The sequence below is a fragment of the Pipistrellus hanaki genome (assembly GCF_964339955.1).
Source record: "Pipistrellus hanaki genome assembly, chromosome: 1".
NCBI classification, from domain to species: domain Eukaryota; kingdom Metazoa; phylum Chordata; class Mammalia; order Chiroptera; family Vespertilionidae; genus Pipistrellus; species Pipistrellus hanaki.
In genome coordinates, this window is record NC_140503.1 from 158220810 (window position 1) to 158292399 (window position 71590).

Below are 71590 nucleotides of genomic sequence, written 5' to 3' on the forward strand. Positions count from 1 at the left end.
TACTCTTAAGATCATTTTAAAAACAAAAAAGGAGGAGACAGATATGTGTCACCTCAAGAGAAGCTCAGTCATACTTTTTATACTTTAAAATTTTTTAAATTGTGATGCAGATCGTACAGCAGGCGAAAGGCATCAGGCCTCCTGTACAATAGCCTCCACCAAGTCAGCTAGGTAGAAGGAAGCATAAACCAGGAAAGAGTTTTATCAGATTCAGTAATAATGCGGGGCTAGGAGTGGCTGTACGTTCTTATACTAAGTTATCTAATCAAGTAATCAATGATGTCCAAGGCCTCTCTAGTATCATTAATGATCTCCAAGACCAAATTGACTCCTTAGCTGAAGTTGTTCTACAAAATAGGAGCAGGTTAGACTTACTCAGAGCAGAGCAGGGAGAAATATGCTTAGCCCTACAGGAACGTTGCTGTTTCTACGCCAACAAGGCCAGAATCGACCGAGACAAGAAAGCGGCGGAAAGAACTGTTCGAGAACCCTCTCTGGAGCAGACTAAACGGACTCCTCCCCTACCTTCTCCCCATCCTGGGCCCCCTCATAGGTTTCTTATTAATCCTATCCTTTGGCCCCTGGGCTTTTCGGAGGTTAACAGATTTTGTAAAACAACATATTGACAGCATCTTGGCCAAACCCATCCAGGTACATTACCACCGTTTAGCCGTAGCTGACCATGAGCAAGATTATGAACTTTACCATCGCTCCCTCCCTGCGGGGACAGCATGATGACCAGAGGAATGCTTACCTACTCCTCACCAAGGAGAAAGGTATGGGTACTGATATGGCTGCAGAGCAAAGCATTGCAAGGGAAGGTCCAAAAAATTTTCCGACCCCCTCTTCCCAAGGGAAGGTCACAGGAAAATTTCGACCCCCTCTGGATTTCCCTGTGAGCATACCTGGCTTGCATAGAGGTTGGTATCAATACAAATCCAATCGGCTCTGCCTCTCCTCCCCAAAAGATACCAAGCGCCACTAACACTGGTGGGCCTGGGAAGCCCACGGGAGGAACCAGGTCACTACTCCCCCAATCGGTTAAGGCCCACCCTCAATTAAGACAAAGGGAGGAGATGTTGGGAGCCAGCAGAGTTGAGGCAAGCAACTCAGTCTTAAGGAAATAGAATTAAGTTCCTTCTAGCAGAAGTTATGCGGTAACCTGAGGGCTTGGCCAGAAGATAAGATAACCTGCAGCTTAGCATCTTCCTGCCACTTCCCCTTCCTATCCTTCCCCCCTAGATAGCCCAGCCTTGGAATGTTGCACCTTGGAATGTCACACCGCCCCTGGCAGTTAGCCAATCCTGTGTTGCCAGATACCAAAGACCCCCCCTGCATAGGCAACCCTGCCCCCCTTTGTTTCTGCTGTATAAATACAGCCATTTCAGAGAATAAATCGGAGCTTGATCAGAACCTTGTCTTGCTCCCATTCTTTCGCGTTCCTTGTTTGCCTCATTCTCTTAGGTGGTTCCTGCGTGCCCCCGTTGTTGCCCCACAGGACGGGACAGTCCACAGACTGACACTCTATCCACTGAGCCAAACTGGTTTTGGCTGTAAAATATATGTTTTTAAAAATATTTTTAAAAATTCATTTTTAGAGAGAGAGAGGAAAAGAGAGGGAGAGAAACATCGGTATGAGAGAAACATGGATCAGCTGCCTCCTGCATGCTCCCAGGGATAAGGACCACAACCCAGACATTGAACCAGCAACTTTTTGGTATATGGGGTGATGTCCAACCAATTGAGTCACACTGCCCAGGGCAAAATTGAAGCTCTATTGTTCACTTTAACCAAACTACTAATCTCAAAATTATAAAAACATGGCTATTTTCCTCTAGGCAAAATATTCTTTCTATACTAAGACACAATGGTATATTGGGTGATTCCTGTTCTGTTACAAATGCCCCAAAGGGTAGGGCCTTAAAACCATAAACAACTATTTTATTTTCTGAGGGCCAGGAATCTTGGAGCAGCTTAGCTGGATGGGCCGGCTCAGTGCCTCTCATGAACTTTCAGTGTAGAAACTGGAGCTTCAGTCACCTGAAGGTCTGACCAAGCCCTGGTCTGCGCCCAAGATCCCACTCATGGTTCCTGGCAAGAGGCCTCTGTTCTTCACCAGTTGTTGGCTAGAGACCTCAACTCCTTTGCACATGAATCTCTCCATAAGGGGGTCTTCTCAAATGGCAGCTGACCTCCTCCAGGACAAACGAGACAATGGAGACTGAAGAAGGAAGCCCCCATGCCTTTTGTGATCTTTTCTCAGAAGCCACACTCCGTAACTCCCACCATATTTGCTCAAAGTGAGTCACATAGGAGATAACTAAACACAATGGTCAGGATTATCCTATATAATGGAAGGGTAATAAGCAAATTGACCCTAACAGTGGAGCTGCCTGCTGGTGGTCAGTGCACTTCCAGGTGGCGGGGGGTGGGGGGGTTAGGGGGTGTCACTGCTCAGCCAGAAGCCAGGTTCGCTTCGTGGCAATGCTAAGAATGTCCAACTGACAGCTTAGGCCTGGGGTGTGGGCCTAAGCCATCAGTCAGACATCCCCCGAGGGCTCCCAGGCTTTTAGAGGGATGTCTGACTGCCAGGTGGATATCCCCTGAGAGGTCCCAGACTGTGAGAGGGCACAGGCCTGGCTGAGGGACTCCCCCCACCTCCAGTGCATGAATTTCCATGCATCAGGCCTTTAGTGTACATATAATTGGAGTTCCCACATGTAGAAACAAGATGTCTGATATCTCGCACTGTGGTCTTGGGTCCATCCCATCCTCTCTCTGGGTTTTAATTTCTTCATCTGTAGAAAGAGGCCAGGCCGTGGATCCATGCGCCACTTCAACTCTAGAGAGAGAGGAAGGGAGAGGGAGAGAAAGATAGAAACAGAGAGAAACTGGAGTCATAAGTATCCCTTGCCTGTTTCCGCTACACCTGTTAGTGACCTCAGCAACTTGGTCTCTGCTTTTCATCTCTAAAATGAAATGATCTTACACAGTGGCTTTCAAACTTTTTAGACCTACTGTCAGAACTATACTTTATACTGAAACTGCACACACACACACACACACACACACACACACACGAGTCCATACGCATAACAGAAATGAAAGTTCCATAAAACAATACTTACACTTATTTTCGTGATGGACTCTCACCCCCCCCCCCCGCCCCATTCTATACTAATTTATTTTAAAAATTGAAGCTCTATTGGCTAAGATCAAAATCTATTGATTTCACAATCCATCAATGGCCTCAGTGTTCTTTGTGTTAAATACTACTCTCACGTTCACTCCTCATTGCTCCTTTCCCCTTGGTAGTAGAATGGAAATGTTCAAGAGCGTCCTAGCCCGTTTGGCTCAGTGGATAGGGCCTCTGCCTGAGGACTGAAGCGTCCCGAGTTCGATCCCCAACAGGGGATGTGCAGGAGGCAGCCGGTCAATGATTCCGTTTCATCATTGATGTTTCTCTCTCCCTCTCTCCCCTCCTCTCTGAAATCAAATATATATACTGTAAATATAAAGTTCAAGAGCAAGCGAGTCCTCACCTTCGAGTCCCTGGGAGGGACAAAAGCTCTTTCTAAAGGTCAACAACCACAGGAGACTAATTAGGCAGGAGCTACTATTATAGTTAGCTGTCAGGGTCAAAAGGGCACTGTTGTTTAGCTTTATAAGTCCGCCCTGCAACTCTCTAAGCCCTGTGACCCTGAGCAGCCCTCTAACCTCTCAGCTCATCCTTCCTCTATAAAACTGGAGTCCTAAGTATCCCTTGCCTCGCTCATAAAACTGTGACAAGGCTCAAAATTAGATAATTAGGTACGGAGAGTTTATTGACACCCGATCTTGAATCCTCACAACAACCCTGTTAAGAGATATAGAGTGTTACAAGGTACACAGTTTGAGAGAAGAAACTGAGGCTTAGGGAATTGTAGGGGAGACCTTACAGGCAGCAAGTGGAGTGGCAGAACTAGGATTCCCAGCCAATTCTGACTCCAAACCCCTCCCGCAAAGCGGAAAGGCACAGGACTTTGATTTGACGTGGTGCTGGACATCCGATGCATTCAAGAAGCCAATCCTCGGAAGCACCGCAGTGTCATGACCTCAGAAACCCGCCAGGCTTTCCCATCCGTCGCGTGGGGGGCCCCAGCTGGAGCCTTTACAGCCGCCTTGGTCCCCGTCTATTGCCTGCGGCGTCACAGTGGGGCTCGCTCACAGCGAAGGGACACGTCAGAATGGAAAGCATTTCCTCCCGAGGGGCCCCCCCTCAATGGTACCGAAACGAAGTCGCCGCCAAGAAGTCGCTTCGTACCGTCTCCGGACGCGAGCCTGGTTGTAGGGAAAGGCCCGCCGTGCAGCCGCCTTTCGCTGAGGCTTTGTTCCTTCAGCGCGCAGTCCCGCCCGGGGACCCCGAGGGCCCGCCCCAAGGGGACCCCGCGGGGCGCGCGTCCCGGGCCCGGCCCCCGCCCCCCCCCCCCCCGTGGGCGGGCTCCCCCCCCCCCCCAAAGCTTCCGACTCGAGCAGGAAGGAGACGCCCGGTTAGGGGCGAGCCCTGCCCTCCGTCCGTCCATCCGTCCGTCTGTCCCCTGGGGACCGTGACCCTCAGGGACCGCCGGGAGCTGGTAAGCAGGACCCATCCCGGAGCCTGCGGGGGGCGGGAGGAGCGGGGCGCGGGCGTGGGAACGGGGTGCGGAGGGAGGGAGGGAGGTGCAGGGAGGACCCGCCACTTCGCCCAGGGCCCCGGGGCGGCCGAGGCCTCAGGGCGGGCGCCCCTGGGAGCTGGTTCGCCAGGGGAAGGGGGGCTGGTGGAGGGCGGGTGCGGGGAGGGAGCGGGTGCGGGGAGGAGCCTTGCGAGGGAGGGCAAGTGGCAGCAGGGCTTAACTTGGACACTTTAAAAAAATATATATGAATGTTTATTGATTTCAGAGAGGAAGAGAGAGTGACAGAAGCTTTCATGATGAGAGAGAATCATGGATCAGCTGCCCCCCACACGCCCCCTACTGGGGATCGAGCCGCAGTGGGGCTTGTGCCCTGGCCTGGAACCGAACCCTGAGCTGGTTCACAGGTGGACGTTCAGCCTTTGAGCCACGCGGGTCCGGCAAAGTTGGACACTTCTTTTTTTTTTTTTTTTTCTTTAAATATATTTTATTGATTTTTTACAGAGAGGAAGAGAGAGGGACAGAGAGCCAGAAACATCGATGAGAGAGGAACATCGACCAGCTGCCTCCTGCACACCCCCTACTGGGGATGTGCCCGCAACCAAGGTACATGCCCTTGACCGGAATCGAACCCGGGACCTTTCAATCTGCAGGCCAACGCTCTATCCACTGGGCCAAACCGGTTTCCGCAAAGTTGGACACTTTAACAAAATATGAATGTTTATTGATTTCAGAGAGGAAGAGAGAGTGACAGAAACATTCAGGATGGGAGAGAATCATTGACCAGCTGCCCCCCACACGCCTCCTACTGGGTATCGAGCCGCAGTGGGGCTTGTATCCTGACCGGAACCCTGATTTTTCCCCAAGGGCTGGGGCAGGGAACAGGCCGGTCCTTTTATCCTATAGCATTGCCACCGCCTGCGGCATTTCTGGTGTTGTGGTCTGAGCCAGCTGGGCAGGCTCCGGCAGTGACTTAAATGCCACGAGGAAGGAAAAAGGACGCTGTCCACCTGACATGTTGTCCTCGCACGACAAGAAGTGATGAAACGAGTTCCTGGAGCCCAAAGAACACCGTTCTTTCTTAGGAGTTGGGCTTCATTGAACTTTTTATTAGGGGCGTCCTGGCAGTCAGGAGTGCTTTTTCTGAATCCTTTTATGATTTGGACATTTAAAAGCAGTCACGTGAAAGCCGTTCATTAAATGGGGTGTTGCAACCGTTTCAGGCCCAGGGAGCAGACCATCCCGCGTCACTACCACAAAAGGCACCTGTGCGGGGAAATTAGGCTCTCACGGTGGACCATGGCTTACGGGCTGCCAAGGAAGAACACAGTGAAAAATGTCCTGCGGGGCAGTTTTACAGTGTAAGAGTTTTTATTGGGGGTGGGCATCGCCTTGGGGTTAGGGCTGTGTTCCCCTGCTAAATACAAATACTGGTCATCCTTCTGTACCCCATGAAATAGATACTAGTTGTATGAGGCATTTTCGAGTGTCTGGATACTGTTTTGTTTTAGGGAGCTGCTTTGACAGTTTATAAATGATATTACTTGATCTTTTAAAAATATTTATAGTTTAAAGCAGTGTTTCCCAAAGTGTGGTACGCGTACCCCCAGGGGTACGGGAAGAGTTTGGTGGGGGTGCGCGTTGCACCGGAGTTTGGTGGGGATAGGCACTGCACCGTGCTTAGCTGAGCCTAATACTACGTTCTCATGAGTACGAGGGGATACTCAACATTACGAAAATTATAGAAGGGGTACACATATGTCAAAAGTTTGGGAAACACTGGTTTAAAGTATTACATATACTTTTACCCCCATTACCCCTTCCAGGCCCCCCTCCCCCACACCAGGCCCTCACCGCCCCATTGTCTATGTCCCATGGCCATGCTTATATGCATACAAGATTCTTGGTTGAGTACCTCTTACCTACACACCCTTCCCTGCCTTCCCTCTGAATTTCCCACTCTGTTCCATGGTTGTTACTTGATGTTGACAACAAAAGAATACTTTCAAATAAGAAAACTGAGGTTCAGAAAAATGGTTGGATCCAAGGGACAGCGTTAGAAGTCTCCTTACTCTAAAGCTTTCAGCTGTTGCCCACCAACTTAAAATACCTTTGTAGATCGTGCTAGAATTTGTCTGTTGTACAAGATACACATACACACATATATGCACACACCTGTCCTTATACATGGGATTCTATTGAACTTTGCTCCCTCCCCCACTAGATCTTGTAAAGCCTAGTGATTAAGAGCACAGATTCTAAAGTCCAACTTCCCTTGTTCAAATTCCAGCTCAAGACCTATGGCCTTATGACCCCGGGCAAGTCATTCTCTGTCCTTGTTCCCTAATGTGTAAAATGAGGATAATAACAGCACCTGCCTATTTAGTAGGGTTACTCTGGTAATTAAATGAGTTCATGCGAGTACACTGATTTAAGCAATGCCTAGCTTGTAGTAAGTGCTAGATAAATGTTAGCTGATTTATTGCTCATCTTTCCAAATTAGCGTGTAAGGACAAACCTTACTCTTTCACGACATGTATGCACCACATGTTTGTTAACCGGGCTCGTTGATAGACATTAAAGCTATTTCTGGGTTGTTGTTTTTTGACAAACTGTGTGTCAGTGAGCACTCTTGTAGATGTCTCAGTGCACTTGTTGAAGCCCATCTATAACAATTGCAGACTTCAAGTCACTCCTTAAAGTAGGGGTGTCGAACTCAATCAGAGAAGGGGCCAAAATCTAAAATCCAGCCTAAATCGCGGGCCGAATGGTTTACTGAACAGTCATAAACTGACAATGTCATAAACTGACAGCGGAGTGCAGTGATGACAGCGCAGTGCGGGCCACATTGCAAGGCCTGGCGGGCTGGATTTGGCCCACGGGCCGTGTGTTTGACACATGTGCCTTAAAGTTAGATGGTAAAGTAGCAAGGAAGCTGGAGTGGAAAACAAAGCAGGTCCGGTGTGTAATGCCCTCCCTCCCTCCCCTCCCACCAGAGCAGGCCGGTCCCCTCCCTCACGCATATGCTCACATTGACTGCAGATGAGAAACAGCTCCTTGCCTGTTGCTGATATTTTACATTTCCTAAGTAGAATACATAAAAACATTTTCACATTCATAGTGATTATTTTAAGTATCGTAGTTTAGGGTTTCATCTCCTCCAGTTTTCTAAGGATTCTCTTGATACCAGTGCTTCAAAATAAATATACCTAGGCTAGGTACCAGCTCTGATTCTTAATTAATGAACTAGTGAGTCTCCATTTCCCTGTCTACCGGTGTAGTAGCCGTAGGATTAAAATAAGGTCACACGCTCAAAGTCTTAGTCTATGCCAAGCACGCTGCTCAGTACATGACTATTCCCTCTGTTCCTCCCCTAATGTGGTCATATTTCTGATCAGCCATAAAAGACTACATCCTTGTAAAAGACGTGGGAAGATTGGATTGCCTCCAGGGAGGCTATGTTGTGAATGAAAGTTCCTGTCATTGTAATTTATGGGAAATTTTCAATAAATCTTTACATTATTTAAAGATATAAAGATATCAATTAGAAAGCTACTTCTCTTGGCTAGATTTGCAAGTCCCGTCCCCCATTCCCTGCCCCCCCCCCACAGTAAACCAAAATGTATAGTGGAAATCAGAGCTGAGAATTAGTTAGATGTCTTCTATACATCCCATAGTAGATGCTTAATAAATATTTGTTGAGTGAACTAATGAATTTTTGCTCCAGACAGCAACCTTGGGATCTTGCACTGCTTACAGAGACCTTGTACACAAAACTAAGCAAAATCAAATTTCCTTTCTTGGAAGAAATTACATATGGTGGTCCTGTGTACCTCAAAAAGTCTAAAATCAAGAGGGACCTTCTGCTTCCTTCTGCAGAAGGTATGAACTACTTTAACAAATGGCAATTTTTGACTTTTGTTTATTATCAGATACATGTTTAAATATGTTCATTTGCACCCATACCCCTCTCTGTATGTGTAGCCCCTCTCTTCTTGTTTAGTATTCAAGAATGTGAATTGTGCTGGATGATAAATACTCAGTTTTGACTAAATTATACCTGGTAAAAACTGTCATTGGATTTCTTCATGTATTTTTATTTTTTAGATATCAGAATTGAAAGGGATTTTGAAACGAAGCGCTTAAATAACCTGAAAAGTCAGGAAAATGCAGAAAAGGAAATTCAGCTTGCCTTACGGGAAAAGCAATATGGTTTGAGAAGACCTGTTCCACCTAAGTGACATCGCCTCGAAATCGAATCTGTGCTTTCTGTGTCTGATGGGGGCCGGAGGGCTGTAGCCTTCCACTGTGTGAACTTCCATGCGGGCATCTGAGTGCCGCTGAGGATGGGCCAGCTCAGCGGGGTTAGTGGACAGCTCTGACAGACCACCTGGGTTTCTGCCGCCCACTTGTTCTGCTGTATCGCAAGCAACAGCATGGTAAGTAGTTGAAAAATGCGTCTTGAATAGAGTCATTTGTGCTGTGCATTTTGACTTTTGTAAATTTGCTCAAAGGGAAGAGGAAACTCCTTGTCAATACATTATTTTGAAGAACATTTAAAATTTGCATCTATGAGATCCTAAAGAAGCACCAAAAGGAGATACATATTGTATTTACTGATTTTGAGAGAGGGGGAGAAAGATAAATCAATGTGTATATAGAACATCAATCAGCTGCCCAGGGAAAGAAATTCTTTTGAAAATGATAAACTGAAAACTTTTGTTTGGCTAAGAAAAATTGTCGATTTCCTTTTAGTAGCTCCCCAGCTCCCAATTTTCAGGGAAATTTCATTATTATTCTCATGTAGTACTTTAAAGTAGCAAGTAGAACTTGCATAGGTTTTGTTTTCCTAAAAAATGGTCTCTTTCCTTATGCCTAATTTCATATTGTGTCTCTGGAGCATGCAGAACACATATGTTAAAGTGATGTGTTAATCAGCTTAACAATAACCCACAACCTTCGGACCAACTTAAAGTGATGTGAAAAGACAAAGACCTTATTATGAGGAAAACTCTCATTTGTACAGAGTATCTGAAGAATAAGGAATGATTGACTGCAAAGAATTGGATTTCCATAAATCAATTTTCCTAGCATTTGAATTCAATAAAGCATACTTGGCTGTAATAGTTAAATTTAAGCACGATTTAGTGTTAGATGATTTGGTAGGCATTTTAGGTGCTGCTGGTATCTTAGCTAAATCATGAAAGGCATTGTGGCATAGTATTTAAGAGTACATACTTTAGACCTGACCATCTGGTTTCTTATGTTAGCACTTCGAAGCCTATCTGAATGCCTAACTCATGTAGGCATTCAGTATGCATGTATTGATTGTTGATTGAAAATTTCCACATGATCAAAAGTTCATAAGAGAAAGTCCATATGGAAAAGGTGTGCATGTGTGCTGATGGTGGAGGAAAGAATAGAAGCAAAATGCTATCTTCTCTACAGGGAAGTCAACAGATTATGCCTAAAAAGGAAAAAAATCAAGAAGTAGCAGTACCAAAGTGAGATATGAAGGTAAAAAATAAAACGAGCAAAAGAGGTGAAATTAGTTGCCTCTATGGAGGTGAAAATGAGTGGCAGAGGTACACAGAACTCCTGTTTTTAAACACAAATATTTAGTTTACCCTTTAATATACATTTACAACTGATAATTTTTAAAAAGGAAACAAAGTGAGTTCCACTGAAATTAAGAAATTTCTCAAGGATACACAACAAATCAGGACATCAGGGGAAGTGGGGAGAGGTCTAGAACCCAGACCCATGAACTAAAATCTAAAGTTTTCTTTTTACTACTGTCTTATGCAAGTGTGTGTGTCTGTGTGTGTGTGTGTGTGTGTGTGTTTAAGAAATTAAGACAATAGCCCTCTGGTGTGGCTCAGTGGTTGAGGGTCGACCTATGAACCAAGAGGTCACGGCTTGGTTTCTGGTCAGAGCACATGCCTGGGTTGCAGGCTTGATCTCCAGTGTGGGGTGTGCAGGAGGCAGCTGATCAAATGATTCTCATCGTTGATGTTTCTCTCTCCCTTTCTCTCTCTGAAATCAATAAAAATATATTTTTTTAAAAAGGTAATAACAGCAATGATAGATCCCTGTGAAGTCAAAGTCCAACCTTTCCCCAAACCCATGTTGTTAAGCCACCTGCTTGGTCCCCCTCTGGCCTGGCTGCTTGTACGGCCTATTGGGAAAGCTGATATTGGAGAATGTGGCTGGTATGGAGCTGGTAGGCCCTATTGTAAAGTTTGAAATGTGTTGGGTTTCCCTCTCTAGTCACTGGCATGCCTGGGCCACAGCAGGCCTTCTGAGTAGCGGGGTAATTTCCAGGAAATATGCTGAGTAAAGAGCACTTTGTTTCTGTAGAACGTCAGCTCCTGAGAGGAAGAAAGGAGGAAGGAAACAAACCACGTGTGTTCACTTTTTCTTTCCAAACCTGTCAATCAGCTCACTTCCCTTGGCGTGGGGTGAGCAGGGGGGTACAAGGAGCCAGGGGTGTCATGTTGGAACACTTCACATGGCAGCAAACACCCACCCTGGGGAAGCGTTCCTTCTCAACACCTTCATGGGTGATGACACACGAGGCATAAAGATCCTTTTGAGAAGGAATGAGAAAAAAGACGGCCTGAGTTCAGGTGAAGTTCAGGACGTAAGGTGGAAGGACATTTATTTTTATTCTCTCATCGACTCACTCTAGACTGCTGGACTTTAGTCTGTGTATTTGGACATTTCCTACTCTGGGTGGTCTTTGTGTGATGATGTGCTGAGACCATTGTTAAACCCTTTGCAATTTTGGGAGAGTGGATCTCAGATCCGGCGAGGCCCACAACGTTGTAGATCCCCTACAATTCAGTATAAGAAACCCTGAGGGCCCCATGTTTCTTCCATAAAGAAAGGGAACTGACATGTACCGAGTGTATCCTATGTGCCAGGGATTGCTTTATCATGGCACATGTGGAAAAGTGTAATATTCCCATGGCATGCTGGAGTAAATAGGACTGGTGATGCTCAAAGCCAGAGGTGACTGGCCCAGGGCCCTAAAAAACTCAAAGGCTGAGGGATCACCTCCTTGGCATAATCATCCCTCATGCACAGCATAACATTGTTTTGGCCTTGCATATTATTCATTCACTGAATAATTTTTAAAGCATTTATTTATTTTTAAATATTTTTATTGATTAAGAGGGGATGGAGAGAGAGAGAGACATTGATTGGCTGCCTCCTGCACACTCCACCTTGGGGACTGAGCCCGCAATGCAGGCATGTGCCCTGACCGGGAATCAAACTGACCTCTTGGTTCATAGATCAATGCTCAACCAATGAGCAACACTGGCTGGTCTCTCCAGATAATTTCCGATTGGTAGTTCATTTAGTTACAGTTCATTTCGATAAGAATTTATTTGGTTCTGATAATCTGTCAGCAGTGTTTGGTGCTGGGATCTAAATATGATCAATGGACCCAGTCCTATTCATTTTTTAATGCTAAGTCTTTGTGTTGTTTCCAGGTTTCAATATTACAATGCTTCTGTGAACATGCTTAGACAAGTCTCTTTAAGCACATTGTGTAGGACTTTTGATTCAGACTCTAGGCCTAGAAAATGAGTTTCTGTGTCATAGAATATGTATTTTAGTTGTACAAAATAATGCCAAATTGTTCCCCAAAGTGGCTGTACCCATGCTTCTTCCAGTGGCTTATGAGTATATTGCACATTAGCTTTTTGTTTGTTCATTTTTGAGCTGCCCAGAATCTAATCTAATTCCCGTGGTTTTGTGAGCTGAAAAGCTAGATTTTTTCTCTGCCTGATCCTTAAAGCCTGGGCACAAGTCCGTGTCCAAAGAATGCCAACTGGCTGCTTCCTCTGGGGACTTGGACTCTGGCGTGAGACACAGGAGCCAAGCTGGTCTGGAATTCATTTCAGTGATAATGGCCATCGTGTCCAGCTCCCAGTTGCTAAGGTAGAAGTAACATCAACAGTGGTGTCAAGTGCATCTTTTTAAAAAAATATATTTTATTAATTTTTTTTTACAGAGAAGAAAGGATAGAGATAGAGAGTTAGAAACATCAATGAGAGAGAAGCATCTATCAGCTGCCTCTTGCACACCTCCTATAGGAGATGTGCCCGCAACCCAAGAACATACCCTTGACCGGAATCAAACCCAGGACCTTTCAGTCCACAGGCTGATGCTCTATCCACTGAGCCAAACCGGTTCTGGCTCAAGTACATCTTAATAGACCCTTCCCATGACAAGGTGTTAGCTGTGATTTTGGGTTTCCTGGAGTCCCCAGGCCTACCTGTGTTCTGAACCTTATTCTCTAGCCTTTTTACTCATACAGGTCATACTGGGAGCTCTCCGATAGTCATCCAATGACTTCCAATTCTCCTATTAAAATTGAGTGCACTTTTCATACTGTCAATCACAACACTCTGGAGGGCTATGAAATCAATTTTGTGAATCTAACATTTAAAAAATGAGATAATATAGAATTAAAATATCAGAGTTCATGACTACTGTAAGGGTAAGGATTGTTTTATGAAACTCACACACACACATATAAACATACATAGATATGAGCATATCTGTGCCAGTTTGCTAGGTATAATGCTTCTCTTATTTTAGGTCTGGTTCAAACATTTGAAAAGTGGCAATACAGTGTTTAAGAACATGGGCTCTGTGATTGGACTGCTTGCATTCCAGGCCCACTTGCCAGCCATAAAACCCTGAGCAAGCTGCTTTAGCTCTTTGCACCTTGCTTTCCTCACTTGTAACATGACCCTATGTGGAGACTGCTAGTTTTCTACCAAAATTCTTTCCCTCTTCTCCACCCACCCCCCTTTCTTTTATAGGTATAGTGTTCGTCTTAGTCAGTTCATGCTGCTATAAAAGAATACCAAAGACTGGGTGGTTTAAATAACAAACATTTATTTCTCACAGTTTCGAGGCTGGAAGTCCAAGTCAGTGTCAGGCTCTTGGTGAGGGCTCTCTTGCTGGTTTAAAGACCATCACCTTCTTGCTGTGTTCTCACGAGAGAGAGAGAGAGAGAGAGAGAGAGAGAGAGAGAGAGAGAGAGAGAGAATCTCTTCTTCTCTTTTTATAAGGGCACCAATTCCACTCGCGAAGGCTCCACCCTCATGCCCTGCCAGTAAATACTTCCCCCAAAGGCCCATCTCAAAATTCCATCACATTGGGGATTAGGACCTCAACATTAATTTTGGGGGGACACAAATATCCAGTTCATAGTAGTGTTGTAGCTGAGCACATGGCTCTGCAGGGCACATATGTTTTTAGATGTATCTAAATAAAAATATGTCATCTTAGCATATTTTTTTTTATGTCATCTTAGCATATTTTATGCTACAGAACGAATTATTTTTTTTAACATGTATTGTTATGGGAAAACGCATTTCACATAACGAACTTTTCGCATAACAAGCTTGCTCCTGGAACAAATTAAGTTCGTTGTGTGAGGCACCACTGTACATAAACCCACTCACTGATTCCTCAAAATTGTATCTAGCTATTGCATCAGGTCCAAGACAGAATTTCAGGGTGATACATAGACCTTGTCTTTATTCTGGATGGTTAAATAACATGCCATTAACCTTAACACAATTGATGTACCAACACAGAGAGAGAACAGGATAGATATATACAATGAAAAGATTGGGCCTCTAGTCTTGCACATGATCTTGGGCCACAGAGCTGGCAACTTCTCCCTTGATTTTCAGGGGTAGAGAATGGTTGCTGAATCTACTCAGACTTCACTGAGCCATCAATCCACCATTCTGGAGCCCAAGGTGAAATCCAATTTTCATTTGCTTCACTTGGGAGACAAAAGGATAGGAACAAAACAATAGGGGCTTTGACAAAGAGGTTTAGAGATGTTTTCATTGTCCCTCAGCAAGGGCATAATCTATGAAAAGAGCCTCATGACCTTGGTTTACTATACTGGTAATTATGGGCAAAATCATCTTATTCTTTTATAAATTATTATTCTTAATTGATCCCTAAAGAAGGGAAAAGTTGCTAATGTCTAAGGCTTTCTTTTGGAATTGTCAACTAATAGGCTCTTACTCTCCTCTCACTTTCAGTCCCTCTCGTCTTCGCCTACCTCCACCCTAAGGACCTGCGTTTCACTTTGAAGTCTTCACAGTATTGGAATGTAGGTGTGATCTCCTTCCATGACGTCAACTGCAGGTGCCACTTCTTTTCTACGTCAAATCAACTCTCTGTCAAACAACTTCTCCCAAGTGCCAGAGCAGGCTCCCTCGCTCCTTCTTTTAGACATTGCTCACTGATGGGTTTGTCCTGTTGGAATTTAGTCTCGTGCTCTCATCAAGTATGTAGAGCAAGCAAGATAGAGATAAGCTGACCTCAATAAATGACCAAACATTTCCTGGGCTGCATTGCCTACACCACCTCCTTTCCCAGCTCTGTCGCACCGAGGCTCCAGTGTTCCCAGGTGAGTGACTGTCGGGATTCTAGCCCTGTAGTCGAACAATATTGAAATTACTTTACAAAAGGAGTGGAAATAGCTGACATCATTTTCTTCAAGAGGAAGGTTATTTCCTAGTGGTGGTTTTCTTTGGTCATGGAATCACATGACTGTTTTAGTATTTGAAAGAAATTTCTAAGTTTTACTAATGAAAAGCTTTGAAAAAAAATACAAAAATTGGAAGCAGGAGCAAAGGAGAATTTATTTATTTATTTCTGATACTTACATTGTTACTTTTTTGGGGTTAGATGAAGATGTTATTAATGATAATAACTAACAATAGCTAATATTTATTGAGGACTTCAAATGTCCCAGGCATGCTAGCTAGAAAAGGTCAGATGAAAAAGCTTGTACCAGGTGCCTGAGCTCACCAGCACCCTTTATTTTGATTACTTTTGACTAATATATTAGATGCATGTCCTCCAGGCCTAAGAGTTGAGGGTGGAGGAAAAAATGTTTCTGACCCTTTCTGGCCATGGCTTTAGAGTTTAACTTCTGTTGAAGGTGTATAAGGAAGAGATGAATGACCATCATATGGAATGGCACCTACATTTCAGTATCGGGTAGGGCATATAAGTTAAGGGTTTAAGTAGGTGAATATTGGTAGGTGATCAGAATGCGATACTTAGGTTGGGTAGCAAGAATAAAGTTATTATTTGTTATTGTCATGAGTGAAACTCTTAGATTTTTATTATTTTACTTACTTTATTTATTGATTATATATAGAGTAGCCTCTAGAGTTGACTCCCACTATGTTGCCTTATCATTTACTAGCTTAGCCCATGGTAAGTTGTTTAACCTCTATAAGTCTCTTCACTCATGGGTAAATGAGTGTAAGAATAGTACCTGCAGAGTAGGGTTGTTGAGAGGATTAAACGAGACACCTGTTGGGGAGGAACATCTTTTTCCTCTACCCACTTTGGGGACTCCCTCTGGGACCCTGTACATTAGAATGAAAGATGAATTAATAAGAGAGAAACAAAAAAGTTTATTTACATGTGTATTGCACTTGCACATGGGAGCACTGAGAGATGAGTAACACCCAAGGTTGTTATAACTTGGGCTCACAGAGAATCTTAACAAAAGGACAATGCATTTTTAGAGAAAGGACAAGATAAAGGAAAAGGAGTTTGAGTTTCTGCGGGTGGCCGATTGTGGGAAGACAAATACAAAGCTAGATAAGGGCTAGCGTTAGCAAGGTTTACATGTAAATTCCTTCGGTCAGATGGGTCTAGACATGTGATCCGTGATTAACTTCTGTCCTTTCTGGTAGAGACGGGAGGGGAGACACGTTTACAAATTTACATCCTGCTTTTTCACAAAGAGGAAGAAGGCTGCCTTCTGCTGGGAATGATCCATATGCTAAAGAAGCAAGGGACATATCCTAGGACTTGGTGCAGTCTTAGAACTCAATAAATGGCAGTTACTGTTATTATCCTAGAAAACCTGTGTCAGCAATTTGCTGTCATGGATGACAACCCCCGTGAACCTCATTTTTTATAACTTGTGGATTTTCTTCTCATAATTCTAGAATTTTAAACAGGCTGTGAGCATTTATGGTTCTAATCTCAATAACATCTGATCTGATGAGCTGAGGCCAAAAAAAGATTGTTGGGAAAAGGACCACAAACACTATTATAAATAGCACGCCACCCAAGCTGGGTGAACAGGTCTTTCCAGTTGGTTTTGTTGATGCAGTGCTTCGTTTTCCTTCCTTTTATTTCATCCTGAAGGTGGAGCAGGTTCTGTTGCAGGCTAAATTCCCCACCCTTCTCTAGGTCCTCACTTGGCCGGTCAGCCCTTCTCACACCCTTGCATTCCATTTTCTGCAGGTGTCTCTTACCTGGAAGCTTTGGAATTTATTGGGCTACCTTTTGAAAACAGGGGAACAGAGGCAACAATTGAACCATCCCAGTAGTCTGGCTCCCCATGGAGTCACCAGGTGGTTACCAACATTTAGGGAGATGCTTGGAATAACCACAGCTTCCTCTATCTTTATGTCTTTTCCTTATAAATTATTATAAACTAGAGGGCTGGTGCACGAATCCATGCATGGGTGGAGTCTGGCTGGCCTGTCCTGATGGGGGCCCATCAGGCTAGGCTGGTGGGAGGGGAGGAGCTGTGGGCAGTTGGCTGGCCAGCCCTGACCCTGATAGGGGTGTTGGGGGTCAATCAGGTGTGGGCTGGCTGGTTGGTTGCTGGGGGTGGGGGTCGGGGACAGACGATTGGGGCTGGACCAAGCTGGTTGGTTGCTGCAATGCACATCATAGCCACCAGTCATTTTGGCTGTTCTGGTTGTTCTGCCATTCCAGTCCCTGGGCTTTTATATATATAGATTAGCATATGATTACATGATTATAATAAAAATAGTAGATTATAAAAATAGTAAAACACAGACATTTCAGATACTAGATCATACAAAAGTATAAAAAAGTCAACAACATTATCCATAGTCCTACATACAGAAGCAATCACTATGACAATTTTTCATCCTTTTCATTTAATCTCTTTCAGTGCTTATTATTTTAACACTAGAGGTCTGGTGCACAAAATTCATGCACGGGTGGGGTCCCTAAGCCTGGCCGGTGATCAGGACCAATCAGGGCCAGGCCACTCAAGGCTGGACCAGAGAGGAGGCAATGGTTGCTGGGCAGGGTGCAGAAGGAATGGACGCCAGACACCAATGTTGCCATCATTGGCACCCCACCACCATGCAGTCCCCCCCTTCCCTCGCTGCCACACCACTATCATGGCAGGTGGGTGGCAGGCCAATCGGGGCTTGCTGGCCAGGGAAAGGAACAAGGTGTGGAAGGTTGGCTACCAGCCCTGAGGAGGGAGCCAGCCCTTGGCTCCCTGGGAAAGGGGCCATATCTACCACCACCCACTCTGTGTTCCCCATCCCAGCCCAGGGCCCGGCTCCAATTGGGTGATTGGGGCCTGCTGGCTGGGGGGAATGACCAGGTGAGGTTGGCTGGCTGGGGGAGGTGGCTGTGGGAGCTCACTGACCACCAGGGGGCACCTTCTGCATTGAGTGTCTTCCCTTTGGTGGTCAGTGCACCTCATAGTGACTGGTTATTCCAGTCATTCTTGTTCGCTTAGGCTTTTATATATATAGATGGCTAGAAGAATGCTATTTATTTTAAATCTTCACCTGAGGATATGTTTCTACTGATTTTTCAGAGAAAGAGGAAAGAAGAGAGAGAGAGAGAGAGAGAGAGAGAGAGAGAGAGAGAGAGAGAACCATCAATATGAGAGAGAGAAAAACATTAGTCAGCTGCCTCCTGTAGGCCCCCTGTCAGGGGACTGAACCAGCAACCTGGGTATATACCCTGACTGGGAATTAAACCTTTTGGTGCACAGGACAAGGCTCCAACCAGCTGAATCACACCAGCCAGACTGAGAATTCTATCTATACCATTTGATCTTGATATTTTTGCTTAAATTTTATAATATGTATGTTTACATTTTAAATCACTCCATAATATTTCATTGTATGGCTGTACTATAATTTATTTAAACTTTAAGTTGGATATTTAAGTTGTTACAGTTTTCTGCTTTTATAAATAATACTGTTATTATAAATAAAACTATACTTATAAATAACAATGCCTTTATAAATGGGAACATCTGCCCTAAATAATAATACATTAAAAAATATATTTTATTGATTTTTTTTTTTTTTTTTACAGAAAGGTGCGGGGAGGGATAGAGAGTTAGAAACATCAATGAGAAAGAAACATTGATCAGCTGCCTCCTGCGCACTCCCTATTGGGGATGTGCCAGCAACTAAGGTGCATGCCCTTGACCGCAATCGAACCTGAGACTTTTTAGTCTGCAGGCGATGCTCTAACCGCTGAGCCAAACCGGTGCAGGCTAAATAATACATTTTTTTGGCCAGTATTGCAGCTTATTTACTAAGACAGCTTCTTGGGCTTATTGTAACAAGGTCCTTAGTACATATTGGCAATTTTTCCAGAAAAGTTGTGTGAATTTTTTATCTTACCTGCAGTGTATGAGAATGTGTCTTTCACTCAGCTCTTGTCAGTAAGGGATATTTATCTTAAATTTGTTTTTCTTTCTGATAGGCAACACATTTTAATGTACTTTAAAAAATGACTAGTGATATTGATTCCTCTGCCTGTTAATAACTGTGAATTTTCTTTTCAATTATTGGTCTCTCCCTCTCTTTCTTTTTTTCTGTGAGGTGATAGTGGTTTTTGTTTTTTGAAGTTTTTTTTTTTTTAAATATAGAATTACGCTTTTTACCATGTGATGTCTGAGTAAACTGTCTGCTTCCGCTTCCTTATGACTAATTTCTTTAAACTTGTTTTGGAACCCAGCCTATAGGCTGTTTTATGCCCTTCAAGCTTTTAGAAATTCCCCCTTGCGTTAATTTTCAGTTTGGAGAACAACTCCGCAGCCATATTTGACTGCCTTTCCTTTTCCTGCTTTCCCTTCAGCCTTCACATTTCCAGACTGAAGAGCACAGGCCTTCCTGTTGGTTTTGCTCTTTCTCCCCTGATTCTCATGGCAGAGAACAGAAATACATGAAGTACTTCCTGTGATTTGTAGAACTGGATCTCAAAATTCAGGTGCATATATGTTGAGCATGTTCAGGTGCCTTACACATGGATGAGCATAGGAGGTGAAATGAAAGATTAGGGGTTGTTTGTTTGTTTTCTTCACCTTTACGTCAAATAGTGTTTCACCTCTGCGCGGGTGCCGGTCTTTTGGCACGATGGTGCTCCAGACTGCTCTCCATCGCTCCCACTCAGCATGCTCCAGGGAAATGAGAGCAGGCTGAGCACCACACTGGGATTGCAATCCCGTCGTTATTTTATTTGCTTAGTAACCTTGGACCAATCACACAGCCTCACGAGGCCTTTGTTTCTATCTGTGAAGTGCGGAACCACAGCACGCACATCTCAGAATGGATGGGAAGATTCGGTAGGATCCCACGACCCGCCTCACCAGCTGGGGGTAAGGTTGTACCCCAAGGTATAGGTTTGCTCATATCTTTTTAAATTGTCTGGTTAAATTTTGAATTCCTACATGCCAATAAGTTTAGAATCCCCTACTTTAGATACCCTTTACAAATTAAGCAAGAACTCCAGGGGCTTACTCTTCCCAACTCTGATGGAGAGAAACTTGGAAAAGCCTGATCAGTCACCTGTAGGCTCTGGTTTCAGCTGCTATTGTTTTCTTTAAAAAAAAAAAAAAAAAAAAAAGTATTGATTTTAGAAAGAGAAAGGGAGAGGGAGAAAGCGATAGAAATATCAATGATGAGAGAGAATCATTGATCAGCTGCCTCCTGCCCACAGCAGGAGATCGAGCCCAAAACCTGGGCATGTGGCCTGACCTGGAATCCAGCCATGACCTCCTGGCTCATGGGTCAACGCTCAACCACTAAGCCAGGCCAGCCGGGCTCAGCTGCTACTGTTTTTGTTGGTACTTTTTGGCCCCGCCCAGTCTGATGGCCCTTATGCTGCCTCTGGTCCCAATGCTGGCACTCAGCATGGTTGCCAGGATGTGGCCTCTTAAGGTTACCCCTTTTCAGGTTGCAACCACTCGGTCCTTGTGTGACATCTGGACTGGATTCAGAAGAACGTGTCACCCGTCCAGACATCCCTTTCATGGTGGGCTATGGGACCTTGGTATCTTTTTCTGCCAATGGGTGCCAGTTGGAACCATCCTAATTCAGTTAAAACATTCTGATTACAGTAAATGTCATAAGGATTGTGGCCAAGGTCACATGTCCCTCTAGGAAGCTCCTTCAGTGCAGAGCGCACATGCCCCTTGCCTAGTAACCTTGTGCAGAGCAATGATGAGGACAACTCCTCCAGCTAGCATGTCTCCTGGAGGTGCTGACTCCACTTAACTTTGCAAATTCAAGTGGCTCTCCGAGGAACAAAGAAGGTCTGCCAAGGAGCTTCTTGACGTTACTTAGAAAGAAATGTCTGACCCCTTCTCTTATGAAATAACCTAATGAAAAAGTTCTGCTTCATCAGACACAGGCACCTATGCATAAAGCGCTTAGCATGCTCCTGTCACCCCGTAGGTACCCCCCAAATTGGTTCTTTCCCTCCTCCCCCCGCCTCAGCTCTACCACACCTCGGTGTTATGGTAGCCGGGTGCCCGGAGCTTTAACCGGTCCCTGCGTGTCCATTTCTCTGCGTGGCCCTGTGTGAACACACCTCAGATGGCTCTGGGTCCCCTCTGATGAGCTCTCCAAGCTGGGCATGAACGCTGGCTTGTTCTCAGCATAAAACAAAAGCTGGTGGCAGCCAGTCACCACTCTGACCTCTGGTGGCCTCCCGCAGGGTTCCACCTTCAGAGCTGCCTTTTAGGGTGCTGTGGCCAAGGCAGTTATCCCTCCTTCAAATAGATTTTATTTCACATTTGTATTCAACTCATACTTTTGTATGCAGTAAACAAGCCCGTTTTGTCATGAAGATTTGCTCATCAAACCATGAACAATGCATAGCCAGTCTCCCCTGTAGGCAGGCAGAGGCATTTATAAAGTGCACCTTGTCACCAGCCCATGGTGCCCCACAAATAACCTCCTGCTGTCTGTGAGAAAGGGCGTGGCCTCTGTGTTTTTGGAGGTTTCGTTTCACAGACCCGTGTTTTCCTCCTCCGGTTTCCGCCTGCGGTGCCTGGTGAGGACACACAGAGGGGCCCTGGGCCGTTGTGGTCAGAGGCTGACCTCAGAGGCCTCTCAGACTGAGCTCTTGACTGCATTCCTTCCTCCCCACCCCCACCCCGGTTCCCAGACGTCACCAGCAGGCCCGAGGGCGTGGTGTCACAAAGCCACACTATCTTCCAAAAGAAAGAGACAGCTCCGTTGCATTGTTTTGGGAACAGAAATGAGTTTCCTTGTTTGGTGAGGTATAATCAGGCTTTATATCACATTATTCTTGCAGGCATTTCGTTATTGACTTTAGACCACAAACTCTTAAGAGAAGTGGAAAGAAGAAAAAGGGAGACTAATTTTAAAGCACTCTTGAAACGATCCTTAGTATTTCCTACCATTTCCTTAACTGGCAGTCTTTGGCTTTAATACTTTCAGCAGAAATTCTTTGCTAATGCTTTGCTAATGACACAGAGCTTTGGTTTAATTGCCTTTGTTTTTTTTAAAAAAAGTTTTTGTTTTGTTTTCTCACAGAATTAGCCTCTCTCTCTCCGAAAAAAAATTGCATCCTGGTTCTTTGAAATCCCCATTGAATTTGGAGAAATTACATCTTGGCATCCACCCTCCTTTCCTGGAACACAATGTGATGCTGACGACACAGCCCGATCACTCCGCTTGACAATGAGTTTGCTTGTCTCGTTTCTCTGTAATATTCAGTGGTGAGTAAGACCAGAAGTGGAAAAGCCTTACTTAGCACAGTGTATTATATGTTTCATGGCCACGACAATTGCTTTTTACAAAGTCGTAAAGGAATTGATCAGATTAGGGTGAATCAACCTGGCCGGCCCATACCTATTGGAATGATTCTCCATGCGTGACTTCGCTGCAGTTATTACAAAACGTGGCAGGATAGACATGCCCAGCCGTCTCGGCAGATGCTCACTTGTAATGCTGCCTTAAGGAGATGAAGAGATGAGGACAAATTGTTCCAGCGGCTCAGCCTGCGCTGCCAACAGTTCGGAGGAGGAGGAGCTGCCAGTGGGGCTGCGGGCACCTGGGAACCTGGAACTTGTCTTCGCAGTGGTGTCAGCCGTGATGATGGGCATGCTCATGTTCTCGCTGGGGTGCTCCGTGGAGATCCGGAAGCTGTGGTTCCACTTCAGGAGACCCTGGGGCATCGCGGTGGGGCTGCTCTGCCAGTTTGGGCTCATGCCTCTTATCGCCTATCTCCTGGCCATCAGCTTCTCCCTAGCGCCCTTGCAAGCGATTGCTGTTCTCATCATGGGGTGCTGCCCGGGGGGAACCATCTCTAACATCTTCACCTTCTGGGTTGATGGAGACATGGATCTCAGGTAAGTTACCCCCTGCGAGCTCAGTCTTCCCCTGGTAGCATTTTGCCTGGGGGTGGCAGCTAACTGACACCTTTCGCGTTGAAAACTCTGCCAATGTTTAGGCGGAGATCCAAGTGGGAAATATTGAACAGAGACTTGTTCAGTCCTGGAAAGACTTGCCTTTCTGAGCTTCACATGGCTTTGGCTGTCCTCTGTTGGACTGGCAACTACTCTTCTGAGTGGAGGGCTTTGGTTTATATCTCCCAGGACATAAGCTGAGAATCCAGGAGCTAATGACAGGGACTTGGAAGCTGTCATGGTGATGGAGGTGGTGGCATAACCAGAGCCAGGCCTTGTAGCTCTACCAGCAAGTGATGCACCTACTTTATGAAACCAGTGTTTTGGAGACTGAACGAAGGTGTTCAGGGCCACGTGGCTGATGTATCCTGGTTTAAGTGCCGGCGATGGCCTATGGCAGTGTTTCCCAAAGTGTGGTGCGTGTACCCCCAGGGGTACATACGGGAAGAGTTTGGTGGGGGTACGCGTTGCACCGGAGTTTGGTGGGGATATGCACTGCACCGTGCTTAGCTGCGCCTAATTCTACATTCTCATGAGTACGAGGGGTACTCAGCATTACGAAAATTATAGAAGGGGTACACATACCGTATGTCAGTAGTTTGGGAGTTGACCTGGAGAGCAACATAAAGATTTATGACTAAAAATGCTCTTTCTTGTTGCTTTTCACATGCTTCCCATTCATCAGGAGAACCCCACTCCTTTCATGTAGGCCAGTGACCTTATTCCCAATCATGGTGTAAACAAATACCCTTAGGAGACATTAGACTTTATCACTCACCTATGCTTTAATGAGGATAAGTCAATCGCATATATATTGTGATGGGGGGAAAAGAGAGCATTTGAGGAAAGAATACAAGAGTCACAATTGAAAAAGTTGAAAGAGCTAAAAGCAGTATCTTCCTAGATTCTTAGCTTACTGATGAACAAACTGTTTTACGTCCTGCACAGGGAAAGAACCACTTATAAATGTAAATTTTCGTTGGATGTGCACATCATTCAGTTGAGATTAATTATTCGATGAATGAATGAATCAGAGGTGCTGACTGTGCTGGGAGTTGATGTTAGTGAGTCAGCTGCACAGGTGGGTGTCTCATTTCCTGCGTGTGCTGAATGGGCAACGTGGCACATATTCCACCTATATACATTTTAATGGGCACAGACCAATAATTAACTTTGATATGGCAATGTTTTAGTGACCCACTTATCAGAGATTTGGAAAGAATCACTTGATGCATTGCTACTAAAAAAAAAAAAAAAAAAAAAAAATGAGCCGCACAGATATGCATTGCTAATTTAAATACAATAAAAATGATCATTAACATAAAAATTGGGAAATGATAAATATCCTTTATTCAAAGTCCACATGTCAGCCATAAGTTTTGGAATTGGAAAGTTTTTGGAAAGAAAAAGGAAATATTTATTGAGTACCCTGAAGCAGATGCTTCACGTGTTCTCTTTCTCTCTCTTTTTTAAGTCATCATCTCTCTTCAAGACAATATGAGTTCTCATCATTGATCCCTTTTACTTCTTTCTGGGCTCATAATAACCTTGTACATGACCTTTTATTATTCTGAGATTTACAGCTGAGAAAATTGTGACTCAGGTGGGTTAAGAGCTTGCCAGATGCTACAAATGAGTATGGCAGAACTCGGATTTGAATTCACATCTGTTTCTCATCAGGCTGTAGCTGAGGCACTTTCTCCCAGGTTACTTACACACTATTAGGGGTGTCAAACTCAATCAGAGAAGGGGCCAAAAACTAAAATCCAGCCTAAGTCGCGGGCCGAATGGTTTACTGAACAGTCATAAACTGACAATGTCATAAACTGACAGCGGAGTGCAGTGATGACAGCGCGGTGCGGGCCACATTGCAAGGCCTGGTGGGCTGGATTTGGCCCACGGGCCTTGTGTTTGACACATGTGCACTAGATCTTCTGTTCTGAATAGGAGCAGAAATCTCTAAACAGTGGTCTCAACCACTTCTGTTCTGGGAAAGAGAACATTTACTACTTTCATCTCTTATTAGCCAACATTGTAATAAAAACACCAATGAGGAGGAAGTCTATAAAATAGAAAGCTCATTTTACTTCCCTTAATTAGCTTTAACTTTGGCCAAATGATTTAACCTGTAAGCCTCATCTCCTCATTTGTAAAATTGGGTTAACATTCCTCATTCCTCACAAAACTATATTTCAAGGAGAAAATATGTACATGCAGAATGCCAGGCACATAGTGGGTATGCCATAACTATTAGCAACTTTAACCTTTTTTTTTTTTTTTAATTTGATTTTGGTCTCAAATCAAACAAAACAAAAAACAAGCAAAAAATCTGTAAGAAATGACATTTTAAAAGTGGGACTAAATATTAGATTTTCAAAAGCTTATAGATACAAGAATCATAAAACTTTAAATCTCAGTAAAAACTGCAAAAAGAAAATTCAGTATTATTGAGTGAAGTAACATCCAAGTTCATTACTTTTCTTCCCACTTGATTACCAATAAAAAGAACTTTTCAGCAAAACTCAATAGATTGTCACAGATAGAAATTCTGTTTTTTCATGGTTGGTGAAATTCAGCATTTGGAACAACTAGTTCATTTTACATGAGGAAATTGAGATTTAGCTCTATGCAGATCACCCCAAACATGTTTTTCATGCCTTAACTCTGTTGTTCATTCAATCTATGTGCAGTCTTCCACTTGTTCATCCCATGCAGGGAATTTCAGAATCAACATGTTTGAACCAGTTTCTGCACTCGTTGAGTATCTGATCATGACACCTATGATTTTCCGTCACCCGGGCTCAACATCTGAGCATTCCCCTGCAGACTCCCTTCATTCTTCACCTTATCCACTCAACCTGCTGTCTAGTCCTGTACCCCATCCCCTTGCATGTCACCCACAGCTATTGTTTTCCATCTGTCCCCACTGCCATTACCTCAGGCCAGGCCCTCACAATGGCTTTATTGGCCCTTACGGTGTCTTTACAATGTTCTCCCCACCTTCAGTCTCTCCATCGTGGCTTTGTAATAAGCAGATAAGGCAGGTTCTGAGCTCCGATTGTCTATATTTAAATCCTGACGTGGGACCTCTTTTCTGTAACTGGAAGCCATAATACTTTCTTTATGATATTGTAAAGAGAACATGAACATGTGACACATAGAAAGGCTTCTTATCACCTTAGGTAGAAACTAAGCCAGGTCTAACCTCCTTCCCAAGGTCTAGTTCCCATTAACCCCTTAGACACAATTGGACTATAGTTCAACGGGGTACTCACTGTTCTCTAAACATACCCCACACATTTCTAACTTTCTTTTGCCTGGGAAGCCAACTGTTGGCCTGATTCCATCCCAAGTCAGATGTTTTTCTTCATTCTAACTGTTCTGGAAAGCAGTTGGCCCATATGTATGCAGAACCAAAGACATTAGCCTGCCTCCTGACTGAGCTCAGCTGGTCTTACTGGGTTCTCTCACATGTTTGGGCCCTGGCTAATGTAGACTGATATTAGTGGCCTCAGATGGGCAACTGGACTCCCCTTCCCCTGGTCTCTCATTCTCCAGCAGGCTAGCCTACACCTCATCGCAGGACAGAGGCAGGTTCTGAAGAAGAGAAAGCATACCAGACCTCTTGCGGGTTGGGCTTGGAATCCATTTATCATCTGTCATGGCTTTCCATTGATTAGCCAAAGCAAATTTCATGGCCAGTCCAGATTCAAGGAAAGGAGGAGTAGTTTATGCCTCTTGATGCAGTAAGCTGCAAGGTCATACTGCAGAGTGCATGGATGAGAAGGGGATGGGAACATTTTTGCAGCCTACTGTCCTGAGGATGGATAGAATTCTTGTTTTTGAGGGTAGGACGTGACAACTAAAAATCTGAGAATGTAGTAGTTAAGTGCACTACTCTGGAACCAGTAATTAGACCTGTTACTCATTGGGTCGTCTTGGTAGATTACATAAATTCTCTGTTGCCTTAGTTTCCTCACTTCTAAAATAGGGAGAAACCACCTACCTCATGGGTTGTTTTGAGGATTGAATGAGTTAATACATATAAAGTGCTTAGAATCTCACCTGGCACAATGCTATATGAGTTGTTGTTATTATTATTATTATTATTATTATTATTATGTGTGGCAGACAAAAGAACATTGCAGTAGGGGTCTGTGTTTCAGTCTCTGCTCAAAGAGAAGCTGGATATCAGTTTCCTCACTTCTGAAATCAATAGATTAGACAGGCCTATGAGGGTAAATAACACATATCATAAAAGTTACCATTTTAACCATCCTTAAGTGTAAAGTTCAACGGCATTAAGCACATTCACACTGTTGTACAATTATCCCTACCATCCATCTCCAGAACCTTTTTTTTTTTTTTTTTAATCTTTCATTAAACAATAACTCCCCCTTCCCTTCAGTCCATGGCAACCGCCATTCTACTTTCTGTCTCTATGGATTTGTCTACTTTAGGTGTCATTTATGTGAAATCACAAAATATTGTTTTCTCGTGTCTGGCTTATTTCACTTTGCATAATGTCTTCAAAGTGCATCAGTATTGTAGCATGTCAGAATTTCCTTTGTTTAAAAAGGCTGAAAAAATAATCTATTGTGAATCATCACTTTTTTTTTTTTTTTTTTTTTTTTTTGCATGTTGCATCACATTTTATTTATCCATTCTTCTGTCCATGGGCACTTGAGTTGTTGCCACCTTTTGGCTATTGTGAATAATGCTGCTATGAACATGGGTTGTAAGTATCTATTGCAGTCCCTACTTTCAATTATTTTGGGTATAAACCAGGAGTGGATCTGAGGTCTTTTCAATGTCTTGTGGCAACAAGAAAAGAAAAGCAAATGACCAAGTTTGTTTCCCCATCTCTCCACCCCAGTTTTGAATGTTTCTCCTGAAATTATTTGACTGAGATGCCTCTCCTCTCTCCCATAGCACCAAAGAGGTCATTCTTTCTTGTCATCTATTGGAAAGCCTGGCAATAGTTGGGATGCTTATCTGCCTCATCCACTAGGTCTGTAAGTTCCTTGAGGGTTTTTTTCATTTCGGTGTGCTCAGTGCCAGCCTGGTGGTGGTAGGTACTTGATAAACATTGAATGAATGACAAGGAACGTTTCTGATAGCCTGTGTATATTACACACGCTTCTCTTGAAATGCAATCAGTTTACTGCAACTCGACAGCCCATGTCTTTAGTTTGACGTTTGATATCTGAGGTCTATTTCCCCCTAAGGATGTATTTGTGTCATCAGCTGCAGAGGAATTCTGACCACTGAGCAGTTCAGTGGCTAACTTTGACCTTTGAACTTTAAAGAATCTCTTGGTTCTTCAGCAAAGACTCTGGAAATAGGACTTCAGATTCTTCAGGTTTGTCTGCCATGGTCTGATGGAGAACTGATCATCTTAAGAGACAAAACTTAGGCCCACATGGTGTGGCTCAGTGATTGAGCATTAGCCTATGAACCAGGAGGTCACTGTTGATTCCCAGTCAGAGCTCATGCCTGGGTTACAGGCTCGATCCTCAGTGTGGGGTGTACAGGAGGCAGTCAATTAATGATTCTTATCATTGATGTTTCTATCTCTCTCTCTCCCTCCCTCTTCTCTGAAATCAACAAAAACATATTTGCAAGGGAGAAAAAAAGAATACAAAAAATAAAAACAGACAGAATTTAGATTGAATCCATGTGACTTTGTGTTAGTTTCTGTAATTCTATGTTCCTTAATTTCTTAGTCTATACAATGGAAACGATACCTACACATACCTAGAGTATAGATGAGAAGAGACAATGTATCTAAAAGCATGAGACATAGTACTTAGCAGGTAGTGCTCAATAAATGCTGGTTATTGTTACTGAGAGGCAGCAGATAGGAGTAACATTTCTATTTGGGGATGGAAAACCTGGCCTCGAACTCTTTTCTAAGGCCAAGTCTGTTGACTCCATCTAGCGTACTCTATTTCCATCTGGCTAGCAGATAATTTTTAAAAGTTTTTCATTGGGAAGTACTTTCATAGATTTGAAGTTCAGAGTTTCTGATTTTATTGGTTTAAAATGGAAACATCTTAATAATTTAACCCCAATTGCTAAATGGTATACTTATTGATGTTATATCCTATATAATAAAGAGGTAATATGCAAATTAACCCTTATACCCTCACAAGATGGCTGCCTACAACCAGGCTGGCAGGGGGGTTAATGAGGGATGACCAAATGACTGAACAGCAGGCTTTGTGGGGCAACCAAGCCAGAGGGGGCGGGGAGAGTGGAGCATGAGGGGTAACCAAGCTGGCAGGGGGAGGGCAGTTGGGAGTGACCAGGATAGCAGGGGGGCAGTTGGGGGCTACCAGGTCAGCAGGGAGGGACAGTTAGGGGCGACCAGGCTGGCAGAGGAGAGCAGTTGGGGACAACCAGGGTGCGGGGGTGGGGGGAGGGGACAGTAGAAGGCGATCAGGCCAGTAGGGGGGCCAGTAAGGGGCAATCAGGCCAGCAAGGGGGGGGGCAGTTAGGGGTGACTAAGTAGGCAGGCAGGTGAGTGATTAGGAGCCAGTGGTCCAGGATTGTGAGAGGGATGTCCTACTGCAATTGGACATCCCCCAAGGGGTCCTCGGTTAGAGAGGGTGCAGGCTGGGCTGAGGGGACCCCCGTCCCATGCACAAATTTTGTGCACCAAGCCTCTAATTGTTACATAATGTGATTATATCTAATTTCCACATTTAAAGGGAGGTTCAGGATTTACTTGTTTGTCCAGACCTGCTGAATCTGTCTCATTATTTATTCTCTATAACAGTTTGGAGATGGTGATGCCATTCTTAGTGCAAGTGGAATCTTGTTATATCAAAGTCAGATTTTGGCAACGGTTTTTCTCTATGTGAATAGCTGAGAAACCCAGTTAGCCACATCCTCTGTTTAAACTGCATTGGGATTTCAACTCAGTAAAACCAAAGGTGGGACTTTCCACTGCACTCATTTGTGCTCACCATGTGCTTTCCCAGCCTTGTTGCCATTTATAACCGTTGGCAGGGCACTGGGATCCTCTCTCGCCATTCCCACGAGCATCATGGGCTTGAAGACTTGTGCAAGGATGGAGGCGGTAACCTGTATAGTCAAGGACATAGAATCCGCATGATGTAAATCTCACACTTCGTTTTCCATAGTCATGAATCATACCTTTCTGCTGTTTGAGCTGAAGCCATGGGGGACGGGGGAGGGGAATGGTATCCCATCTTCTCCAGGAGATCAAGTGACATCATATGGAATTCTTTACAAAACTTGGTCAGATGCAGAGCCAAGGAATGCAGTGCTGTCACAGACTCAGAGTTTGCAAATGCTTCCCAGGCACACTCTCTTCCTTGATCTGCTTTCTAGCTAGAAGAGGTCTTTGCTCAAAGCAAGCATTATTAACAGGATAAAAGGATATTAAATGTCATAGGGAATGAAATGTATGCAAGAACGGCTAAGGAAAGTTTGAAAGAAAAACTTATGAAAAGTGTCTGCTCTATCATTTATGAAAACACTGTAATTTAAACAATTTGTATTTGCTAAGGAAAAAAGAGCATTTTGAGTACACTTGAACATTTTATGCCTAATGAAGTTGGCACTTCAAGTTAGTGGACAGTTGTTAATGTAGCAAATAGTGTGGGCACCCTTGCCTCTCAATAGGGAAAGCAGTAGAGTAGCTTCGTGCCTTACACCGGATATAATATACCTTTTAGGTGAGTTAAAAAGATCAATCTATAAAAAGGTGAAAAGTGGGAGCAATGTTTAAATAGCCTCAGGGGAAGAGGAGTCTCGAACAAGAAACTCAGAAGCCATAAAAAATGGACAGATTTTACTGTCTTAGGCTTAACTATTTATTATGGCAAAAGTCATATACATAGTCAAAAAGACTACAGATGATGATATATGTACCCTAATTTAAAGAACTCCTGCAAGTTGAGAATAGAAGAAATCAGACAAGCATGGGTATTTAAAGAGGATCTCCAAGAGGCCAGCAAGCATGACATATGACCTTGTTGAGAGTCGGTTGTGTAACGAAATAACAGCGAGATGCATTTCTTAAAGTTCTCATGGGAATTATAAAAGACCGGTCACACCCAGTGGAGGCAGGATTATGAAATGCAGCAGTCTTTTTCGAAAATAATCTGGTACTATCTTAAAGTAAAAGACTTTTTGACATAGTAATTCCACTTTTGGAACTGTATTCTACAGAAACACTGGTAAAGGAATTATTTCAAGTGAAATATGTCAGAGAATGTTTGTTACAGCATTGTTTACCATGCAAACACATTCAGAGCCATTTTTATTCATCATTAACAAAGCGACTGAAGAAATTATGGCGTATTTATACTGTGGTGTACTCTGCAATTTTTAAAAAGAATGAACTTAGTCTGTGTGTGATGTCCTGAAAGGATGGATGTCTATGATGTGAAGCGGAGGAAAATAAAAGCAACCTAGCTGCAGAGCGACATGTATTATGTGATTACTCCAAAAAGAAAAGAAAAAAACACAAAGAATAAACCTCTACTCATTGAACAAACATGTTTGAAACAGGACTGCTTAATAGAAAAATAAAAGAGGGGAAGGGATGTTTACAGATACTTCTGAATGACCTACGTCTGGGTTTCTGAAAAGGGCACCAATCAGATAAATAGCTGCTCCTTAAAATGTTACATGTTGCCCAGCTGGTGTGGCTCAGTAGAGGAGCATCGACCTATGAACCAGGAGGTCACAGTTTGGTTCCAGTCAGGGCACATTCCCCAATGAGGTTGCGGGCTCAGTCCCCAATGAGGGGTGTGCAAGAGGCAGCAGGTCAATGATTCTCTCTCATCATTGATGTTTCTACCTCTCTTTCCCTCTCCCTTCCTCTCTGAAATAAAAAAGAATATATTAAAAACGTAAAAAAATAAAATATTACATTTGTACTCAAAAGAGCAAGATTTTAATTATGTTTTCATAGAAAGTTTCCATTCCTCTGGATTGCTATAGGGGGCATCTACCATTTGAATTCAGTGTAAAAGGGTCACATTGCTAAGATTTTCAAGTCTCATCTGCAGTCACATGACCCATGACGGAGGAAGCAAGAATATTTTGCAGCACCAGTGTATTAACATGTTGGTTTATCTTTTGGTTCATAGATTTATTCAGCAAGGATGTAGTGAGCTCCCCCGGTGTTTCTCAGCATGAGGCTCTGCCAGGTTCCTAGGGGTCAATAAGGTCCTTGCCCTCTAAGAGCTCACAGTCTGGGGCCCAGCGACAGGACGCAGCTCTCATGCAGGTGCAGAATGTGTTTTCTAGATTGTGAGTAATTTTCTAGCATGTGAGTAATATCAGAACAAGGGTGTCCAGAGGGCAATGGCAGCCATCCCCGGAGGAGAGCAGATGGGTGGTACACAGCACTGCTGAGGATGGACAAGCCCATGGCCGGCCAGAGTTGGCCAGGAAATGCTTTAGGTGCCCCCATGCAGTGTACCCATAATGCTAGATGTAGGGCAAAGCCCACCCAAGTAAAAATATGACAGAGAAAACCTCACCTACCCAGACTGGGAGCAATACTGCACAGTCCCCTACAAAGATGGAAGGGACACTTATTTATGAGAGGCCCAGTGCACGAAAATTTGTCTACTCAGGGGGATCCCTCAGCCTGGCCTGTGCCCTCTCGAAGTCTGGGGATGTCTACCTGTTGGCTTAGGCCCACTCCCCAAGGTTTAGGGCCTAAGCTGGCAGTCCAAACATCCCTCTGGCAGCCTGGGAGCTTTTGGGGGATGTCCAACCAGGGAGCAGGCCTAAGCCGTTAGTCAAACATCCTAAGCGCTGCCGTGGGCTCCTGCCACTGCTACTGCGCTGGTCAACCATGAGCCAGCTTCTGGCTGAGCGGCACTCCCCTTGTGGAAGCGCACTGACCACCAGGGGGCAGCTCCTCCACTGAGCATTGCCCCCCGGTAATCAGTGCATGTCATAGTGGACCAGTGGTTCTGCCATTAGGGTAAATTTGCCTATTACCCTTTTATTACATAGGATTATTATTATTTTAGGAAATTTATTGTTGAAAGTATTACAGATGTCCCATATTTTTTCCTCAATGACCCCCTCCATCGCACACCTTCCCCACTTCAGTGCTTCACCACACTTACTATTTTTATTGTAGAAAACTTCAAATATATGAAAGTACGTAGAATAGTGAACCCCTATGCACTTCACTCAGCTTTGGAAGGGCCCCCAGTCATTACCAACATAGGATCCACTCATTTCCTCTCTGCTCCCCACGCGGCACTGGACTCAGGGGCCTGGAGTGGAAGTGGATGAAGTCTGACTTCCCCCCGGGGTTGCACTGTGTGGTGTGCTGTTTGCCAAGCTCATCAGGCAGAGCAGCGTTCACTGTGTCCATAAATAGCTCCTAAGTCCTTCAGCAGATTGTGTAACATTTTTCCGGCAGTTTAAAGATAAATAGTTCGTTGACCTAGAGGATATCTCATTTCCATTTACCTCACTTCCCCTCATTCTTTCACCGGCTCTATCACCCAGAGAGGGAGGAAAACAGCTTGGTGGTTGCAGGTGGTGGTGCAAGGTGGAAAGACTCAATTTGGGGAGGAGACACCAGAAATTGGAGAAAAGTTGGGTGGCACTAAATTCACTTCTCAGGTTCTCATCCTGCATTTTGCCTTTAGTTGGAAGCTCTCTCTTCTTAGCTTTCATGGAATGAACCTCCTGGCTCTCACCGCTTCTCTGGGTTTTCCCTACATGCCATGTGCTCTCTCCTGCTTCCCAGGTCAGAGCGGAGGCCAGGGGGGAGCCTTCCAAAGCTCTGCTCCCAGTTCCTGGTCTCTCATTATACATGCTTGTGCATTTTATATATACACTAGGGGCCCAGTGTACGAATTCGTACACCTTGGAAGGAACTGTGGGCCATGAGGCTGTGGTGGGCACAGGGGTGGGTCTTGGCCCATCCTCCATGTCCCTGCCTGGCCCCTCCCATCATGGCCTCTGGTCCCCTGTCTACCCACATCTTCACTCCCGTCACTGCCACTCCCACAGGCTGATGGCGCTGGCCCTGCTTGCACCCGCTGATGGCACAGAATGATTGGGGCCAGTGCCAGAAGCATGTGTGAGCAAGGCCAGCACCATTACCAGGTGCAAGTGGCAGCTGCTGCCCAGATTGCCCCTCAGGAGCAGGGGAAGCTGGAGAAGCCCTGAGGGGCAATTGGGGCTGGCAGCTGCTGCTAGCACCTGCTGACGGCTTTGAGTGATTGGGGCCAGCTCCAGGCGCCAGCAGCAGGTGCAAGCACCTGGTGGGACTGCGACACATGGGAGCAAAGAATTTTCAGTAACCACCAGAGGCTCGCCCCAATGACAGTGACCAGTGCCCCACCTTGGTCTGGCGCCCCCTGTTATCTGCTTCACCATCCCGCTGCAGCTCACCCTCTGATGGTCAGTGCACGTCATAGTGACTGGTTGTTCCGTTGTTCCACAATTCAGTCTATTTGCGTATTAGGGATATATATATATATATATATATATATATATACACATACATACACACAATATATGCTCATGTATTTCATGTATACATGTATTTATGTATTTTAATGTGTAACCAAGTGCTTTTCTCCAGTTAAAATAAGTAAAGACAAAAAATATGACCCTACATATTTGGAAAAAATAAAAACAATATATTACAAATGTATGAAGCAATAACTTATTTTATACAGTGTAATAAAACCACAGTAATCAAGATAACAGACTACCAGAAAAAAGACTGAACTACTGATACATGCTAAAACATGGATGAACCTTAAAAACATGACAGATGAGGAGATGAATCCAAGATGGCAGCGTAGGTAAACACTTAAACTGCTGCCATGTGCAACAATTTCAAAACTACAACTAAAAGACAAAACATCTACCACCCAGAACCATGGGAGGCCTGGCTGAGTGGAAGTTCTACAACTCGACAGAAAGAGAAAAGAGCATTCAGTGAGCAAACACTGAAAAGCTGAGGTACAGGATGCGTGTGATCTGGGCTGGCGGCTGATCCCAGCTGGTGGCAGGTGTTGCTTTCTTCAACCCGAAGGGAAACAAACTCCTGATTTCTCTGAAATCCAGTTTCTGGAGAGATGCTCAGGACCCAAACTCCTATGGGAAGAAGCTGGACTGTCTGCCACCGGGTCGGAAAGTGAGAGTGGCTTCCTTGCAGAGCTGCATGCAGGAATAATTGTTTTCTGTGCTGGGGCATGAGATGACTTGCCAGGGCCAGCCTGACAGGTGAACCAGGCTGAGGTAGGGAGACAGGAATTGAGAAAAGAAAGAAAGACAGAAGAGCGAGGTTGGGGGGACTACAGGTAGCCATTGACTGACTGTAGCAAGTTTATTAACTGCGCAATACTTTTTATACACAAAACACTGAGTAGGAGGTCTGTTAAGAGGAATGTATTCTTTGTTCCTCTTAATCTCTAAGGGACAGAGCAGAAGGACAAATTCTTGGTATAGCAAATCTCAGTAAATAGTTACAGACTTCTTGGCAAGCCATGCAAGGTTGCTCTCATTCTACTGATAGTTGCCATCCAAACAAACCTGGGAAAACTGTGTGGGTAGGGGGCCAGCCTTGCTAGCCCCCTTGAATGCAAGGACCTTGTCAGCTTACACACTGTCTCCAACAACGACTGGCTGCCAGCCATCACTGCTTGCCACACCCTAGCCTAGTGAGGCCCTGAGACCCCGCCCTGCACAACCTACAAACACATGAAGCTCCAAGCAGTGGCTTTTGCATATGAATGGCCTTCATTATAGCAGCTTAACCTAGCAAACTTGCAACATGGTTCAGCCAGCTCCAAAACCCCCATATCCCAAGCAAAGAGGAGAAAACTGTAGTTCTCGCTGTAGCTCCTGCAGGGTGGCCTCAGACAGTAGCTGACCTACACCCCATTGGAGAACCAGAATCCAGTACCTAGTTGTCAGTGTAAGACACCTGATTTCAACTCTTCACATCCATAAGCGACACATTTAAGAGGCAGACTCAGTGAGCACCAAAGTCCCATTGAAACAAGTTCTGCGCCATAAGTGTCTCTCCAGTGCAGTAGTTCTTCCATTATAAACACATTGGGTCCCCACAGCCAATTGGCCTGGAGGTCAATTCCAGTGTACCAACAGCTATCAAGGCTTAACTACACCAAGACTTTGCACTCAGCCCACAAAGAAGTGTACCAAGAGCGTCCACCTCAGGCAATTGGGAAGGCTGAGCTACTGGCCCCTATAGGTCACCAACCACTCAAAGCCACTCCATCAACACAGGGAAGCAGCCAAAATGTGGAGACACACAAACATGTCATGAATGAAAGAAATGGAGGAAAGCAAGCTACAGGATGACATAAAGTTCAAAACCACATTTATAAGGTTACTCAAGAATCTTCTAAAACCGCTGAGAAACTTGATGAGACCTTCAAGAACCTTAATGAGAATGCAAAAAAAAAAAAAAAAAAAAAAAAAAAAGGAAAAGGACCAGTCAGAAATTAAGCATATACTGTCTAAATAAAGAATATACAGAAACTCAACTGTAGATCAATGTACCCTAAGAATCAAACCAAAGACCTGAAATATGAAGAAACAAAAAGAAAAAAGGATCCAAAAAGATGAAGATAGTGTAAGGAGCCTCTGGGACAACTTTAAGCATACCAACATCTGAATTTTTGGGGTGCCAGAAGAGAGAGTAAAATATTGAAAACCTATTAGAAGAAATAATGACAGAAAACTTTCCCTACCTGGTGGAAAAAAATAGACTTACAAGTTCAGGAAGCACACAGAACCCCAAATGAGGAATCCAAAGAGGACCACACCAAGACATATCATAATTAAAATGCCAAGGGCAAAAGACAAAGAAAGAATCTTGAAAGCAAGAGAAAAACAGTTTTCCTACAAGAGAATACCCATATGACTGTCAGCTGACTTCTCAACAGAAACTATGCAGGCCAGGAGTGGCAAGGAATATTCAAAGTGATGAATAGCAAGAACTTACAACCAAGATTACTCTACCCAGCAAAGTTATCAATCAGAATTGAAGGTCAGATAAAAAGCTTCAAAGACAAGAAAAAACTAAAGGAGTTCATCACCACCAAACCAAGATTACATGAAATGCTGAAGTGTATTCTTTAAGAAGAGGAAGAAGAAAAAGGTAAAGATAAAAATTATGAACAACAAAAAGACATCAAATACATACCTACCAACAAGTGAATCTAAAAATCAAGTGAATAAAAAGTCTGAAGAACAGAATGGACTGGTAAATATAATGGAATCAGGGACATAGAAAGGGAGTGGACTGCCAAAACCGGTTTGGCTCAGTGGATAGAGTGTCGGCCTGAAGATTGAAAGGTCCCAGGTTCGATTCTGGTCAAGGGCATGTACTTTGGTTGTGGGCACATCCCCAGTAGGGGGTGTGCAAGAGGCAGCTGATTGATGTTTCTCTCTCATCGATGTTTCTAACTCTCTATCCCTCTCTCTTCCTCTCTGTAAAAAAATCAATAAAATATATATTTTTTTTTAAAAAAGAAAAAAAGAAAGGAAGTGGACTGACAATTTTCAGGGGGAATGGGATCTGAGGGGTGTGGGAAGAGATTGGACAAAAGTCTTAAACCTAGGGATGAAGACAGTGGCGGAGGGTAAGGGGATGGGTTGGGTGGTGAATCAGGTGGAGGGGAGCTATTGGGGGGGGGGGGGGGGAGAGGAACACCTGTAATAATATGAACAATAAAGATTTATTTTTAAAAAAAGATTTTATTTTTCTTCCTGACAGTCTTAGTTTGCTGTATTAGCAGCTATCTAAGGAAATATATTTTTGGTTATGGTGAATATGAATGGGGAAAACAATTTCTGGAATCGCCTCTTGACTAGAATACAGCTGCTCTGTAAAGTGAAGAACAATATTTATGTATTATTTCTGTTCTCATGACAAATTACATTGTGAAAGTCAGTAATTTATGTATAAAATAAATATTCCTAGGTGTTAGAATGATTTATCCAAAAGAGTAAAACTTTACATGGAGTTGAAAAAAACACATGACAAGTGAAAGAAGCCAGATACACATGTAATTAAATTTATAAGAAATGTTCAGAATAGACAATCCTATAAAGACAAAAAATAGTTAAGTATAGGCTGCCAGGAACTTGGGGAAAAAGGGGATGGGGAATGACTGCTATTGGGGTGGCTTTTATTTTGTTTGATGAAAATATTATGGACATTGTGTTGTTATTGCACAACCTTGCAAATATACTAAAACACTTTATTTTTATTTTAAAATTTTATTTTATTTTTAAATTTCATTTTTATTGTTGACACTCTTTCAGATGTCCCCATTTCTCTCTCCTCCTCTTTCCCACCTCCACCCAGCCCCCACTTCCCCTTCCTTCTGGCCACCACTCTGTTGTCTGTGTCTGTGGGTTATGCATGTATATTCTTTGGCTAATTTTTTCACCTTTTATCCAACCCTCTCACAGCTGTCGAGTCTGTTCCATGTACCCATGCCTCTGTTTCTATTTTGTTTGTCATTTTATTTTACTCACTAGGTTATACATATAAGTGAGATCATATGGTATTTGTTTTTCTCTGACTGGTTTATTTCACTTAGCATAATTCTCTCCAAGGCCATTGGAATTGTTGCAAAAAAAAAAAGATTTCCTCTTTTTTTGTGGCCACACAGTATTCCATTGTGCAAAAGTACCACAGCTTTTTTATCCACTCACCCACTGGTGGGCACTTTGGCTGCTTCCAGATCCTGGTTGTCATAAATAATGCTGCTGTGAACATAGGAGTGATATGTTCTTATGAATTGGTGTTTTGGGATTTTTAAAGTAAATTTCCAGAAATGTGATTACTGGGTCAAAAGGCAGTTCCACTTTTAATTTTTTGAGGAAACTGTACTGTTTTCCAAAGTGGCTGCACCAGTCTGTATTCCTACCAACAGTGTACCAGGGCTGGCTCCTTGTTCACCACATCCTCTCCAACATTTTGTTATTGTTGTTGACTGATTGATGGTAGTCATTATGACAGGTGTGAGGTGATATCTCATTGTGGTTTTAATTTGTATCTCTTTGATGACCAGTGACATTGAGCATCTTTTCATATGTCTTTTTGCAATCTGTATGTCCTCTTTGGAAGAGTGTTTATTCAGGCATTAAATTGAATTGCTTGTTTTCCTGGTGTTGAATTGTATAAGTTCCTTTTATTATTATTATTTTTTATTATTATGGTATCACATAATTGTCCTCATCCTCCCATTCCCATCCCAAACCCCTCCCCACATATGCCCCTACCCCCTTGTTGTCCATGGCCACTGGCTAGGCCCATATGCATGTACACAAGTCCTTTGGTTGATCTCTTCCCCTTCCCCCCAGCCTCCCTTACTTTCCCTCTGAGGTTTGAAAGTCTGATCGTTGCTTCTCTTTCTCTGGGTCTGTTTTTGTTCATCAGTTTATGTTGTTCATTTTTTCCTCTAGATGTGTGAGATCATGTGATCCAAGAAATACCCTTATAAGGGTATCTGAGACAAGCCATAATGGTTATGCTGAGAGGCAAATGAATCAGTCTGTAGTGAGTTCCTTTCTGGGCCAACAGATATTTCAAATCTGGTTGGTGGACAAATGGTGGTGATGCAGGTCCAACCGTCTCTGGTTTGGTCCTGGCCATCCTTCAGCAACACGCAGCTGCTGTCTGCTGGTATGGTGAGGCGTCGTCAGCGTCTTCCATCTCTGAATTGTTTCTCTTCTGTCTTCATGGCTGGAGCACTTCTGTCTATTCCTCTCTGTTACAGGAATCCAGATGGTCTCGGAGTTGTTTTATGAAAATATACAAACATATTCTCGACCAAAAGTTAAGAAAGGGATATTTTCTATAAATTTGACTTGGGATCCTTTTTCATTCTCCCTCCTCCCTCCCCGCAAATGATTTTCCTCTGGCTTGTTTTGACACCATGTGTGTATTTTCAAGGGTATCTTGCTGTTAGCGTTTCTAATGAAAGTTAATTTCTTAAAGTATAAAATTTTTAGGTGTAATTTACTCACAGGATATTTTTCCTTACATGATATTCTTCCACTGTCATCCCCTTTTTAAATTTAAATAATAGGATGCTTTTGGGAGTTTTATAATGTAATCTTGATAGCTTTTACATTTTAATTATTTGCGCTAAACTATGACTGCTTTAGGTTCATTATATGTTATACAATTTTACAATGAGACGCTCTGCCAATAAGAACTTTTGTTAACACTTTAGGAACAGCTTTTTGTACAGTATAATCAGTTTTTCTAGAATATTCATTTATTTCCATTAGCCGTGTATTTATTTACCATGTGTGTATTAGTGGAAATGATTATTTGCCTTCTTGAGAAGGGCCTGAGCATTCTTGCTACTAGGCTGGACTTGGATATTAAAAACCCACTTGCCCACACCATGGGTACAAGACCTCTCAAACAAGTCTTGTTGCAGTGAGAGGGCAACAGCTATCAGCCAAGTCTCTGTCTGTTACCTGGGTTCCAATTTGAGCTGTGCATGGGAAGCGAAGCAGCCATGGGGGCAGGAGACCTCCCTCAGAAGGGGAGGAGGTTCAGGCGCCTGCCAAGTTGCAGGGGGGGAGGGGTCGTAAGGGTCTGTGCCCTACCTTTGTTGACCCCCAAGTTTTCTCCTGGTAGCCCCTCTGTGACTGTGCTTGTCTTAGGTTGTTCCTTCCCTGAGGAATCTTACCCGTCTCTGGCTAACCAGCCATCCTCCGGGGCCAAGCAGGGTTATGTGAGGTTTAGTTCTGTCTCCTTGGTAGCCTATGCCCCAATGGGCTCCATGCCCAGCACCTGCCCTCGGGAACCCCTCACCTGCTGGCAAGGCCCGGAAACTGATCTCATATTTTGGGGAACACATGTTTCTTCTCCAGAGAGGGCCCAGCTTACCCCACTGGGTGAGAGACAGATCCATGGTACTAGCCACCGTGGTGTTTCAGCCTCAGCATGAACTGAATGTACAATTTCTTTATGTATTTTAGAGATTGCCCCTTATCGGGTATACTATTGACGAATATGTTCTCCCATACAGTGTGTTTCCTTTCATTTTTTTTTTAATGATTTCTTTTGCTGTGCAGAAGCTTTTTATTTTGATGTAGTCCCATTTGTTAATTTTCTCTTTTGTTTTTCTTGCCCTATTTATTTGAGGATATACTTGTCCTAAATGGCCTACTAATTATAGTTACGTAATTAGCAGGCCATTTAGGACAAGTATATCCAATATGTTTGAGATGTATCAGCAAACATTGCTACGAGAGATGACTGAGATTTTACTGCCTATGTTTTCTTCTAGGATTTTCATGGTTTTATGACTTACATGTAAGTCTTTTATTCATTTTGAACTTATTCTTGTGTATGGTGTGAGTTGGTGGTCTAGCTGCATTTTTTTGCATATACCTGTCCAATTTTCCCAATATCTTTTTTTGAAGAAACTGTCTTTATTTTTGCTTCCTTTGCCAAATATTAATTGACTATATAGGCATGAGTTGATATCTGTACTCCTTGTTCTATTCCATTGATCTATATACCTGTCTAAAAAACACTTTAAAATGATGAATTTTATGGTCTGTACATTATATCTCAATAGAAAAGAAATGTATAAGGAAAAAATTCTTATAACTATAATTAGCAGACCATTTAGGGCAAGTATATCCTCAAGTAAATAAGAGTTAATTGGATAAGTGGTGCTGAAAAAAAACAAAATGAAAATAAATAAAATTTTTAAAAGAGCTAATTGATGGATGTCAAGAACTGCTAGAAATCTTTTTTTAGACCACAAGTCTAAAATACCATCATCATTTGTTGAATAATAAGACAGGAGTGAGCTTCAACTAAGTTACCCCATGTAATCTCTAAGAAGTTGTGTCCAATAGTTCCATTTGGTTAGGGAGCTAACTTCTTTGTTCCAAACTCTCTCTCTTACACATTATTTTAATTTTACTTTCAGCATCAGTATGACAACCTGTTCCACAGTGGCTGCCCTGGGAATGATGCCACTCTGCCTTTATCTCTACACCTTGTCCTGGAATTTTGAGCAGAATTTCACCATTCCGTATCAGAACATAGGTCTGTATGAGCTTGTGCAATGAAAAAGTATCAGGAATGGGGATGGTGAGGGTAATAGCTGTTATTTACCAAGTGTCTCCTGTAGGCAGAGTGTATGGTTTTTTGTTTTGTTACCTAATTCAATTTTCTAAGTAACTCTACAGTACAGATTCTATTACTAGTTCCATTTCCTAGATTTTCTGGATTAGAGAGATTCTTATAAGTAATTCTTATTAAGTAATCTCTCTAATCCAGAAGTTTGTGCAGTTGGTAAGGGCAGCACTTGAATTTTGACTCAGGAATCTGACCGCAAAGTCTAAACTCACTAACCCCTACCTAAGCTCACTTTTGAAAATAAAGCCAGAAAACTTATTAAAAACATTTATAGAGTTTATTGTAAAGCAACTGGACTCACCATGACCAAAAGTTTATCTGGATCACTGGGGCTCTAATGAGACCTCAGTTCCCACGGTCCACCTTTCACATCGCCTGTGAGCCTTGACCTCTCTGCTGATCAACAGAAATGATTCCTGTTGGTTATTGAAGTGTGTGCACTTGCCACAACTATTACCCATATCCCTTTCATTATCGCTCTTCCTGAATATTATTTCTCATCAAACTCTGCCCAGCTCCTAGAGATCTCTGTGGACTCACTAGCCTTAGAAGAAAACCTGGGTAAGACGATCTGCCTGTTCTAGTTTGGTCAGAGTGTTTGGAGAACTGGCAGTAACGATGACTCTTAAAAGTCTAACATGCCAATCTGGAGTCTCCAGTCGGCCCTTGGAGGGCTTACAAGCCACAGTCCATATTTTAAAAGCATGACTAGCGCCATCTTCTGATAATAGCTGGAGACTATTGACTGTAAAATTTGAGGGAGATCTTAATTTAGAGATTATGATTTTACGTACAGCTTTTTTGATTAGTAAGTTACTTAATATATTCTGTTTTGATAATATATTCTGAAAGACTCATAAATAATTAAAACACAAAATATTAGGAGCAATTCATATACCTTTGGAGCCAGTATTGCAGACATTGGTAAGGAGCTCTACTGAGCCTGCCTTCAGTGCTTTTATTTGCTTGTGTTAACTAAAAGGCATTTTCTCCCTACTTGCCATTGGGTTACCAAGTTACACTTGGAGATTATGAGAAATGGCTTTGGAATGTGTAACAAGTGCTGTTTTTTATGTCTGAAACAAGTATTCTTACTTTGTGAAGCAATGACCCATTGGCATCCAAAAGGGAACAATAGCTGTGGTTATGGAGGGGACCCCCATACATAACACCAAAGAGGATCACAGATTAAAGAGCATCCTCCTGTTTGTTAACTTTACATTTCCAGTTGTCCCTAAAATCCCATGGGGTTGTCAGAGGGATTCTGAGGGAAATGATGGACCAAATACTGTGGCAGTCGGTAATATCATACAGAGCGGCCAGATTATTATGATCTCTGAACGCATACTAATCTGGCCACTCAGTACATATATATATATATATATATATATTAGAGGCCCGGTGCATGAATTCGTGCGTGTCGGGGAGAGGATATTGGGCGGTTGGCCTGTTTGCCTGCTAGTTGAACTCCTGGGGATAGTTTGCATATTAGCCTTTTATTATATAGGATATACACTGAATGGCCAGATTATTATGCATTCAGAGATCATAATAATCTGGCCACTCAGTCGATACCCTTCAAAGACCGTCTTCCAAAGACTGAAAAAAAAAAAAAAAATTGAAGGTAGATGCAGAAGCAAAATGCAGCTTTAATGAAAGCTTTTAACTGGTTGAAACAGAAATTGTTGAGGCTGGAAGGTCAGGGTTAGGGTGATGCTGCCTGACGGATTTCTCTTCTATTCAGGGATTTCCCTCCTGTGCCTGACCGTTCCTGTGGCCTTCGGTGTCTATGTGAATTATAGGTGCCCCAAACAATCCAAAATCATTCTCAAGGTAAGCAGCTCCGCCTGGCAGTTGGCACATCCTCAGACTCAAGAGACGTGACAGATGGATGTAGCAATGACTGAAACAAACAAGCCAGACCCATGCGGGCCCACACCCAGCAATTTTCCCTGCCTGTCCTACATTTTTGGATCCTACCTCCCAAGTTTCCTCTGCTCCTCTGGGCCTTGCTCTGTCACTCCCATAGTCCCATCAGCCGAGGCTTGGGACACACCTGCTGGAGTGACAGAAAGCTGAGGCCTGAGCGTGGTCAGAGAACCCAGGGCCCATCCACTCACAAGGCTTCACACAGGCGCCCAGGTGGCCGCTGTTCGGGGTGTGTGGGGCCCAGTGTTTAGGGAGCAGAGCTGGTTTCATGGAAGAGTGGGACCAAGGGCTGTCTTTCGGAAGCTCCTAAGGTGGTAGTTTGTACACACGGGCAAGGGCTGCCGACCACGTGAAGAACCGTCACAGTGAGATAGAGCGTCCAGAGCACGTGGAGGAGCCTGGCCATGGACTCATGGTAACCGCAACTCCCGCGAGTCTTGTGTTTGCCGGAGAACCAAGCACGTGTCCCTGTTAAATGGCTGTGAAAGTTACTAGGTAGACAGAAGATATTCTCAACAAAGTGTGAACCTCCTGGGGTGCTTTCTGATTTCCCAATTATGTGTTTATTTTTAGAGATGCTTATTTTTAGTGTCTATATTCTTTTAGTTTGATATATACAGTATATATGTTGATTTCAGAAAGAAAGGGAGAGGGAGAGAGAGAAACATCAATGATGAGAGGCACCCGCCTCTGGGGATTGAGCCTGCAACCTGAACATGTATCTTTGACTGGAATTGAACCCAGGACCCTTCAATCCACAGGCTGACGCTCTATCCACTGAGCCAAACCAGACAGGGCTATCTACTAGGATTGTTTTAGAAGACAGAGAATTGTAGTGTGTGCTTACTTCTATGAGGTGTTTAAAAGTGTTCTTTATATTTTACATTTATAAAGAAATAAACATTGGGGGCTAGCAGGAGGTTCCACAAGTATGTCTGAGCTCATTTCAGTTGAAGGTTTACAGTTTGGTTCAGTTTAAGCGCTTGCCATTTGGCTCTATCTGGCAGAACATGGCTGTTCCACGTGCCTGCACAAATGGACTCTGCTTTCCCCGTTTGGCCCCAAATCAAACACTGCCATCACCCCTCCAATGAGAGGAGGAACATGAGAAGGGGACAGGCAGACAGGTCAGCTGGCACAGCGCTGGAGGAAGGCTCTTATGGTGATTCAGAGTGACTTTGTTACTTTGGTGGGAGAAAATGTCTAATGAGGCAGTTCATGGTTATAATTTTGTTTATAAAACAAGAGAAGAAAATATGATTATTGGAACCTCTTACTTTTCAAGTATTCTACCCTGGATTATTTTCTAACAAAGAAAGTCATGATTTTGGTGTTTCCAGATCTGTCAGTGACAATGAGGAAATCAAATATATTTTCTGTAGGTCAGTTTCATTTCTGTAAAGGTCAGATTTAAAGCCCCTTTCCTTTGGCTATTCCACTGGATTTGTGGCAGAAAATATTTAGTAATATGCATACTAAAGGTGCGCTAGAATATCTACGTAGATACTCTAACGCACCTTGATTTTAAAAAAAGACTGGGAAAATTTAATCATTATTTTGGTATATCTTCAATCTGTTCTTCATCCTCTTTCTTTTTTTAAAATCTAAATCACTGTTGTATTTATTTACTTAATTATTTAAAAAAAAAAAAATGGAACACTACATGAATTTGCATGTCATCCTGGGCCAGGGGCCATACTAATCTCTGTATCGTTCCACGTTTGGTATCCGTGCTGCCGAGGCGAGCACTGTTATTTATCCTCTTTTAATTTAAGATCTGATTTGTTTTCTAAACAAATTGCTTTCTGTGAATTTTAAACATTCAATCCTCGTTTTGGTAGAAAGATGCAGAGGGATTTTTATAGTCGCAGGTTTTCTCGGTGTTCCAGCATCTTCCAGGCTGGTGAAGCCGTTTCTCCTGTGTTTGGGCAGTAAAGGTGACTCCTGGAACACATCGATGGCACATGGAGTTGTTTTGTTTTGCTTTGGTAACTCATGGCTACCTTCCTCCTTAAACATTTCACATCGCAGTGGATGCTGTAACTAGTTCGCTGTCACCATGGTATGAATGGGAACTTGCCAAGATCCTGATCTGTCCCAAATATTCTAGGTCTTGCTTCTTTCCTATCTGATCTAAAACTCAAACCACTGGAAATTTTTCCGTTTGATTTTTTTTGTTTCTGACAAACAACAAAAGAGACGGCATTCATTTGGGAGAGGGTGGAAGTATTTGTCAGTACCTCTCATATCACATTAATTAGCTCACATTGTCTAATGAAGAATGGGTAACTTTCATTTGGAGCAGAGAAGGGCAGGGACCAAAGCAGTAAGAAGCCATTGGTGGGTGAAGGGATGGTGGGGAGAGAGTGGGGGATGGTCAGGCAGGAAGGATCTCAGATAAGAGGTTACCAGCGAGGTATCTAAGAGGTGTGTGTACAGGTGTTGGATGCTTATTGTCAGGTTTTACTTATGCCACAAATACGTTCTATCCATGAAAACGACTATGTGATCCTTCTGACCAAATCCTCCACTTAAAGAGAGAAGTTACAGTTCATAAAACAAGAAGACAGAGCTTCGTGCTGAGCCTTACCAATTCCTGGCTTAGCCAGGTCACTTGACCACTTTGGACCTTAGGTTTATTCTCTGTGAAATGGTGGATTTGCTGGTCTCAAAGTCCTCTTTTTTGTTCTAAAACTTCTAGGTTCCAAGCTTCTTAGAGCAGTGATGGACTTTGCATCGTAGAACCTGAAGACCAAGATGTTTATGTATTTATTTTATCGGTTTGCTTTAGATTGGGGCCATTGTTGGTGGGGTCCTCCTTTTGGTGGTCACAGTTGCTGGTGTGGTGCTGGCGAGAGAATCTTGGAATGCAGACATCACCCTACTGATCATCAGTTGCATCTTTCCTTTGATTGGCCATGTCGCGGGCTTTCTGCTGGCACTTCTTACCCACCATTCTTGGCAGAGGTACAGTTAAACTATCCATAAACTTTGATGAGAAGAATAAATGAAACCCAAAGTCTTTGCTGTCTGACTATGTCTGGAAACTCAGAGTTTTGACTTACAAGGTGGATGGACTGGGACAGCTCATCAGACAGAGGGTGAAAAGTTCATGTAAATGAACTCAAAGGCCAGATTGATGGATGTTGTAATCTGTGAAATTAGGACCTGGGTGTTGATACCACTTGTAATCTGGACACTTTGCTCTTCATTAGTGGTTAAATAGGAGGGATGAGATGGTTTCACTACATATAGAGATTATTCCAGGGCATGAGCAAGTTCAAGAGATTAAGCATATATGCCTTGTTTGTGCCAACTTTTAAAAAGTGCCACTTATGAGGGGCACGAAGAGAAAGGGCAAACTTGAGAAATAAAATAGAAAATTTACATTAAATATTATCATTACAAATGGGAAACATAATTTATAAATGCTGTGAAATATTAAAAATGATAATATTCCATGTTATTGGAATAGATGAGATGAGCATTATTATACACTGTTGGGGGTAACATAAATTGGTATATACTGTCTAAAAGACAAGTCACATCAGTAGCCTTATAAATATTTATAGTTAACAGTGGTTTTACTTCTGGAATTCTGTCCTGAAGCTATCAGGTAATTGCACAAATATTGATATGCAAAGATGTTAATTGAAATGTTATTCATTAATATAAAAAATAGAAACAATTTAAATATCTAACAATACAGAGATTTAATTCATGATATGGCTATGTGATGGAATATGATGTATCAATTTTAATTCTTTTGAAAATACTTAAGAGATAAATTTGTGTTAAAAAAGAAAGAAAACAGTATGCATTTTGAGTAGTCTCATCTTGTAGAAGGAAGAAAAAATTTTATGCATAGAAAAATACTGGAAGAAATATACCATATGCTAATAGTGTTTATTTTGAATAGTAGGATTAAGACTAATTTTAATTGCTTAACATTTTTGGTATTTTTTTTTAATGTTTTTCACTGAGTATGTAATTCTCAGTTCTTTTAAAATCAGAATAGAATGTTTGAAGAAAAGTAAACTGTGCAGTTGAATTCCAAAGGTGGAGTTTGGGAAGAATGTAATTGGCCTCATGCTGTTTCCAGTTCACTAGGGAACATTTAGGATTGTACAAAGTACGGGGTGAGGCTCCACCAAGAGTATCTCATTTACTTGTTACAAAGCCTCAGCGATATCATCAATAGTTTGCAGATGAGTGAACCCTTCAGAGAAATGAAGCAGCTTGACCAAGTTCATTGAGCCAGAATGAGGTAGAGTTAGGATTTGGACCTGGGTTTGCTTCCAAAGTTAGGAACAGGGACTGTTGAGTGGTTGAAACATAATTGGATCTGGAGAGAGAGTATTCCTATAGCAAAGTGTAGTCAACAATCTCATCTCGTCCTCCTTCCCCCCGCCTGATAGCTTAAGAAATATCAAAACTGAGACACTGCATGTGCCCAGTGAATGAATGGCTCAGGTGTGGGGTCCAGCTTGAAGCTTAGTTATATGGAGGTAGGGTAGTCTGGAGAAAGCATAGCAGCAATGGGGTCATTATAAATAAATTAAGAGCCACAGAACTTGTCCTGTGACAAGTGATGCCATTTCCACTCCCTCATCCCGCACCCACATTCCGGTCCAGCTTACCATCCGAACACCTCTTCTCTTCCAGCCCTCAAACCCTGCTGACTCCCTTTAGAACCTGGAGACAGGTGAAATGCTGACTCCAGCCCTCAAGGCCCTGCCTATGTCTTCTTTCGTCTTCCTCCTGCTTTTTCTTTTTCAAGTGAGGTTATTTATTTCTTTTCTTTTCTCTACTTTTCTGTTCTTTTCTTTTCCTTTTTTAAAAAAAATATATTTTATTGATTTTACACAGAGAGGAATTGAGAGGGATAGAGAGTTAGAAATGTCAATGAGAGAGAAACATCGACCAGCTGCCTTCTGCACACTCCCCACTGGGGATGTGCCCACAACCAAGGTACGTGTCCTTGACCGGAATCAAACCCGGGATCCTTCGGTCCACAGTCCGACGCTCTATCCACTCAGCCAAACCAGTTTTGGCTCTGTTCTGTTCTGTTCTGTTCTTTTCTTTTTTCTTTTCTTTTCTTTTCTTTTCTTTTCTTTTCTTTTCTTTTCTTTTCTTTTCTTTTCTTTTCTTTTCTTTTCTTTTCTTCCTTCCTTCCTTCCTTCCTTCCTTCCTTCCTTCCTTCCTTCCTTCTTTCTTTCTTTTTCTTTTTTTTTTTTTTGCAATAAAGAAACCAGTAAAATGTAGGAAAGTGGAAAAGGTTTTTGTGTTTACTTCCAAGTGTTGTTTAGTTTATACTGTTTCTATCTCTAACTCAACTTTCCCTTCTCACCCCTCAGCCTCTGCTCTTCACAGATTGGCTTACAGCTCGGGCAGTGCCTCCGGGTAGGCCAAACTCACACCTGTCCCTGGAACTTTACTTTCAGTCCTTGTCCCTCAGTCAATGCCTCTTCCCCTCTCCCCATGCTTTAATCCCACGTCCTCTGTCCATTTCTAAATGCCTACAGCATCTCCCCAATTTGTCCGGTGGCGGTACTGAATTTCCACGGGGTACCTCTTGGACTTTTCAAGCAGATTCCTAGGTTGGGATTCATAGGGCCTCCTCCCAGCTGCCTCTCAGGAGACCACCTACAGAGTAGGCACTCAGCAAGTAATGACTGGACGAGTAAACATTTTTAGGGGCCTAAGCTCACAGCTTATATTTATTGCTATTTGTAAGAGAACATGTAAGAATAGTCCTTATTGCTATTATGTAAATCTTGAAAAAAATTTTTTTCATTGTAGGTGCAGGACAATTTCCTTAGAAACAGGGGCCCAGAATATTCAGATGTGCCTCACCATGCTGCAGCTCTCTTTCACTGCCCAGCAGCTGGTCCAGATGATCAGCTTCCCCCTGTCCTATGGACTCTTCCAGATGGTGGATGGATTTCTCATTGTTGCAGGTGCGTAGAGCCCTGTTGGGTACACTCAACTGAAAATTGTTGACCCACCTTCGCAGCTCTCTTTTCAGTCCAAACATGCGCGGGCTGTCCTTGTGACACATTTTTAGCCTGACATTTTTTATTTTTTATTTTTTTGGTAAATAAAATGCACAAACGAGATTCTTTGCCACAAAGTGGAAGTTTCACAGAAAAATATAAGAAACCATGGGAAAGTGAGCCATGGGGAAGATAAACAAGTATGCTTCACACAAAAACAGTGCATGATCAGAACTCAGATTTCAGGATTGATCAGTCTCCAGGAGCAATCATTTATTTCTATGTTTCATCAAGAGCTAAATGTCAAGTTATTTCACAGTGTTCTTTTGGCAAAGAATTGTGCTGAATGGCTGTGACATATTTTTCAAATATAGTACACACACAAATATTGAAATTAATTATGTGTGTGTGGGGGCAAACAAGGTTTACAGTTGTTCGTGTGGAAAATAATACAAATAATAAACAAGAACAAACTCTGTGCTTCATGTACTGACAACTATACACCTACTTTTGCCCCACCTTGTCTGCTGTCTACCCATATAGCTAAATATGTCATTTTGGAATCAGTCACTATTTAGACTCATAAGGTAAATTTGAAAAAAAATATAGATGGGTAGATATGAACACACACATGTATTTTAATCTTGGGCCATGGTCAATTTTTATTATTGTAAGGGAACAGGGATGAGTAAGCCTCAGTGATTGCTGATATAGCTGATTATATTAAATTCATGCATGGATAGGGTCCCTAGGCCTGGCTAGTGATCAGGTGTATCAAGTTCCTCCTCCTTCCCTTGCCACCAGCATACTACCATTATATGGTTCTCTTCCCCCACCTCCCAGCCTCCTCTTTCCCTCGCTCCCTCAGCAACCCACCACAGCTGCTGGTTGCCCGCCATGTTCCACACCCTCCCACGCCGACGGTCAGCACACATCATAGGGAGCGACTGAACAGCTGTTCTCCAGGTTGAACTCCCGAGGGGACACTTTGCATATTAGCCTTTCCTCTAGAGAGATTACTGATATAACCACCAATATAAGAATACTGGGATTTTAATTTTCCAACAAGATAAGAGAAATCCTAAGAGACACCTGGACTGAAGTCAAGCTTGAATTCCTTGTCCTGGTGAGACTGTGAGGGAAGGAACACGGGACTCCCAGCTCTCCTCCCACACCCAGGGGAGAGCGCTCACTGGAAGCTCTCCATGGGAGCGGCTGACGGACTGACAGAATAAACGGATGAGCTGTTGGTGAGCTGATGACTACCGTAAGTCTCTTTCACAAATGGTCCAGTCCAGACGGAGTCACCCTTTTGATACACTAAATTATTTTGTTTCATAGTTTTCTGCGTGTCAATACACACATGACCCCAAACAAACTAATTCTCAAAGCATGGACAAGCGCACAAGGTCACCAAACTATAATCCTTACTAGCGTGATTTATTTTTTTAATGACTTGTGTGTTTTCACATGTAGCATATAAGTTGTACAAGAGGAGACTGAAGAACAAACACAGAAAAGAGACCCCGGGCTGTGCAGAAGGCTGCCGTAACGAGCACTCCACCTCTCCCCAAGAGACCGGTGCTTTCTTGGAGGTGAATGAAGAAATCGCTGTAACTCCTGGGACATCAGAGCCGATGGATCCCTCTGTGGCTCTTGAGCCAACGGGCCCCATCTCCTCATGTGCACAGTAGGGGCTTGCGGGCCCTACTGGACGCCGGCTACCTCCACCCTCAGTAAAGAGAGTGCAGGCCTGATGCATGGATCTCATGGGCGAGGCCTGTGGGAATGTCTACATTTTTGTGTGGATTGTAAATTGTCCCAGGATCCCTTTTTGAGAATGTATTCTGCCTCTTCCAGGGAGTCCTTTGGGGTTTGCACAACATATTTACCAGTTGCTGTGTTCTTGTCTTCCCGTTGTTATGTGCAGTCGTCCTCACTTGTGGCTTTTAACCACAGGAGGGTAGGGACTCTAGAGGTGCCCTCTCATATTCAGGGCACGGACAGTCTGAACGCCCTTGACTTTGGGAAGGTTCTTCGGAGCCCAGGGGAGGAAGCACTCAGGTCTTAGAAAACATGGGGTCTTTTCTCAAATGGTCGTTCAATCTTAAGGGCTTGAAAGTCTTTTTGGATTCTAAACGTAATACAGATTTAGAGGAAAGTTAATGAACACTTGAGGTTAAAAGGTGAATGTCCCATATTTTCACTCCCCAGTGATAGGCACATGTATATCCTTCTAAGGGTTGTTTACACATTATACCACTTCAAAAATACTGGGCTCTTCCCACGTATACTGTCTAATAAGTCACTTAATGAAGCCTTATGGAGCACCTTCACACGTCGGTCTGTGCTGACCTGCCTCATTCTGTAGAACAATGGCTTTGTAGAAGCATCTCACTGCGTGGAAGGACTGACTGGTTTCACAGTTCCTCATTCACGGGCATTTAGAGAGCGTTCAGCTCACTGGCACTGCGATGCTGCTCCGCACGCCTGTGCCCTTCTGGGGGCATTTCTGTATGGCCACTGCCTACAGCTTGAATCGACAGGCCAACTGCACAGGAAGACGCTGGACTCTGCTCTCTGGCAATGCTGAGCGCACAGCGGTGCCCCAAGAGCGCCCTGCCCCCCCCCCCTCCACTGGCCCGGCCAAAGGATGATCAGCTTTGATGTGTGAGTGAGAGCGTCTCATTTAAAGCCGCATTTAACCAGTTCTGAGTAAAGTATTTTTTTTCATGACCACTTGCCTATTCATGTCTTTTGACTGCTTTTCTATTTTATTTGTCCTTTTTGATTGACAGGTTCGAACACTTTATGGATAGTGACCCATTGCCTCGTTTTTGTCAGTATTTTACACCCTCATTTATCTTTTGCTTTTTGGGAATGTCTTTTGGTGTACAGTTTTATACTTTTTACATATGAAGCACTATTAATCTTTTAAAATAATGTTTTTGACCTTGATCTCTGTCCAGTGTTGGAACTTTACATTTTTATGTGACTGGATTGTGAAAGGATTCCTTGCTGAGAATGTATTTGGCCCCTTTTCAGGGAGTTCATTTTGGGTGTTTACTAGCTGCGGTGTGTACTGCCTGGCATTGTAGAACCCATTCTCCTCCTCTACTCTTACATTAAACGTATTTTCCATGTCCTTTCATCTTGATTTTATGAAAAACTAGGCATGTACATATTTTATCCCATTTTGAACTTTCTGGATGGTGTGTGAAGAACGTAATATTTTTATGATTAATTGTCCCAGTATCACATATTGACTCATTCATCTTTTCTTTACCGATTTGAAATGCCTCCTTTATCACCCAACTCAGTGGTCGGCAAACTGTTGGCGCCACATGTGCTCTTTGGCCCCTCAAGTGTGGCTCTCCCACAAAATACCATGTGCAGGCGCACACGTACAGTGCGATTGAAACTTCGTGGCCCATGCACAAAAGTCGGTTTTCGACTCAAAAGAAATTTCAGTCGTTGTACTGTTGATATTTGGCTCTGTTAACTAATGAGTTTGCCGACCACTGACCTAACTTTATATATAATCCCAACATAAATATATATCTATTGGGATTCCATTTGGTTCCTTTTTTTTCTATCCTCATTTGTAAGTTTTGAAATGTGTAAGAAACTGTGTTGTCTGAGATAAATCTTTACAGTTTTATTTTGTCAGTATTCCCAAGAACTCGTGAGGTAATATAATGACCATGATTACTGTGGTAGTTTCACAACAACTGAGCACACCTTTGTGGAGGCACAGAAAGAGCCCAGCGGGGTGTCACCAGTGTATTTACATGTTAAAGAACTCCTCAGACCTTTGTCCTGGTTGTTAATCCTCAGGGCTGCCTGGCCAGGGGTTGGGGTGGGAGGTGGGGGGTTGGGGGTGAGTGAGTGGGGTGGGGATTCCCATTCACCCACCTGCAAACAGGAGGGGTTGGGGTGGGAGGTGGGGGATGGGGGTGAGTGAGTGCGGTGGGGATTCACATTCACCCACCGGCAAACAGGAGGGGTTGGGGTGGGAGGTGGGGGATGGGGGTGAGTGAGTGGGGTGGGGATTCCCATTCACCCACCGGCAAACGGGCGGGGTTGGGGTGGGAGGTGGGGGATGGGGGTGAGTGAGTGGGGTGGGGATTCCCATTCACCCACCGGCAAACGGGCGGGGTTGGGGTGGGAGGTGGGGGATGGGGGTGAGTGAGTGGGGTGGGGATTCCCATTCACCCACCGGCAAACAGGAGGGGTTGGGGTGGGAGGTGGGGGATGGGGGTGAGTGAGTGGGGTGGGGATTCCCATTCACCCACCTGCAAACAGGAGGGGTTGGGGTGGGAGGTGGGGGATGGGGGTGAGTGAGTGGGGTGGGGATTCCCATTCACCCACCTGCAAACAGGAGGGGTTGGGGTGGGAGGTGGGGGATGGGGGTGAGTGAGTGGGGTGGGGATTCCCATTCACCCACCGGCAAACAGGAGGGGTTGGGGTGGGAGGTGGGGGATGGGGGTGAGTGAGTGGGGTGGGGATTCCCATTCACCCACCGGCAAACGGGCGGGGTTGAGAAGCTGGTCCCGCTGTGCACAGGGCACAGCAGCAGTAACCAGGCAGGAGGGTTCCTGCTTGTGGGGAACCTTTTCTCTGCCAAGGGCCATCTGGATGTTTATCACATCATTCCAGGGCCATACGCATTATCAACTGAAAATTATATTGCGATAGTTGGTCAAACGTTTAATTAACTCGCCCCTAATGCCTGGCAGGGCCAGACCAAGCGGTTTTGTGGGCCTTATCAGCCCGAGGGCCGGACTTTCCCCACCCCTGGGTTACAGTCCGGTGGGGAGGAGATCATCTCGCTGAACACAGTAGAGCTGAGCATAAACAGAGATCTCAGGTCTAAAATGAGCGTGACCATGAGTTGCAAAGACTGCACCAAAAAGTGAATTTCTAAATTGTTTCTCTGCAGAGGAACTTAATGGTAAAATCCAACATTTTGTTCTGAAAGGATTAACTAGCTGGTCAGTGTTACGCCCAGACTTCGTGATCCCCAAGGACCACCAGGGAGCCGAGTCCGATGCAATAAACAAAAGAGCCTTTTCCATGCTAGCATGGGCTCTGTCCCACTCACGCCGGCAGCATGGCAGAAGAGAGTGAATTTCACCCAGTCCAGGGGTTTTACTCCAGTCGGTGGTGATGTCACTGCCTCGGCTAACCCTGATTGGCTGGGTGAGGGCTAGGGTTCAGTTACAGAATGGAGGATAACTCTGCCCCGCCCCACAGTGGAGTCAGGAGCCCATCCTTGCCCTGCCCTGCCCTCTCATTCCCCCCTTGTCTAATGTACCTGAGTCAAATCATTGACTCAGCCTACTTCCTTTCAGCGTAAACAACAAATACAGTTACCAAGACCCTTAGTACCACAGTTCCCTTCAGTATTGTCCTCACAAAAGTCCAGTTCCCCTCCTGCAGGCATCAGTTCTCCTCCTGGCCTGTGTGGAGCCCAGGCTGGGGATCTCACAGGTGAGGCCGCTAGTTACCAGGATCCAGGCCATGCAGGAGCTGGGAGTCATGTAGTCAGGTCTGGGTGCCATCTACTTCAACAGCAGTTGGCGTGCTCAGGATAACAGTGTAGCGCCCCTTTGAGTCCTTGGGCAGTGAATTTCTTTACCCACATTGAGTTCCTGGGCTACAGGGTCTGTGGTGGGCACTGGCAGTGCATCTGGAACAAGCAAACTGCAGAGCCTGTAAGGACTTGAGCAAGGGAATGGTTACCATACATGATCCCCCCTAGAAAAAGGGGAAACTTGTCCCAGTAAGGGGTACACCTGGCCCTCAAGAGGGCAAAGGACAGGGGGTTGGTCCAATTTTCACCGATTAAGAGGACACATTTAGTTAAACCCCTTTTCCAGAGTCTCACTTACCTGTCCTAAGGCTAGAGTTATATTCTGAGATACCTTAGCTACCAAGGCAGGGCTGTTGTCTGATACTGGCAGCCGGAATCTAGGTATAATCTCCTGGAGTAATCTCTTGACTACTATAGAGGCAGTTTCTGTCTTAGTGGGGTATACTTCAACCTAATCTGAAGTGTCTACAAAAACTAGACCTTAATGCTGGTGGTTTAATCTCTGAAATCCACCTACCAATGCTCTCCTGGGGAAGTTCCCTGGGACCTGAATTCCCAGGGGGACCCCCTTACCTTGCTTAGCATTTACCTGTGCACAGACAATACTTCTAGCAACTCTGCCTCACAGAAGTTCAGAAGTCTTGGTGACACTTAAGTGGGTAACCTGGTGTCACTGGGCAACTCTGACCTAGAGCCTCTGGGACCAACAGTCTTGTCATCTGGAGGGTCCACCAATCATCTGGTCCTTCAGTGGCTTGCTTCTGTTCAGCCGATTCCTTCTGGCTGCAGTTGGTAATCCTCTTTTCTCTGTGGATGGCACAGTGTCTCCATCAAAGGGCCTGGATTAAGGCCAAAAGTTCTGGAACTGTGCCCAAATGGTGTGGTCCAGGGTGACTACCACTGCCCCTGCACATCAGGTCCCATCCTGAACGTAACTGCTCCCATCTATGAATAGTACCTTGTCGTCTGTTACCTCTGTGCAGTCATGAATGGGTTCCTCCGTCATCATCTGGAAGCAGGCTGGCAGGGTTGATGGCCAGAATCTTATGAATCCGGACACAGGGCTGGTCAAGGAGAAAAGCTTAGCTCCTGGCCCAGAGTCTGCTTATCTGCCTCCTTCACCAGCAATGCTGTGGTGGCCACTGCCTGGAAGCACGCTGGCCACCCTGCTGCCACAGAGTCCAGTCTCTTAGACAGATAGGCAACAGGTCTCTTCCAGGGACCTAGAGTCTGAGTGAGAACCCCTTTGGCAATGCCTCTTACCTCACTCACGTAGAGGTGGAAGGGCTTCACGATATCTGGCAAGGCTAGGGCAGCTGCTGAGATGAGAGCCTTCTTTAGCTCCTCAAAGGCCCATTGTTCCACTTTGGACCAGTTCAACAGCTGCATTCCCCCAGTATGTGTTCCTTCTGAGGACCACAGTCCTTCTTGATGTCCAAGGAAAACAGGCAGTTTGTCCGGTGGCTTCCTGGGCTGATGTACGGGTCCTATTGGCTCTCTCAAGACTAAATAGGCTGCCCCAATGCCCATCAGGAAACTAATAGGCTTGCCTCTCCTAGCTAACCTGTCAGGACATTCTCTTTATAACTTTTATAAAAATCTTATCTTCCAAAAATACATAACCATGCCTCAAATTTTAAAGAAAAGGCAAGGGAGGAGGGAGCAGGTCCAGTATCCTGTTCCCAGGCCTCCAGCCGCTTGAAATTTAAAATGCCACATTTTTCCTACAGATACAGATTTATCTGCATTTCTAAGCCCCCTCTACTCCCCCCCGCAGAACATTGGTGAAAATTGTCCAAGCAGTCGCTGGGGGTTAATCATACAAATAATTGTTTTCACATTGTTTTAACACAATTCAAAATAAATTATAAACCTTTGTGATGAAGTCTACTTAAATCTATAAAGTAGACACACACGACTGAAACCAAAAATGATTCCCAAAGTTTAAACAACCGAATGTACAAAATACAAGATGCAGGTACAAGCCCAAATTCAACAACAATGGCATATGAGAAAAGCAAAACAAAACAAATTAATATGGCTATCACTTTTTCTACATTAAGAGAAAAATATATGACTTGGCCTACTTCTTCACAAGAGGCACACTATAAATTCCCAACAAATTTACTTAGTTCTGTACTCGCATCATATAGATTCCTCATCTGACAAATGAGAATAAATCAATCCTTGAGATCTTTGATCCTTACTGCTTATTCTGAACACATGTAATACAGTTTAGCCTGCCATATTCTAGGCATTTAGTTACTGCAATTAACTTTTCCTAATTCAATTTATACTTTGAACTTTTAAAGCTGGCAAGTCAAATATATTTGGCATTTTTTAGATTAATAACATTACATTTCTAATACATCCTGCTTACTTAGGGTAAAGTTTCAGCAACAGATCTGGTCACACATTTTTTTCAGATCTCAAAATTTTTTCTGAAGTTCAAACAAAGCACTGAATAATCTCTTTGCAGGAGAGCAAATAGTCTTGTCCTCTCCGCGCCCTCCCCCCGCCCCCCCCAGACCTCTCCGCACCAGAGGCAGTTTACTAAGGTTTAAGACAATGTCAGGGAAAAAAAATGAATTTTGTTCATAGGTCAATCACAATTCATAAGCATGGCCATCTGGGCAGCTTCACCACGGAATCACCTGCCACTCCCTGCAGATCACTGGAGTAGCATTCGAATGCAAATGAACACATTCTTTATCTGAAGATTCCCAGCCATCCGTGCAAATTTGTTACCATTACCATCTAGTTTCCGCCTCACAGCGGGGAATTTCAAAAGCTGCTTACAATGACTTGGGAAACCAGTTTTAATTTATCTCCTAGTTAATCTCCACCATTTTTAAAACTCAGTCTGTACACAGAAAAGAGTTTTAAGCACAGCCCAAAATGCGCACTCGTTTTGAACTGGCCTTTTCTCTTTACATGAGCACAGAAATTCGCCCTTGAGGCCTATGCCACCAAGCCGGCCCAGGCCCCCCGGGCCCAGGCCCCCCGAGTGAGGCTGCTTCGGCCTCTGCCCCAGCCACACTGCTCCGGCGGCCCCCGAAGAGGAAGCACGGGTCACCCCAGTGGCTTCCCGGCTCCGCCTCCCCTTCTCCAGGCAGCCAGCAGATTAACCCAGGTGCCTGCTCCCCGAGCCAGGCCACCACTGCCCAGCCGCGCTCCAACACGCAGACTGAGCCCCGCGGGAGCCCCCCCCTCCGACCCAACGCCGCCAGGGGGCCCTGCACCACCACGCCGGCCACACTTCACCGGCTCCATCCTGGGGCACCATGTCGCCCGCAGATACCAAACTCAGACCTGGGAAAGGTTTCCACAGGTGAGGCAGTGGCTCACGCCGCTCACCTCATCCTGGGAGAGGCTTCCATCCCTCTCTCCACATGAGGGTCCCTCTAGAGCCCTCCCAGGAGATCAGGACATCTTCTGAAACCTCCTGCCTGTGGCCTTCATGGTGCGTCCACCAGGCGTATTCGGGCACCAATTCCATGAGGGGTTTTATGTCCCTCCTGAGCACTCACACAAGGATACAGACAAACACACACCTACCAAGGCCAGTCAGGCTCTCCGGATCGGAGTCCCTCATGGTCCTGGCTTGGGGATTCCCGGACGAGCCCCCATATGTTACGCCCAGACTTCATGATCCCCAAGGATCACCAGGGAGCTGAGTCCGATGCAATAAACAAAAGAGCCTTTTCCATGCTAGCATGAGCTCTGTCCCACTCACGCCGGCAGTATGGTGGAAGAGAGCGAATTTCGCCCAGTCCAGGGGTTTTACTCCGGTCGGTGGTGATGTCACTGCCTCGGCTAACCCTGATTGGCTGGGTGAGGGCTAGGGTTCAGTTACAGAATGGAGGATAACTCCGCCCTGCCCCACAGTGGAGTCAGGAGCCCATCCTCACCCTGCCCTGCCCTCTCAGTCAGCATGGTCAGCATGATCATAGTCAGGACACTTCGGGGACAGGTCTACCAAAAGCCATTCGCTAAGACAGAAACAACCCCAGTCAATGCCAGGGTTTGAAAGTAGTCACGTCAGAAGCCCTTCCATCTCCAGGGAAGGTTTGTACATGTGTTACTGAGAAGACCTGGACACAACTAGTCTGGAGGCGTTAGGATGTAACTATGAAAAAGCGCTACCTGAATAAACAGTATTCTAACAACTGATCTAAATAACTACAAGTTCATAAAAGCCTGGGCCTACAAGAACCTCAGAAGAAGTGGGGCCAGGGAAGGGAGGTTAAGCAGACTGAGCCCAGCTCTCTGTCTGGAAAGGAGCTGGGTGGGTGGTTAGGGCTGCAGGCTGCAGTGGGAGGGGCACGGGTGTGGCCTGGGCTACCTGCTGACTCCATGTAAAAGGCCAGGCCACCACTGGAGTTGTGGGTTGAAGGCAGACTTGGTATGGAATTCTAGCTCTGCTATTTGGGCAAATGACAGCCCTTTTGGACTTCAGTTTCTTCTTTTTTGAAAACAGACAGACGGACATCCCAAACACTCTGAAGTGTAGGTAGTGTGAAAACAGCTGTTCAGATACCTGGGGAGTGAGCGTTAAGAGTTCTGCTCCCCCCCCCCCCCCCCCCCCCCCCCCAGTCGAAGCCGGTTTGGCTCAGTGATAGAGCGTTGGTTTGCCGACTGAAAGGTCCCAGGTTCGATTCCGGTCAAGGGCATGTACATTGGTTGCGGGCACATCCCCGGTAGGGGGTGTGCAAGAGGCAGCCGGCCGATGTTTCTCTCTCATCGACGTTTCTAGCTCTCTATCTCTTTCTCTCAATATGCCTGGCTGACAGCTGTTTTGAAGCTAGAGATGGCCATGTGATATAGTTTTTGCTGATAAGTGGAAGTCTACTTGTGATTTCTGGGAAAGTTTGTTTTCTTGCCCTAAGTAGGCATGCACCAACCCTTCCTCCTGTCTTTTCTTCCCGTTTCCTTTCGGGAATGTGGCTGTAAAAGCTTGAGCTGCAGCAGCCATTTCCAGGCCATGGAGGAGAGGCCAGGATAATTATGTATCAGTTGATATTCCAGAAACTGTCTACTCTAAACATGATTTTGTTTAAAAAAGGAAATCTAATTTGTGCAAGCTCATTTGGTTGGTTTTTACTTACAATCAAATGCAATTTCTAATTGACATATTAACATTTAAATTAGCTTAAAAATATTATGCAGGTCAATGTATAATGTTACCTACATTTTTTTTCATCATCACAAGGTATCTTGGATATTTCTGAATCATGTAAAATGAGACACATTCTCTTGCTGTCAAGGTATCTATATGATCAGAGGATAGCTTTGGTGAGTTTTTTTTTTTTTTTTTTTTTTTTTTTAATTTTTTCTTGTATTCATCACATTGCATTTAGATAATTAGTGTTTTTAAAACCAAGAGATCTGTCCTGGCCAGGTGGCTCAGTTGGTTGGAGCATTGTCCTATACACCAAAAGGTTGTGGGCTCAATTCCTGGTCAGGGCACCTGCCTAGGTTGCAGGTTCAATCACTGGTTGGGGTGAAATCAGGAGGCAATCGATCAATATTTCTCTCTCATATTGATGTTTTCTTTCTCTCTCTTTCAAATCAATGAAAAACACATCTTTGGGTGAGGATTAAAAACAAACAAAAAGTCCAACGGATCTAGCAGGGTATAGGGAACCACAGATGTAAACACCTGATTTTTTCTCAATTGCCGTTTCACTCCAAAAGTCTTAATTCATAAATATTTCTACTAATGGCACCTACCAAAGTTTTGATTTGGAGACAAAATGGTTCTAAGCCTGCAGTACTCAGGATTAAGATACTATTTTTTTTTTTTTTTTTTTTTTTTTTTAAGAAAATAGCACTTAGTTAAGTTTTATGAATTATTCCATCACAACTTGTTTCCTCTTCTACAGCAGAGTGGCCTGTCATAGGGAAACACCTGGTCGCCCATTCATGCCCCAGCTTGCATGTACGAGGGGCACAGTTTGACCAGTTCTTGCTGGTGAGTGAGTGGCAGTCATATGTTCGGCCTCCAGGCCTGCCCAGCTCACATAATCCTCGCCCGGGTGGCCCTCCACTAGCTCTCCCTTTTCTGGCTGGGGGAATGAGGAGGATTCCCGGGATGGCCTTGGAAGCTACGTATGGATTACAGAACCTCCATCCTTCTGGGTTCCTGGGAATTGAGGGAGGAGAGCCGCCTGCTGACCTCTCTCCTGCCCAGAACTTAGACTAGAAATGATGGAGCCATGCTGTTGAGGTGTATATTTTACAATACTCACCGCCCTCGATTACAGTCCAGCAGGGAGGAGATATGTAGGGGGGTGATGGGGGTGAAGAGCCCCATTGTATTCATTCACTTGTTTGACGTGTGAATGCCTTCATGTGCCACCTGGCTCTGGCCTGGCATGCTTTGGAACCAGCGAAGCCCAAGCCCAAGGCCAGTCCCATTCCATGACAGTGCCCCAGGCCTAAAGGGTGGGGATGGGTTCACGGGAAGGAAGTTCCTAGGGCTGTAATCCGAGACCTGCATTTCCCTCCCAGTCTCCATTTCCCTGCTGCCCTCTTTCCAGGAGAGGGATCTTGCCTCAGCTTTCCCCTCTTCCTTCTCTGGCGACTTCAGAGGGTGGCTAATCGCCTCCAGCTGCACTGGCTCCTGCTCTGCTGGCCTCGCTGCCCATGCTTGTGACAGGAAAACAAGGCCTCAGGACTCCAGTCCACTCAGAACGGGTTTCCAAATAGTTTTAAAATTGATTTTTAGACAGGAAGGGAGGAGAAAGAGCTTAGAGAAACATCAATGCTTCCTGCACACCCCCTACCAGAGTGAGCCCCAAACCCAGGCATGTGCCCTAATTGGGAATTGAATCGAAAAGGGATGACACACCCAACCAACTGAGCCATACCAGCCAGGGCTCCAAATCTTTTAAAGCCATAGAAACCTTTAAAATGAAACCTTCAGCTATAAACTAAGTTATAAAAACTGTCCTTAATGAGATGGCCTGGTGGTGGTGCTGCCTGCGTCTTCTGACAGATTTGAAGCCACTTCTGAGGTAGGGTTCCACCCTGCTCCCCGGTGAGGAGTCAGACAGCACTGGGGGCTGTGTGCAGTGACCAACTTCGTCTTCCGCCCCCAGGAGCCTCGGATACAAAGGCGCAGGTCCCAGCACACCGCTGTGCAGTAAGATCGGAAATTGGAGGTAACTGGCCAGGACTGGTCTGTCTGCTGGGTCCTGGGAGGCAGCGCCACTCCCCGCTGAGGGGAGGAGCCTGTTAGAATTAGGAGGGAGCAACAGAGTTCAATAATGAGAATCTCGCCAAAACCGGTTTGGCTCCGTGATAGAGCGTCGGTCTGAGAACTGAAAGGTCCCAGGTTCGATTCCAGTTGAGGGTATGTACATTGGTTGCGGGCACATCCCCAGTAGGGGGTGTGCAAGAGGCAGCTGGTCGATGTTTCTCTGTCACGAACGTTCTTAACTCTCTCTCCCTCTCCCTTCCTCTCTGTAAAAAAATCAATAAAATATATTTTTTAAAAAAATGAGAATCTCTTCCCCTTCAGGCAAAAACGATGATAAATCTCCCAGGTATACGACAGTGTCATCTTTCATGACTCCTTGCCATCGGAGATATTCTGAGCTTCACCGCCACTAGAACTGGAAAGCAGTCTGCTTTAGGCACCACCAGCCGGCACCACCCACAGGGAGGCAACAGGAAGGAGCTGAATGTCTCAGCTCCTGTCGGCCAGGACCTGCCCCTTATGGCAGAGCTCGCTGAAGATCCACCAGGTTCCTGACAGCACCCCGGGTCCCTGTGGCTGGCACCATGGGCCTAAATGGGGAGATGGAAATCTGGGGTCCACAAGACCTTGCCTTCTCAGAGGCCTGGGTATTGTTAAAAAAAAATAACACACTAAAAATGACCTCCCTCCTCCCCCCCAAACACATACACACACACACACTGAAGATGTTTAATTTGCACACACTTTTGGCTTGTTCCTGTTTTAAGGTGTATTTTTATTTACAAAGTGAGATGATGCATAACAAAGAGGATATGCAGTTACAAACATATCTGCTCACCCCATTTTTCATGAAAAAGTATATAAATATATTACAGTAAATTCTATATAGTAAACATTAGACAGATTCAGTAAATATCGGCTACTTTTTCTATGCCAACACTATTGCCATTTAAAGCTTAAATACTGGTTTTAAGTATCCCCTATAAAAGAACTATTTTATTAAAATACTGGAAAAGAATTTCTCTATAAACAAGATTGGTACATTAAAAATAAGACTCAATGTGTCCTTGTAACAATGTCCACCATAATCAAATGCTGCCTTACTGGTCTCTAAGAGCTGCATTATCCAGTTAGTGTTAAAATTTTTAAAAATAATTATCATGGGTAAAGTAGCTGTAAAAAATACAGCACTTCACCGTTATTTGCTGCTATGAAGAAAGCCTTGCTAAGGTAGAGGAGAAGGAGCAAATGCTATCCTGTGGACTTGCTGCCCTGTGGTCTCTGTGGCTAATGGATTACAGGAGCGTCTGCTGGGAGTGAAGGCGAGAACCGGAAAGGCACCCAGAAGCCGTTCTTTCCTGGTCACTTCAGAGGCTGCGGCTGCTCTTTCTGTTCTTCTTCAGCTTGAAGACGTGTCAGGACGTAAAGGATGACTTGGTAGCAGAAAATATATTGGTCCTATGAGGGTGGGCAGAGAGAGAGAGGTTTTAGATGAATACTGTGAGTATTTTATAAATATAGCTTCACCACTATTTGAGGTTGGAGTAGCTTTGAAAACATAGAAAATATTTCATGTGAGAAGAAGGATGGAGACTTGTGCAGTGTCATAGAAATGATAAAAAACAGAAACCAGATTGATAAAATGAGAAAGGAAGAAGCCTTGGGATAGGGTGGGGTGGGGGCAGGGATAGAAATGTCCCAGAGTGCTAATGGAAGTGTCTCCAATTGCTGGACCTCTTCCTTTTTTCTTTTATTTTTTTTGTGATTTGCTTTAATAATGAAATAAATAAATAAATAAATAAAAACTTCCTACAAAATTTCTTCTAGATTTATTGAATTCATCTTGATGTTCTGAAATGTCAAGAAACTAATACCAAGGAAGCTACACAAAATACTTTTCTTTAAATATCTGGAACAAAAGAATTTGGAAATCAATGTTTTCTAAATATTAACATTTTTGGTGAAATTATTCTCTATTAAGCTGTTGGTGGAGGGGTTTGAGTTTTCTTATTTGACAAAGAATGTGTCTAAAAATAAGTTGAACAATTTACAATATACTATATGGAAAGTATAGAACAATAATAGCTGAGTCACAGTGAAAACAGTCCTGTGTGTGTGAGCATGCACTCCTGTGACTGAAGAATATAAGAATGTTGCTAAAAACATTAACAACTCTGAAGAGTAGGAATAAAAGTAAACTTGTTTACTTTTTGCTCATCTGTCTTTTAACTTGCCTATATTTTTCACACATTCATCCTTAATCTTCTCTCACATACCAAACAATCCATTAGCAAACCCACTTCTCTTTTTTTTAAAAAATATTTATTTTATTGATTTTTAGAGAGGGAGAAAAGGAGAGGCGAGGGGAGAGAGAGAATCGTCGATTGGCTGCCTTCTGCATGGCCCCTATCGGGGATCAACCCTGCAGCTTGGGTATGTGCCCAGGCTGGGAATTGAACCGGCAACCTCTTGGTCCATGGGATGATGCCAACTAACTGATCCATACCGGCCAGGGCAGCAAACCCCCTTCTCTTCTCTTTATATCCACACCTACTATTCTAGTCAGCGCCACCACTGCTCGCCACCTACCTGACCTTCCTGCTTCTAACCTTGCATCCTCCTCCCCAAATTGGGTCTTATTTTAACACAGCAGCCAGAGTGATCCTTTAAAATGTGAGTCAGACCATGTCACTCCGTACTGACAGCTCTGCCATGGCTCCATTTCACTCAGAGCAAAGCCTAAGCCCTGGCTCTGTTATCGCCTTTCTTACCCACCCCAACTCCCTCCACCTCAGCCGAGACCTTCCTTAAACACATAAACCCACTCCCACCTTGACTTCCATGCCGGTGGTTGCCTGCCTGAAATGTACCAACATGATGACGCCCCTCCCTCACCCGCTCCAAATCTTTGTTCGAGTGTATTCTCAGCGGTGCCACCTATTTAAAATAGCTCCTCAACGTGCCGCCACCCATCCTCTTTAGCCCACTCTACCTGTTTTCCCTCTAAAGCACCTATGACTTCAAAATTTACTTATCTACTGCGTCTACATCTGCCTTCCTCATCACCATCCCACTACAAGGTCTGTTATTCTAGCAGGGTCTTCTTTTTATTCACTGACTAGAGGCCCGGTGCACAAAATTCATGCACTGGGGTGGGATGGTCCCTCAGCCCAGCCTGCCCCTCTCACAGTCCCGGAGCCCTCAGGGGATGTCCTCTGACTGTCTCTGCAGGAGGCAATCGGCTGATTAGGGGAAAGTGCCGCCCCCATCACCCTGCTGCCGCTGCCACTGTCAACTGCCACAGCCGCCAAGGTGTTTTCACCAACACAGGCTCTAGTCTCTTCACCATGAAAAAATGACAACTGTCTTTAGGCATTTTCAAGATGTCTTTTTCATACGATATGACCTTTCTTCCTTCCTTCCTTCCTTCCTTCCTTCCTTCCTTCCTTCCTTCCTTCCTTCCTTCCTTCCTCCCTCCCTCCCTCCCTCCCTCCCCCCCCCCTCTCTCTCTCTCTCTCTCACTCTTTCTTTCTTTCTTTCTTTCTTTCTTTCTTTCTTTCTTTCTTTCTTTCTTTCTTTTTCTCTTTCTCTTCCTCTTCTCTTCTCTTCTCTTCTCTTCTCTTCTCTTCTCTTCTCTTCTCTTCTCTTCTCTTCTCTTCTCTTCTCTTCTCTTCTCTCCTCTCCTCTCCTCTCCTCTCTCTCTCTCTCTCTCTCTCTCTCTCTCTCTCTTTCTTTCTTTCTTTCTTTCTTTCTTTCCCCTAATCATCACTTGAGGATATTTTCCCATTGATTTTTAGAGAGCATGGAAAACAGAGGGAAAGACAGAGGCTCTAACCACTGAGCAAAACCAGCTAGGTGGGACTGCTGGAGAGGCCCTGCCCTTGGCCACAGTGGCTGCAGGCAGGCCCTCCCTCTCCTCTTTGTGGCGGCTGCGGGCAGGGGGGTGGGGGGCAGGTAGGGGGTGAGGGGTGGGCCTGCCCCTGCCCTCTCCTCTCCGGGCCTGCCCTCGGCCATGGCGGCTTGGGCAGTCCCCTCTGTCTCTGACTCCTCTGCTCTGGGTCTCACCTGCATGCACAGCCTCCTCCTGACCAATCCTGACTGTTATGTTGTCCTGGCTAATTTGCATATTACAGATATATATATATATATATATATATATAGATAGATAGATAGATAGATAGATAGATAGATAGATAGATAGATGTGCTCCAGGCACCTAGAGAAGGGTGGGTACACAGGAGGCACACAAACAATATCTGCCGAATGCTAACTTCCTGGGTCTAAAGACCTGCTTATACAGGTCAATACGTTTTCTTTACCTAAAAAATCTATGACTGTGAAGGAGCTTAATATTTATATTTAATTTTAATTAAAAAGATATTTAAAAAGAAAAGTAGGCAAATTCTACTTTTAACAATAGTAAACTTTTATATACTTAAAGAAGTAGAGAGATATGAATTTACCGATATATGAAAATAGCTTCCACATTCCTCCCCCCAATGCAAACAAAAAGGAGAATGGAGGTACTGATAGCAGACACTTTAGGTACTGCCGTCCCTTTGAAGGTCAGCGAGTGAGAAACTGGTCTGACTTCAGGTGAGTGAAATGAAAATGCTCTAGAGAGGACAGCAGACCCACCCACCCATTCACTGTCCCTAAGAGCGCCTCATCCAAGTTAAGCAATCCAGCCTGTCTTCCTGCCTTCTAGTAGATGCTGCTGAATCAATTCCCTTTTGGGGAATTATGTAGCAAGAATGTTGCCTTCTATCTTTTTGGTTGGATATGGGGAAGGAATGGCACTAACTATGAACTGTTTTTTACCACCTCCCCATGTCTGCTCCCAACATGTTACCCCATGCTCTGTAATCTATTCAGTGCAAATACTGCATTTCTTCATTTTTAAAATTAAAAGGCAATATTTTTTTTAAAAAATAGCCTAGAAATATCTTCTTTAAAAAATTTTTATTTATTTATTGATTTCAGAGAGGAAGAGAGAGGGAGCTAGAAATATCAATGATGAGAGAGAATCATTGATCAGCTGCCTCCTGCACCCCCCCATTGGGGATTGAACCCACAACCCGGGCGTGGGCCCTGACCAGAATCGAACCATGACCTCCTGGTTCATAGGTCGACGTTCAACCACAGACCTATGCTGGCTGGGCTTCTTTTTCTTAAATTAGTCCTTATGCTTTATTTATTTATTTATTTATTTGTCCCTCATTACCATAAAATTTGAATTTATAGAATAATGTGGAAACCCTCAAAAGAAAATTATTAAACTAGAACTTTTAAAATATCAGAATCTTCATGAAAATCCTTGCTAGAAGACATCAAGACTCACCTCTGTCTGAACCATCCCATGTCTTTGCAGTCTCATGCAGCGCACTAAGTCAGAGATGTCAAACTGCCCAAAACAAAACGAAGCAGAGTCTATGTTAGGTGAAAAGCATAGCCCAATTTGAATGCCAAAGATCCACAGAGTCAAGTGGCTTATACATATTTCTGTACCCCATTCTCCTCCTTCTAGCAGTCCAAACTATTATGGACAAAATAAGTTGGTGACTGACTTTGCCATCATTTCATAATTTCATTTATAATCTTTCAAGGGAGGTTATCCTATTTGAAAACCCACAAAAGAAATTCTTGTCCCTCTGAAATTTGACTAATTTCTAATGAAAAAAGAAAAAAAAAAAGAAAAGGAAAACTAAATTTCCTATGTTTTCCCTTTCAGAATGAAATTCCTGATCTTTTCATTTTGACTGATATTTACATTTGAAAAAAGGGGGAAGTAGACTATTTTGTTTTGTCCCGCTTAAATTATTATGGTAAATATAATAGAGTGTAAAGTGTAAGATAGAGCTTCTTTTAACAAAAAAAGATTCTAAAGATAAATATTATAATTACATATTATGTATAGTCTATCATTTTAAGTAATGTTTACACTAATATAGATATTAAGTAATATTACACTGGTTAGCTTTATTTCATAATAATTTTTAAATTGGGAGTAACTGTTTAGAGATAGACTATTTAACACCAATTTATTTAACAAAATATACATTTCCCATCAATAGGTAACAACAAAAGAGTATAAGCTGTTCATTTCAAAATATACTTCTTTAATATTTCTATCCTTAAAAGCATGATAACAATGTTGACTTTATTTTATATAAGCCTAAAGAACATAAAGAATGAAATGTATAAGGGGCTTTTGAGCACATGGCTAAAAAAAACATTTATAAAGTTGAAGTATTATTTCTTTTTTATTATGGTCCTTGCAGTTTTGAACATTTACAAAAAACAATTCTGCATAGTAAGAAAACTAAGGCATTCATACAAACTGATAAAAAATTCCAAAATCCTAACACATTAAAAAGTTAGATTCCAGAGAACTATATGGAACTTAATGAGAACTACAGCAGCACGAAAAAAAGAGATAGAAACCATGAATAAGAATCAAGTAGAAATGAAGAATGACATAGCTATGATAAAGAATGTCCTAGAAGGGTCCTAACCAATTTGGCTCAGCCTATCCTTGTCCTCACCTCAAGATCTTGACTGATTAATCCTAGCACCACATCTATGCATATCAGAGTCCCTGAACGCCCAATGCCAGCGCTGCAGTGGGTGATGATTGGGCCTGATCTGTGAACGTGTCTCATATAAGAGATGAACGTGAGCAAGTCGTCTGGCTGAGAGGGTGTATCGTGGTCCGGCCAGGCAGTGAAATTCAGATGGGAAATATGTCGCACCTCTCGTGTCTGAAATTACAACAGAGTAAGAATATAAAGGCGTGCTATATTGTTCACATGTAGTTACTTCTTAATATTATTTTGTCCTTTCAAATTTTAGCTTTTCCATCAGATGAAATCAAAGGAAAATGAGAGACAAAAAGACTCCATCAAACAACAAACACGGGGAGGGCCTTTATCAAGGAGAACGCTAGATCCACATTTTAAATATTGGTAAAAACTCCTTTTTGGAAGTCCTAAAAGAAAAATGTTTTTATAACAACCTTTTTTTTTTTAATGGCCCCATATCAAATTCACCCCAGATAAAAGCCAGTCATTGCAATGGCTTAAAAACCCTACATAATTTGGCCCAGCTATCTCTCAGACCTAATCGCTCCTTCTGGCCACCTTGCTCCTGCCACAGGGATCTCTCTGTGTTTCTTTAAAAACATCAGGCATCGTTCAGTCTCAGGGCCTTTGCCCTCCCTCTTCCTGACTGAAACGCCCCCTGTCCATGTGGCTCATACAACACCTGCATGATTTCCCCACAGCATCAGTATTCTCTCATCAGAGGGTAAGCGCCATGAAGTCACAATGTCTTTTCTTTGTCTGTGCTAATTGCTGAATCCCTTAATTCCATAACAGGGCCTGAACTCTATAAACATGTGTTGATTAAATAAATATTTAATTTTTTTAAAAAAATTTAACTTAATTAAATAAACATTTAATTGAATATTTAAGAAATACTGAACAACAGTGCTTGCATAGGTAATGTAAGCTGGTGTAGATGAATTAGGAGGTATAAACTTTAATTCTTTGTAAAATCAAAAATCAAAAATCACAAAAGGAATTCTCAGGCTACATTTACATGTTGCCAGCAGAAATGATCATATGCTTTTTTTCTGTGAAAGAAAAAATACTTTTTTTAAGAGAGCTAAATTGCCAATAGGAAACACATTACTCACTCCTAACTAGTATTCCTGATGGAGGGGGTAGCAAAAACAAGTGTGGAGGTGAAGAAACAGTAGCTTTACTTAAGGTCTATCCAATTGTCTAACTCCAACGAAATTTATTCAGTGGTTAGGTGGCCACAGTAGGAATTACTGGAATGACAAACATGCTACAATTGTCCATGAATTACCCAAGACTTCTTTATGGAGGAATATCTGCTACTTAAAGATTTTTAAAAAACAATTTTATTGAGTCTACTTACAGATTTGATTTAAAAAAAAAATGAGTTTCCAGTGCACAGCCTCTGAGGCATTCTGTGCAAAGATGGATGATCACATTAAAAGCCCGGTGTTCTCATTTTCATTTTAAAACAGTACGTACTGGAAGAAACTGGCAGAATTTAAGAAGAGGGTCACATTTAAACTCATATCAGATAAAAATAATAGGTAGCCTTAGTTCCATTGAAATGGGAACCAAGAAATCACTGTTTTTTTGTTTTTTTTTTAAAAAGAAATACATTGATACGATCATGGAAAGGGTCCAGGCCTGCATTCCAACTAGGACATAAGCCTTAGAAAATGGGAAGATTTATTTTCCTCACCTGAATATCTTCTAGGGTCATTGCTCTTACTACAAAGCCCTTCAGCGGCTGCATTTTCACCAGCGCCAGCCGAAGCCTGTTGCTGACCATTGTCGTTTTGCCGAGGGTGTTAGGCCAGTAGCGCTGGCATTTGACTTTTTCCCCTTCTACCTCTTGGGTCATCATGGCTATCACTGTGGATTTTTGTTCCCAAATCATCTGCCAGAAATCACCCACAGTTG

At 43.7% G+C, this 71590-nt stretch overlaps 2 protein-coding genes across 18 annotated transcripts in view; one reads left to right on the forward strand and one right to left on the reverse strand.

Moving 5' to 3' along the window:
* Positions 1-8887: 8887 nt before the first annotated feature.
* On the forward strand, positions 8888-53969 carry SLC10A6 (solute carrier family 10 member 6). 7 transcript variants are annotated; one of them, XM_084882246.1, is made up of 9 exons: positions 8888-9088; positions 14735-15105; positions 22304-22488; positions 22851-23121; positions 42150-42268; positions 44106-44194; positions 47082-47257; positions 50093-50250; positions 51763-53969. In XM_084882246.1, exons 4-9 carry the CDS (start codon positions 22865-22867, stop codon positions 51978-51980), a joined length of 1017 nt encoding a protein of 338 aa, XP_084738372.1. In that variant the 5' UTR covers positions 8888-9088; positions 14735-15105; positions 22304-22488; positions 22851-22864; the 3' UTR covers positions 51981-53969. The 7 variants fall into 7 exon arrangements, with proteins under 7 accessions (XP_084738372.1, XP_084738367.1, XP_084738371.1 ...); XM_084882241.1 differs by adding an exon at positions 20041-20118 and having other exon boundaries at positions 22304-23121; positions 51763-53968; XM_084882245.1 differs by adding an exon at positions 19599-19730 and having other exon boundaries at positions 14735-14840; positions 22304-23121; positions 51763-53966.
* Positions 53970-63810: 9841 nt separating this feature from the next.
* PTPN13 (protein tyrosine phosphatase non-receptor type 13) overlaps positions 63811-71590 on the reverse strand; it is a 175001-nt gene continuing 167221 nt past the window's right edge. For all 11 annotated transcript variants that reach the window (XM_084881588.1, XM_084881587.1, XM_084881583.1 and 8 more), the window contains 4 exons: positions 71370-71590; positions 69632-69847; positions 68428-68490; positions 63811-64544 (listed from right to left, as the gene is read on the reverse strand). The exon at positions 71370-71590 is cut by the window's right edge and continues 117 nt beyond it. In XM_084881588.1, the coding sequence (XP_084737714.1) occupies positions 64449-64544; positions 68428-68490; positions 69632-69847; positions 71370-71590 (596 nt within the window). In that variant the 3' untranslated portion in view covers positions 63811-64448. The remainder of the gene's footprint in view (positions 64545-68427; positions 68491-69631; positions 69848-71369) is intronic.

Excerpts from the sequence above, each read along its gene's own strand:
- SLC10A6 (XM_084882241.1), top strand. The coding sequence starts at position 22,742 with ATGAGGACAAATTGTTCCAGCGGCTCAGCCTGCGCTGCCAACAGTTCG. Across the intron at positions 47,258-50,092 it reads ACCCACCATTCTTGGCAGAG|GTGCAGGACAATTTCCTTAG; the intron begins GTACAGTTAAAC and ends TTTTCATTGTAG. Across the intron at positions 50,251-51,762 it reads TGGATTTCTCATTGTTGCAG|CATATAAGTTGTACAAGAGG; the intron begins GTGCGTAGAGCC and ends TTTCACATGTAG.